The sequence below is a fragment of the Chanodichthys erythropterus genome, chromosome 9, assembly GCF_024489055.1.
Source record: "Chanodichthys erythropterus isolate Z2021 chromosome 9, ASM2448905v1, whole genome shotgun sequence".
NCBI classification, from domain to species: Eukaryota; Metazoa; Chordata; class Actinopteri; order Cypriniformes; family Xenocyprididae; genus Chanodichthys; species Chanodichthys erythropterus.
Window position 1 is genome coordinate 31,564,515 of NC_090229.1, and position 72,089 is coordinate 31,636,603.

At 35.1% G+C, this 72,089-nt stretch overlaps 3 protein-coding genes and 1 long non-coding RNA gene across 5 annotated transcripts; 3 read left to right on the forward strand and 1 right to left on the reverse strand.

Moving 5' to 3' along the window:
• Positions 1-6,092: 6,092 nt before the first annotated feature.
• On the reverse strand, positions 6,093-12,221 carry LOC137026610 (uncharacterized). Its single transcript, XR_010895895.1, has 4 exons — positions 11,979-12,221; positions 10,370-10,976; positions 10,087-10,222; positions 6,093-6,929 (listed from the first exon to the last, which is right to left on the reverse strand). It is a non-coding gene; the product is annotated as an uncharacterized lncRNA (long non-coding RNA).
• Positions 12,222-14,015: 1,794 nt separating this feature from the next.
• Positions 14,016-26,643, forward strand: LOC137026611 (uncharacterized). Of its 2 annotated transcripts, XM_067394008.1 has the most exons (15): positions 14,016-14,189; positions 14,297-14,353; positions 14,559-14,587; positions 15,511-15,587; positions 17,197-17,286; positions 17,377-17,491; positions 17,637-17,780; positions 18,323-18,382; positions 18,469-18,504; positions 18,676-18,729; positions 18,836-18,892; positions 18,963-19,177; positions 23,527-23,686; positions 23,830-23,926; positions 25,596-26,643. In XM_067394008.1, coding segments are annotated over exons 5-15 (1,029 nt in total). In that variant the 5' UTR covers positions 14,016-14,189; positions 14,297-14,353; positions 14,559-14,587; positions 15,511-15,587; the 3' UTR covers positions 25,597-26,643. The 2 variants fall into 2 exon arrangements, with proteins under 2 accessions (XP_067250109.1, XP_067250108.1); XM_067394007.1 differs by lacking the exon at positions 25,596-26,643 and having other exon boundaries at positions 23,830-24,504.
• A 10,551-nt stretch (positions 26,644-37,194) lies between these two features.
• LOC137026479 (taste receptor type 1 member 1-like) lies at positions 37,195-38,884 on the forward strand. The gene is made up of 4 exons (XM_067393832.1): positions 37,195-37,497; positions 37,582-38,334; positions 38,447-38,659; positions 38,747-38,884. Exons 1-4 carry the CDS (start codon positions 37,228-37,230, stop codon positions 38,882-38,884), a joined length of 1,374 nt encoding a protein of 457 aa, XP_067249933.1. The 5' UTR covers positions 37,195-37,227.
• An 18,025-nt stretch (positions 38,885-56,909) lies between these two features.
• On the forward strand, positions 56,910-57,973 carry her3 (hairy-related 3). The gene is made up of 4 exons (XM_067394152.1): positions 56,910-56,963; positions 57,084-57,179; positions 57,306-57,387; positions 57,498-57,973. Exons 1-4 carry the CDS (start codon positions 56,910-56,912, stop codon positions 57,971-57,973), a joined length of 708 nt encoding a protein of 235 aa, XP_067250253.1.
• The last annotated feature ends 14,116 nt before the right edge of the window (positions 57,974-72,089 follow it).

A 72,089-nucleotide genomic window follows, 5' to 3' on the forward strand; every position in this document is an offset into this window, starting at 1 on the left:
CCCTAAACAGAAGTTATTTGTTAAGTTTAAAAGCAATTAATTAAAAACTATAATTACGATAAAGACATTTCAAAATAAAATCTATTTGAACAGGTGTTGTTGCAAAGTACAGTAAATCTTAACAATGGAGATGAACGCGCTTCTGTCTCTTTCCCTTCCTCATTTAAAAACTTTCAACACATCGGCCATGGATTCAACAGTTTCCATTCATTCAAACAAACAAAACACTCTTTCAGCTGCTATCATAATGGCAAAATTCTAAATAACAGTGTTGTTTAATTATGATTTTTTTTGTTTGTTTGTTTTCTAACAGATGAACTACCTTCGATCGCTTGGAGGAACAAATTCAGGGGCAGCCGTGCGCAAAATGTTGCGCAAGGTTGCATCAAACAACGTCTTGAGTGCCTACAGTTTAAAAGGGAAAAAAGGGAAACTAGCCTTCAAAGACTTAATTATCTGTGATATAATTATAGGCAAGTTTTTTTCCACAACTACTATCAATCATTGTTTTGTATTTTGCACTTTGAAATAAAATAAATATTGTTATGGTACCATATCTCAAATCTAACACCAATTTTCACATAAATCAACGTTCTATGTTATTCTTTCTTCTAGGAGCAACGCAAAAGCTTTTTAGGTCTTTAAAGGCAGCTGACGTGGAAGACCTTATTTCAATGGTGCTAAAATTTGCCCCACACAGGCATTTAAAATGGTAAGCAATAATGCTAATTTTGTTTTGAGATTATCAATTATCAATGCTATGTCAGTAAGAGTTGGTGGTAGCCTACACCATTGTTTTGTCATTAATAGGCTCTTTTTTATTACTCAGTATGACTCTGACATTCAGTTTATATCATGGCATGACTCATCAATTCTATCGAGTAGATTTATGACCTAAAAACTAGACTATTTCTAAATATTCGCATATATAATAAATCTTAAACAAGTAATGAAAAATTAGAGACTCGTTTTCTCAAATGGATCCACACAGTTATTAATAATTAACCCAAACACTGTATCGCGACTTCTGGAACAGTCTTCCTTGCTTTGTCATGCGTATATTTCTCATGCGCCATCACATCCAGCACATCTATGGCCACTAGCCTATTGCGCTTTTGCGCTACATTTGTAACAATTATAGTTAACTAACAAAAACTAAAACTATTAAAAACATTTATGCTAATCGAAATAAACCTGAAATATAATAAAATATAAATAATAGTTGAAAAACCTAAACTAAACGAAAATGAGAAATGTTGCCTTGTCAATATCCTTTCGTTTTTTCCCCCTGACTTTCAACCGACGCGATCATTATCCTTTCACCTTTCATTAACCGACAAGATTATGCTAAATTATAATTAAACAAAATTAGAATGAAGACAAAAAATCCAGGGGTTTAGTTTTAGCCTACAATACAGTCCCAAATAGCAGAATAAACAACAGAACACGAGGATTCATATTCATCATCATCATCACGCACCGGCAGCGCTTCTCGGAGAAAAAAATAGGGTAAAATCCTATAAAAGGAATAAACAGCCTATGCCTATACGCGAAATATATTTCACTTAAACGATTAACAGATTAAAAAAAATGAAAGAAAAAAATGCGACAAGTAATAGACTATATGCTGAGTTTCGGTTCATTTTTGAGAAGCTCAAAGGAAAAGGAGACGGCCGAAAATTACTTTTGTTTTCTTTATTTTACAAGCAATGTTTTGTTTTTATTGTGAGTGTACAAAAATAATAAGCCTAACCCTTCACAGATTCGAATGAATGATGTTACTCTTATGACCATAAACTTCTAAGTATTTTAAGTTTTTTCCGCTTTTATAAGAAAATTCAAGTGATAGCGCCGGCGCCTCACGGGCACGCACAACATAAGAATTTTTAGTAACTTGACATTGCAGCCTGTTCATTGTCAAAATAAAATACAGTCAACTATATAAAAAGTTACACTGCTCATTTTAAATAGTCTGTGTACAATCACAGAGTTTAAATTATAGTTTAGCATCCAAATACATCGTGATATAACATTTGGATTTGTGCCAAATGAGAGAGGTAGGTTAACGCCGGTTTCTGTTTCAAGTTTTAAATGAATTCATTTTGGCTTGACGTTTATATATTAGATTTTTCATTCTTGTTCTGTTCTAAATAATAATATTAAGTTTTAAAGATTTGTTGTAGTGTGAGGGGAAATAAAATAGCCTATGTAGTATCATATATCAGTATGTATTTTTACAATGCATATCATAATATCAGCGCATAACAATCAGTCCACAAGACATCGGCAAAACTGCAATGACAACTATTACTCAACAGCACAGTGAAATGTTTATAATTTGACTCATGTCCTTTTCGTGTATTTGTTTTTGATTTGCAGATGATGGGGAATTGAAGATGTGTGGTGAAATATTTTTTTCATATTTCATTATATGATGTGTAAATATGTTGTTTAAATTAAAATGTGGCTTTCTCATGATGTATTTGATAATAATTAGTATACGATAATATAGCCCATTTATTAAATTATTATAACTCTAAGTTTTATTATATTCATGTTCATGATTATTACGTTCAATTTTGTATTTGTTGTTTAAAATATGTTCATGGTTTATGTATATAGATTATAGAGATTGTTTCTGTAAATACAAATTATATTTCTTTTAATAATATTACTATTCATGGTTCTTACGATTCTTATGTTTTCTGAACAATAAGCAACGACTATAGTTTCTCGTGATATATTTGATAATTAGCATATGATATATGACCTGTTTACATTTATTAAATTATTATAATCTCTTAAAGTTTTAGAATTTTCATGTTCATGATTGTTACGTTCAATTTTGTATTTGTTGTTTAAAATATGTTCATGGTTTATGTATATAGATTATAAAGATTGTTTCTGTAAAAACAAATTATATTTCTTTTAATAATATTACTATTCATGGTTCTTACAATTCTTATGTTTTCTGAACAATAAGCAATTACTATAGTTTCTCATATTTGATAAAAATTATTTTAATAATATTACTATTCATGGTTCAAACAATTATTATGTTTTCTGGACAATAAGCAATGACTATAGTTTCTCATATTCGATAATAATTATTTTAATAATATTATTTATGGTTCAAACAATTCTTATGTTTTCTGAACAATAAGCAATGACTATAGTTTCTCGTGATATATTTGATAATAATTAGCATATGATATATGAACTGTTTACATTTATTAAATTATTATGATCTCTTAAAGTTTTAGAATTTTCATGTTCATGGTTATTAATATGTTTTCAATGGAATTGTATGATATGTGTTGTTTAAAAAAATATGTATATGACTTATTTATAGATTGTTTCTGTAAATGAAATTTATTGTAATAATATATTAGTATGATTCTTTTATTTTTGAGCAATAAACTAAGTAGACTATTTTTTGTAGACTGTGTTATTTGAATATCTGGATGTATAGGTTAGGGGAACGTTCTGAGAACGTTCTGGGAACCTTCTAAGAACGTTCCCGGAACGTTCCCGCAACGTTCCCGGAACGTTCCCCGAACGTTCCCGGAACGTTGCGGGAACCTTCCGGGAACGTTCCGGGAACGTTCCCCTAACCTAAAGGGAACGTTCTATTTACGTAAAGAAAACTTTCCTGGAGAACCAACAGGGAACGTTAGAATCTTTGTTCTGGGAACGTTCCGGGAACGTTCTGGGAACCAGAAACGAACGTTCCCGGAACGTTCTGCCCAGTAAACACAGAACGTTCCCCTAACGTTCCCATATGGTTCCCGTTTGGTTATTTTTTTGGGGAACCAAATAAGAACGTTCTGAGAACGTTCTCTATTGGTTCCCTTTTTTTTAACCTAAAGAGAACGTTCCCAGAACGTTCCCTGCAGGTTCTTTTTTTGGGATCATTTTACAACCTAAGGAGAACGTTCCCAGAACGTTCCCTGTAGGTTATTTTTTGGGTTCATTTTATAACCTAAAGAGAACGTTCCCAGAACGTTCCCTGTAGGTTATTTTTTGGGTTCATTTTATAACCTAAAGAGAACGTTCCCAGAACGTTCCCTGTTGGTTATTGTTTGGTTTTATTTTTATAACCTAAAGAGAACGTTCTGGGAACGTTCCCTGCAGGTTCTTTTTTTGGGATAATTTTACAACCTAAGGAGAACGTTCCCAGAACGTTCCCTGTAGGTTATTTTTTGAGTTCATTTTATAACCTAAAGAGAACATTCCCAGAACGTTCCCTGTAGGTTATTTTTTTAGTTCATTTTATAACCTAAAGAGAACGTTCCCAGAACGTTCCCTGTAGGTTATTTTTTGAGTTCATTTTATAACCTAAAGAGAACGTTCCCAGAACGTTCCCTACAGGTTATTTTTAGTTATGAATGCAGCTGTGTGATTTGAGATTATAATGCATTGACAAAGTTCAAAAGTAACCATTCACAGCAGCCGAAAATGAATCAAATTTGATGTGCACACTTTCTACAGTCCTTTAAAATGTTTTAAAAACTAAGATGTAATTTGTAATAAAAAATATTCACCGAAACTGTGATCAGTTAATTCAACAAGCCAGATATTACATTACCATTATCTCACAGTAGAGGACGCTCATGCACAATATTTTTTGTGTTTTGCTGTAAACATTTTCGGACGAAAATTAACTGTATAATATCCATCTGTATAATATGGTGTAAGACAGTACATTAACCAGGTCTAGTGTTCAAACAGCTGCACTACATGAATAAGTGGTCAAACATTTCTGTACTCAGCTCACTAGGAAAAAAAAGAAAAAAGAGGCAGTCAGGTAAGACAATGTAACTATTTGTGTTTTTTACCATTACACACACATTTTTGGGTTGTAATCTCTTGGGCAAGACTAAAGACGACAATACAATAGCAATTCATTTTTAAAATGTTTTATTAAAACAGGAACAAATGGAACAACAGAACAACGTCTTGTTACAGCATTAAAAAGATATAACTCGGGAAATAGTTTTAAAGCAGGACCAAAAAAAGGGGGAGGGGGGGCAAGAGTGTAAAGAATGGTTTCAGCTTCATGTACACAACAGTAAGCAACAAAATAATCAACATCACTCAAAATCAACATAAAGAACATCCCCATACACAATAAAACAGTGATAGGCAGCGATGTCAGGGATAGTGTGTCCATTTTAAATTGAGAGAGCCTTGGTGAGCAGCTGCAGCACTATTAACCCTTTGATGCACAACATGGGTCAAAAATGACCCGGCTGAGTTTTTATTTTCTATATCTTTGCAAGAAATTATTTTAATCATTCAGTATTCCAGGTATTCCTCAATTAACTTGTTTTTGATCATCACAAATCCTCATTTTAATTTTTTCTTTCTTACTTTTTTAATAAAAATCATTTTTGTATCACTACCCTTCTAATGCGCAACATGGGTCAAAAATGACCCGTATTCATTTCCTATGTAATTTCAATCATGGTTGAGTGTTTCTTTGCTGAATCTTTAAAAGAAATGTATTTTATCATTCATTTATTCCAGGTATTCCTTAAATATCTTGTTTTTGATTGTAAAAAATCATTATGTTCATTTTTTCTTTCTTACTTTATAAACAAACACAGTTTTTGTTTGTCTACATCAATTTTACACACATGGGTCAAAAATGACCCGTATTCATTTCCTATGTAATTTCAGTCATGACTGAGTGTTTCTTCGCTGAATCTTTGAAAGAAATTTATTTTATCATTTATTTATTTCAGGTATTACTTAAATATCTTGTTTTTGATTTTCTACAAATAATTATGTTTATTTTTCTTTCTTACTTTATAAACAAACACAGTATAAAAGATTCAGCGAAGAAACACTCAGTCATGACTGAAATTACATAGGAAATGAATACGGGTCATTTTTGACCCATGTGTGTAAAATTGATGTAGAAACTGTGTTTGTTTATAAAGTAAGAAAGAAAAATAAACATAATTATTTGTAGAAAATCAAAAACAAGATATTTAAGTAATACCTGAAATAAATAAATGATAAAATAAATTTCTTTCAAAGATTCAGCGAAGAAACACTCAGTCATGACTGAAATTAAATAGGAAATGAATACGGGTCATTTTTGACCCATGTGTGTAAAATTGATGTAGACAAACAAAAACTGTTTGTTTATAAAGTAAGAAAGAAAAAATGAACATAATGATTTTTGTCAATCAAAAACAAGATATTTAAGGAATACCTGGAATAAATTAATGATAAAATACATTTCTTTCAAAGATTCAGCAAAGAAACACTCAACCATGATTGAAATTACATAGGAAATGAATACGGGTCATTTTTGACCCATGTTGCGCATTAGAAGGGGTTTTCATAGCTTGTGCATCAAAGGGTTAAAGGGAGATAATAAATTAGAAGCATATTGGAAACATTGTAATGCTGATTTCACTTGGCTATTATTTAGATATTAAAAGATGGGGGTTAATGTTTTAAATTGTTACAACTCACAACTAGGTGTTGTTCCATGAAACAAAAGGTCATACATGACTGGAGCAACATTAGGGAAAGTAAATTACAATTTAAGGTGCTATAAACACTGTTGTCACATGTAGTAATGAGTAAATTATATATAGGTTTATTTTTTTTGCAGAGAGTTTCGCCAAGAATTTTTGTAGCATATGTCCATGAGCCTGCAACGCTGGAGACTGACACTTTGAGGGCTCTGGAAGCTTTATGTTAAAATGACACTACACAGTCAGGCAGGATTAACTAGAAGCCAGTCAGATGGTTTTGCACATTTCCATGGACACTACAAAAAGTTCATGTTTAACTTAACCCTTGTACTTGTGTTGTATTTCTTCTGCCTGTTTTGTGTCATTGACCATTCAACCATCTGTGTCTTTTCTGTAATCCTTCCAAACCAGCCAAATAAGGAAACAGATGAACACCTGTAAAATAATGATCGGAGATTAAATTAATAATGATAATCATCATCGACAGGTAAACAACAGGGGTTTGTTTTTCGTATGTGGATTAATCATCAGTATTTACAGTTGATGATTAGAGATGATCCAGGATTGTTAGATTCTTTGAAGTCATTAAGCTCAAACTTGCTCAGGAGCAGGCATATTTGACAGAAACATCTTTATAAGGTGAAAGTTTATCACAGCCACTGTTACTTTCTGAACCAGGGAAATAATTAAAAATATAAACTTACTTGTCATTACATACAGTTGTGCTCACAATTATTCATACCCTTGGTAAATATTACCAAAGAAGGCTGTGAAAATAAATCTGCAACCGTTTATTGGAGAATAAGAATTTTAAATGGTTAATAATACTAATAATATAATAATCTCATTATGAAATAAATGTTTTTTTCTCTAATACACACTGCTCACAATTAATCATACCCTTTTAATCTGTTTGTAACCTCTTTTTTTGTCAAGATAAGAGCTATGAAATGTACTGCTGGAATATTGTGGGCCTATTTTTCCGCCGGAGATCCTGGACATCTTGTTCAGATACATGGCATCATTGATTCTATCAAACAGCAAAAGATTAAAAAAAAAAAAAAAAAAAAAAAAAATCAACCTGACTGTCACTGTTAGAAGTCATATAATGGCTATCTTGGCAAAAGGAGGTTAAAAAAGTTTTGAATAAAAGGGTATGATTAATTGTGAGCAATGTGTATTATAGAAAATCATTTATTTCACAATGAGATTATTATTAGTATTATTAACCATTTAAAATTCTTATTCTCCAATGAACGGTTTGATTTTTATAAAGTTTTAAAATAAAAGATCAAAAGGATGAACAATGCAGATTTATTTTCACAGCCTTCTTTGATTATATTTACAAAGGGTATGAATAATTTTGAGCACAACTGTACATAATGTGTAGTCAATAGAGACAATTTTACTCATTGAGAGATTTATTTGTGAGTGAATAATTATCTTAATTTAATTGGAGCTTTACATTAAATACAGTTTGGATGAACCTTGCATTAATAATCTGAACGATGACAGCTATTATACTTTATGCAAAATGTAAACAATTAGGATAGTGGTTCCCAACCACATTCCTGGAGGCCCACCAGCACTGCACGTTGTCTCCTCAATCAAACACACCTGATTAAGGTTATCAGCTCATTAGTAGTGACTCCAAGATCTAAAATGGGTGTGTCAAAACAATCATTTACAAATTTTATTTATCTATTAAACATTTTATATTATTTTGCCAGCTTGGCTGTGTCCTATTTTAATTATATGATTTATTTATTTATTTTATTTTTTATTTGAATTAGGACAGTGCACATTGATCAACAAATCAGCAATGAGCATCAGTGTAAATATGCTGGAATTAGCACAATTTCATCCGTTGTCCTAAGGCAGGTATCATAAAACACAAAATACAGATTATTTACAAACATAACAACATACATGTAGACATATTACACAGAACAACAAAGACTAAGTACTGTAAACAGCAGTCACATAGAAGTTAAAAGGCCACTATGAACAGACATCCAATAAGAAAATTATTTACATATGGGTACATCGCTGGTTTGATTTCAGCCATTGTTTAAGGTTTTTTTTTAAAGGTTAAGTAATTGTCACAATTCCTAACTTGAGCTAGACACCACCATTTGGCTAAATAGTTCTGCGCCATTGTACATTAAGTAAGTCGCCAAAAACCCTTGAGGGGTTTTAAGATGCTCTCAGTTGTATGAGACCAGATTGTATAACATTAAGTTATGTGAGTAAATATCATTGCATGCATATAAGCCTTTGCTGACTCAACAGTAAGAAAAGGCCTTATACGTTGGAAATTTGACAAGTTAAATTTTATAATATTTGTGATTTTTTTTTTTTTACATGTTGCTTAAATGTCAGATGTGAATCAAAGACCACACCAAGATACTTAAATTGTTCTAACACATCTAGTCTATCTCCAATGACAAAGACAGATGGCTCTGGCCCCACTGCTGGCTGCCGTGAGAATACAATACTGTATCATCAGCGTATAATTGCATTTTTATATTTGAACAGACATTTGGTAAGTTATTAACATAGAGACTGAATAAAATCGGTCCCAGTATTGAGCCTTGTGGGACTCCAGCAGAACAAGTAAGATAAGATGACTGTGAATTTCCTATTTGTACAGCTTGTTTTCTGTCTGACAAATATGATTGCATCCAACAATGTGCTCTTTCAGAGAAATTAAAATAAGTCAATTTAGCAAGAAGCACATTATGATTAATGGTATCAAAGGCTCGTTTCAAGTCCAGAAAAACAGCCCCTACAAAGCCCGCTTTTTAAATTCTCAAGAAAATAACAAGTGGCTGTTTCTGTAGAGTGATGTTTGCGAAATCCAAAATGAATTGGATGGAAAGGGGTATCACTACTGTTTAGGTGTTCAATTAACTGTGAGGCAACCCATTTTTCAGCTATTTTGAAATTATTGGTAGAATGCTTATTGGACGAAAATTCTCTGGTTTTGACTTATCACCAGCCTTAAAGACTGGGATAACCCTAGCAGTCTTCCATGTTTAGGGCACTATTCCCTGTTTTATAGATAGATTTATCAGGTGTGCAATTGGGCTTGCAAGAGCCTCTTTATGGAGTTTTAAAAGATCATTAGTGAAACCAAAAGTATCTCTGGCTTTTGAACTTTTTAGAGATGAAATTATTTTTATAACGTCAGGAACAGATATATCCTGTATACTAAATATTGGTTTATTAGCATCTAGAGGCTTGTATGGGATGTTTGGGCATTTAAAATGCATTGTCAAATCCTCAACTGAGCTAATAAAGTATCTGTTAAAGCTATTGACGATAATGTCTAAATTATCAGTTAGCATACCTTTAACTTGAAGTTGCAGGTCTTTGAAATTTATATCTTTATTTCGTCCTAACAGATCATTTAAATTTTCCCATATTAATTTTCCATTTCCATTTGTCCCTTTAATTATCTCAATAAAGAAATTTGCTTTAGCTTTACGGATCTGATTTACATTTTTAAAGTGATGTAAAAATCTGATGGTCACTTGTAATAAATTATATGATGTTGTTATGGTGCTTCCTTTCTGGGCATGTGACTTACCCAGAGGTGAACAACCTCATTCTATGCACCAGTGACACATGATAAGACGTCATGGCCCATCCGCTGTGCCATTCACCTGTCACCCATCAATGTCTTCCCAGTAACACTGCCAATTGGTCCCACCAAACCAGCAAACCTGGATTTTACAGAAGAAGCCATAAAAGACATTCAGGAACTACTTGAAAATGGTTTGGATGGAAAAGACATAAAAAAACAGATGTGTTGTGTGTGACGCACCCGCAAGAGCCATGGTAAAAAAAGTCTACGGACCAATGCCACATACCGTGCTGAAATGACAAGACGTCAGGAGAATGAAGACATTCCAATGTCTCCATTTTTGAACCTCCCACTGGACATGGTAGAGCAATTTCCAATCGACTACATGCACCAAGCCTGCCTGGGTGTAATGAAAAAGCTCATCACAGAGTGGGTTAGAGGAGACAGAAAGGTGAGAATGTCTGCTGGGCAAATAAATGAAGTGACCCAATGGCTGCTGTCACTCCAAGGGAAGGAGGACATTCCAAGCTGTTTTGCCCAAAAACCAAGGAACCTGTATACAGTGGTGCTGAAGGGAATTCTGGCGGACCAGTTGTACGAACATTTCATGGCGTTCAGTGTTGCCTTGGGTCTTCTGCTCTGCCCTACTCTGGCAGTGGACCACAACAGCTACTGTAAAGAGCTGATGACATACTTTGTTGGAGAAACAAAATAAATCACTTCATGGTGTACAATATACATTCAATGGTGCATCTTCCGGGACCGATTTTGGGAAACTGAAACGTCTCGTAAGGTCAGGAAAGCAGCCACTTACTCAAGTGGTCAAACGGCTGGGGGAAATGTCAAATTCCCCACTGTCTGTGGAGGCTTCCAAGTCCAAAATCAAAAGAACTCTATGGAGAAAAACAAAGTCATAATTTAGCATATGATATGCATTTTTCAGGCCACTGAAAAGGTGTCAATTTAACAATTTATTCATGAAATTATACTGAGATCCCAATATCTCTAGAATTAAACAGTATAGGGCCTTCAAAATGACAATAACAAAAGAAAGTTTAAGAACCAGAATCTAAAAGGATATTAAGATATATTAAATATTTCTTTAGTTACAGGTATGGGGTATTAAAATAGCAACAAATATTGCTAAAAACAACAGATTTTCCAAATAGACCTACCAAGCCTAATGGTTAGGGAGTCAAACTTGTAACCTGAAGGTCACAGGTTCGAGTCTCAATACAGGCAGGAAATTACTGAGGTGCCCTTGAGCAAGGCACCTAAACCCCAATTGCACCAGGCACCAAAAGTGAATGGTTGCCCACTGCTCTGTGTGTGTGTGTGTGTGTGTGTGTGTGTGTGTGTGTGTGTGTGTGTGTGTGTGTGTCTTCACTACTCACTACACCTAATGTGTGTGCACTAACTTCAATGGGTTAATAGCAGAGGACAAATTCTGGGTTACCATACTTGGCCTTCACATGGCACTTTCACCTTTTTTTCAATAAACAAAATTAATAAAATGATATAAAATCAATACTTGGTCTTCACTTTCACTAATGTCATTTTTACCCCCTGTAATTTGGGTTAATTTCAGGTGACATATTAATTTTCACCCCCTCTACAAAATATGTGATTAACGTTACTCAATAGCCATTATTTGTCATGGTATTCTTTGTAATAAACACCTAATAACATATAACTTCTCTGACACATTTGATTAAGTTTCAATAGTAAAGATAGATTTTAACAGTGATCCATTTTCAAAGTAATTTTATTTAGCGCGTGCATACCATAGACTGCATACACTGTGGTGCACGTCGGGGGAAAACACACATATATCCCACAAATGACTACTACGATAAAATACAATACAATTTCAACATAACACATATACTACTTACCTCCAACCACTTGCACGTCAAAAACATCAAATGGTCCTACGCAACGTAGTTCTCTCGTGCATACATGCTTCTTCTCTTCCAGCATCTTTGACTAGCGATATCGCCACCTATGGGTTGTTTAATATTATATACATTATATACTATATTATACATATTTCCACATCCAGGTATCACCAAAACAATTGTTAATTAATTAATAATATAATATAATATAATACAATAAATCTAAGTTTATATATAATATACAAGGAATCAAAATGTACATTTTATATATATATATATATATATATATATATATATATATATATATATATATATATATATATATATATATATATATAGCCTATAGACTTCTGTCTTCATTTAAATTCTTACTCGCGTGCCAAGCCCGCGAAACCTGCCGGCGGGCATATATAAGCTGGGGTCTTGTGTCCACCGCGCGCAGAGCACGGTACCTTGTGAGAGGAAATCCCATCCTACGAGTTTTTCTCAGGTAAAGTACTTTTTTATTTAACCGATTTAGGTAAATTACTTTGTAATGTATAAATGACTTTAATGTAAATGTATGAACCCACTATAAATTTAAATAACATTTAAAACTTGAAGAAAGAAAGCAAATAATAAAATCTAATTATAGCCTATACTCAGGGTATACCACTAAATAACGGCCACTTTTACATAACGAACCTTTTAAATTGTCATAAAACTGATTAACTGTCATTTCCAGTAAATGTACATATATTGTTCACATAAACAATGGATTTCTGTCTTTTTATCCATTTATCAGCACCGTCAAATACCTGGTATAGCGTTAAATACCGTTAAATGCCGTTAGTCTGTGTGACGTCACTTGGGATAATAGAGCATATCCGCTCGGATTGAGAGAAGCTCTTTCATTTCAGAGTTATGTCTTTCCTGTTAACCTTGCGTAAAAAGAAATAAATTCTACAATTATAATATGTTCACTTTGTAATTATAATATAGGCCTATTCACTTTGTATGGAAAGTAGCGCCTTCAGGGCTGCGAGCGCGCACACGCGTCACTTCTAGAGCGAGACAAAAGCCGCTGTAAGATGAAAACTGTATAATGAAATTAAATATTGAAATTTTTTAATTTAATTAAAAAAAAATATTATTATTGTTATTATTATTATTATTATTGATACTACTACTATTAATATTTCATATTTAAATATATTTAATTAATTAATGTTTAAAATTATTATATTTTAAATGATTATATTATACAATTATTATATTTTATTTGAATTATTATTGTTAACAGTATTAATAATAATTATTATTATTATTAGTAGTAGTAGTATAAACAATAATACTATTATTGTATTAATAAATTATTTAATGTTATTATTTTTATAATTCTTCCTATTAATAGGCCTATTATTACCACTATTATTGATATTATTTAATATTTAAATATTTAATCATTAATTAACTTTTGTAATTTATACTAATAATTATTCTCTTCTCTCTTTTTCAGTGTCGATTGTCGTCTGATTATTGTAAGTGATAATTCTACACATCCTGATAAGTCAGAAATCGCTGATGCAACTGAAAGCATTTTAATTTGTATACTCATGTTCTCTCCTCTTTCATTGTGTGTTAACAGCAGTTAAATACACCCAAAGGCTCTTTTAAGAGCCCAGCACAGAACGTTTTTGGCTTTGTAAGTATGTTTGATTTTTTTTTTTTAAGACGCATCCTGCATCTCTGATTTGTCATGCTCCTCATAACCTTAGTCATAAAACACTGATGAAACTGAATGCATTTTAATTTATATCATATTCAGACATGTTTCTATCCCCTTGTGTTTCTTACTTGTTATTTGGTTACTAGTATTAGTAATACCAATAATAATAATAACAGTTATTATGTTTTGTTATTATTTTAGTTTTAATAGTAATAATACAAATAATACAAATAATAATAATAATAATTAGCATATTACTATTGTTATTGTTATTATTATGATTATATTCAAGAATGACCATGTATTTTACTGACTTTATATGGTTTCTTACTTGTTATTGTAAAGTTTTATCAGATGCACTGCTGCCTGCAGTCTTCTCATCTTCATGCACTTTCAGAAGCTATTAATAGTTCAAGAGCCTTAAGTAACTTTTGTAATTTATACTATAAATAATTATTCTCTTCTCTCTCTTTTTCAGTGTCAATTGTCGTCTGATTATTGTAAGTTATAATTCTACACATCCTGAGAAGTCAGAAATCGCTGATGCAACTGAAAGCATTTTAATTTGTATACTCATGTTCTCTCCTCTTTCATTGTGTGTTAACAGCAGTTAAATACACCCAAAGGCTCTTTTAAGAGCCCAGCACAGAACGTTTTTGGCTTTGTAAGTATATGTATGACTAACAATCAGACATATTTGGGTTTCTTTAAATAACTGAAGATTTTTTTTTTCTTCTTTAAAATGCATCCTGCATCTATGATTTGTCATGTTCATCATAACCTTAGTCAAAAACCACTGATGAAACTGAATGCATTTTAAATCATATTCAGACATTTCTACTTTCTCTCCCCTTTCCTTGTGTCAACAGCAGCTACACAAGTCATCTTAGACTTTCAGGTAACTTCATATGTTTTAATGTTGTTTTACCTATCTAGACATGGCTGTTCAATAAAATATTTTGTTGTTTTACCCCCAACTCAAATCCATTTTTTTTTTTGTTTGTTTGTTTTTTGAAATCTCAACTGAAAAGTTTACCCCTTGCAGAATCAGCAAAAAATGTTAATCATTTTAACAAAAAAGGATCATGAAAATTGCATGTTATCTGTTCTGAATAAAGTATTTCACATAATGGTTGTTTACATAAAGTGCACAAGAGAAAAAAAAAAGAGCAGAATTTATAAAAATGACCCCATTTAAAAGTTTACATAGCCTACCGTTGATTCTTAAAACTGTGTGTGGTTACCTGAATGATCCACGACTGTTTTTATGTTTTGTGATGGTTGTTCATGAGTCCCTTGTTTGTCCTGAACAGTAAAACTGACCAGCGTTCTTCAGAAAAATTCTCCAGATCCTGCACATCATCTTCTTGTTCAAACGTTTTCACCCCTGGCCCTCAGTTGTCCTCAGTGTGAAAAGATGGATCTCAAAATCATTCAGTCACTGCTGGAGAGGGTTCAAATATGCAAAAGGTGCTGGTAAACTGAAGAATTTGCAGGACCTGAAGGATTTTTTCTGAAGAACGGTGGTCAGTTTAACTGTTCAGGACAAACTAGAGACTCATGAACAACCATCACAAGGTAACCACACACAATATTAAGAATCAAGGGTATGCACATTTTTGAACGGGTTAATTTTATATATTCAGCTATTTTTTGACTTAGAACTGTATATTCAGGACAGTACTATATCCAAATTACCCAAATAAGATGGGCTGAATTCTTCTTGTTCTATTTAATGGCAGGTCACAACTTAACTGTTATTATGGACACTTTCTGTTAGCAAGAACACTAATCTCTTCTACCCCCTCCCCTTTCCCCCAGTCTCTTGACCCATCAGTGCCAAAGCTTCAGCAAGCACTGTGTGCTCAGCTGCTCTGGTCTCCACAGTTCAGGGAAAGGTAAGAAGTATATAGAAATATTTGTGTTGCCCCAATACAGTTTTCTAAAATTTCTAAAAAAAATTAATTTTTCAGTGATTTCAAGGCAAAAATTTTGTAATCGTTTAATGATTTTCAAACATGACAATGAGTTCAAGGTGCATATTTTTATTACACACACAAAAATGTTTATCTTTAACTTAATCATGACTCTTTTAAACTTCTCTTAACAAATGTACATGTGCCACTCAAACAGCAAACGAGGAGCAAACAATCATCTAAATCAGACTTTGCTGTGATAGTGCAACATTAAAGACAGTATCAGAGGTGCATATGCAGGACACATCACTTCAAGAAAACAACAACAACAAAAACAGAAAATATGATTGTGCTATATACCAAATATTATGCTGAAAATTGCTTTATTTACTATTTATGTTTAAATATGGTCTGAAAAATCTACAGAGAGGTTTAAAAAAGTATGGAAAGAATTTTGAAAGGGAAAGTTTTACAGGCATTTCCTCAATTGGGATCAAACAATTTCACTGTAAAATGCAAATCTCTTGCAGTTAACCATTATGCATGCGATAATATAAACATCACTGTGTTACTGATTTCACAGTTATTGCTTTTAAATAAAGCAACATGCAGCATAACATCAATATTTTCTGGCCCATGTTGAGACTTAAAGTTAGATGTTAAAGACATCTTTAATGTCTTCCTTTATCAATGCAGAAAAGTTTTCTGAAAACACCTACAATACTGAAAGAGAACTAAAATGAGAAAATTCAAGGGTCGATAGCCCAACTAAACCAAACACACAAATGAAACATTTTCAACCAAACATCAACATCTAAACTTCTGTTAATCTCAATAAGAAGATTGAAGATTGCCAGTGAGTGTGATGTTTAAGTGTTCACATTCTTTTGGCCATGTAGTGTAGGTACAGTGAAATACTGCAAAATATGCCATTACCACATTTTTATCAAGTGTAATATTTTTAATTTAGAATGGATTCAAAATCCAAGAGGCAGCGCTACACAAGGCAGTGGAAATATGCACGAAGATCATTGGCTGAAAGGTTTATAGGAGAGGAATCGTCAGAAACATCTGATCATCCGATAACACCTCATTCAATAACACCTCTTCCAATAGCACCTCAACACATCAATTCCATTGATGAAAACTTGTCAAGTGTTATTGAAAGTGTGCAAATTGGGGTCAGTGGGGAAAGCTGCAGTTCTGGACCTGGCAGTGTGGATGATGGGCTCAGTGAAGGAAATTTCATCTCAGGAACTGAGAGTGAAAAAGAAATAGCCTCAACTTCCCTCACAACATTTTTACAAGAATGGGCAACAAAACACTTAATCACACATAATGCCTTAGATGATCTCCTGAGGGGACTTAAAACAAATGGACACCCAGAGCTTCCATCAACAGCAAGGACATTGCTGAAAACTCCAAGACTCATTAAATTTAAAATTAAATTTATAATGTTATAATACGCAAATACGCAATAATAAGTTGTTGAATAACTGTAATGCAATATCTTTATCTTTACATTTATTTATATATATATATATAATGTGTGTGTGTGTGTGTGTGTGTGTGTTTAATTTAATCTCAACAGATGGACACAAAAAAATATGCAGTGGTGGAATTTACAGAGGACAGTGCAGTGGAACTAGTCCCAACCTCGTGGTTGGAAGAGACCAAAGAGGTATGTTTTTGGTTTCAATAAGCTTTCGCAATCATTTACAGTATAAATGTCTGTTCAAGAATGGTAAAGCAACCCCTTTTTTTCTTTCAGGGAACGTTCTGTTACTGGACATTTGGAAACATAAGGCAGCTTGTAAAAAACTGCACAATGCCAGACAAAGGAAAGTGGAGGCGGTGTCTAATAAAAAAAATCTGGCTAAGAACAGGTAATTTAATAGTTTTTGCATTATTTAAATTAATCTACAGTATCTTCAGTACAGTGAGGATTGTTAAAATCATATCTAATTATCAAGAAAATTGCTTTAAAAAAAAGAAAAAAACTATACTTTACACCAACAACATATTTTCCAGACTCATACACCAAAGGTGTCCAGAAATGCCGGCGTGTTGTGGAGACCTCAAATATTGAAACAGAGGAAAGCTCCACAACGAAAAAAAAGAGGGCACACAAAAAGCCAACAAGATATCTGTCTGAAACAGATTCCTCCTCAGATGGTAAGTATTCAATAATGTTTTTGAGGATGAATTTTGTCCATGTTCTAAGCAGGGTCTAATCGTAATGTAAGATTATTAAAAAAAATTCAGCAAAAAAAAAAAAAAGATAAACTTTGACAAAAAGTAATTTTTATTCTTATAATTGTGATTTCATAATATTTAGATATGAATCCAACTGAAAAAAAACTTGTGAAAAGATATATTTCAGTTAGTCAAATAGCACAAATCAAAAGGTGGAGCTCTGCAGCCATTTACTGGTGAAAGATTTTTTTTTACTTTTAAAACTGCATTTTCCAAAAGATGGGCAAAAATCTTACACTAAACCATGTCAAATTATCCATGTTATCCACTTGAATGAAAGTTAGAAATGTGGGTCTTTTATAAAGTGATTTAAAGAGAGACCCTGAATGTACCCCAAACAAAGATCGCACAAGGGTTAAGAAAAAATATATATATTTATCTCAAACATTATGGAGTGCACGATGTGTCATAATTGTTTTATTAATTTCAGTTCTATTTGTGAACTCTGTTTTTAATTTTAGATGATAGCAGAGTTTTCCCAACTGAGAATAAAACCCTTTCAAAACCTCTTCCACCCAAATGTAAGTTGTTAAACATGTAACATGATTAACACATAACTTTTAACCAACCTATTAGATGCCTTTTCCTTTTGATTTTATATTCACAGATAAGCCATTCTCCAATTTTCAGCCTCTGGACAATGGTTTGTAGAATATACAAATATATTTTTAAGTATAAAGACATAATTAAAAAAAATATTTCTCTCTCTGCCTTCTCACTGGCAACAGATACATTTTGACTTGTCTCTCTTTTTTATGTATACTTATCCCTTCAACTTATGAATGCTAAGTCTGTTTGGATTTTATTTTTGCAGCAGAAGCATCACCGCCAGCATCCCGGCTATCGTGTATGGCACAACCCCTTCAAGGTATTTTACAAAATTTCATTATATTATTATATTATTGTATTAACCATTCTAGATAGAGTGATTTACTTCTAAACTTTGAAAAGTAAATTCTAATGTAATGCCACAGCTGCCTCACAGCTCCTCTTAGAAGAGCCCCAGTGTTCTTCAGAAGCAGCAACAAAGAGTAAGTCACGTTTTTGATTTTTCACACTATACTGTATTTTCAAGTACCAATCTGCAATATTGCTTCACAGACTATCGCACAAAAGTCTTGCAAAAACTGCAAGACATTGCAGAAACCCAGCAAGACATCTTAGCGATGCAAAGAAGCATACTGGCTGCTGTTGCTGGGACGGTGACAGTGACTGAGGAAGGGGGGGACATCCTGGAAAATGGACCATGCCAGACTGTGGATGAGCTGAATACGCTAAACACAGAACTGGGAAATAAGGACAAAAGGACCAAGCTGGTAATACATAAGTCACTTAAATGTACAACTATCTTTCGTAAGGTTGGTTAGGACCACTCTTAGCTGTACCTTATCACTGTTGACAGTCAATACAAATATAATTCTGAAGCTGTAATACACCCAGTGTTAGATTAGAATTATGGCAAAAAATAAACTGCAAATATTCACTGCTAAATTCATATATATAACGGCTCCTGATTTTTTTCTCTGTGATTAGAAAAAACACGCTTCAACTGATGCCTTTGTTTGCTTCAATTATAATGTCTGCTTCTTAAGAATTATTCCCATGGTGCGGAATGTACCAAGTATTGCCTTCTTTTGGTGTGGCATCTGCATCTTTGGCATCACCAACTTTAAAGACACTGTTCATAAATCTCAAATAGTCCTCTCTGTACTTAGGACTTTTCTCCAGTTTTCTTTTCAAATGCTTCAAATGAACTGTAGCATGCTGCTTATTGTTTAGTAATTGAGGAAGCTCTCTGAAAGGTAAGGGCATTTCCACATGTCCTTCTTTGTTGTGTTGAACCCTTTCATCCAACTGTTGAAGAAATTGAAGCAATTTTTGGTTTTCTTCACAATCGTCCAAAACTTCTAGACCTACTACATGAGGCATTGAATTTTTGCAGGAGATGAGGAAATCACTAAACTCCCTTAACTTCTGTGATTCCTTAGGTCTGATTTTTGGCCAATTACTCAGCTTTGCCCTGAATGCTCTTTCAACTACAAAAGGGTGTCCATAGCGTTTGATCAGGGCATCCCAAGCTTGAGTGTATGAATCCTCATCACTCCTATAAAAGGTTCCCTCTAGTACACTAAGTGCATCTCCACTTATGTACCTTTTAAGATAGAACAGCCTCTGCGCTGGGGTTGTGTAGTTCGTTTCAATCAAAGCTTTAAAGCAAGTGCGCCATTCAGTGAACTTGAGTGGATCACCTGTAAACGTGAATGGCTCTGGAGCTGGAAGTTTGGTCATCATCAGGGATTCTTTTAATGCCTTCACTAACAAGACCTCATCTACTTTCGTCCCCAGCTCCTTTTCAGACCAAGGTTGAGCTAAAGTTTCTTGGGAAACCTTGATGCATGAAGGGTTATTGTGTTGCAGAGGGTGCTGACATGGAGGCAATGTGCTTCTCTCTTTAGTATCTCCTATTTCAGCGTTCAATCTTGATTCCACTTCTGCATACACAAAGTATTCAGCTTCCATGACTTCAAGATCCCTTTGCTCCTCCAGCATTTTTAACCTCTCTTGTTGGGCTAGCACCTCTTTTCTTTAAGCTGAGATTTCTTTTTCTCTCTTCAGTTCAGCACGTTTCGCAGCTAAGCGTGCCGCTGCTTCCGCTCTTTTTACTGACATATGGCTTCCCTGCTGACTATCTCGTTCAGCTCTCGAAACAGTTGATCCATAAACTGACCTGGCGTCATCTCTTTGAAGTAGCTGGAGGAGTGTTTCTTTTACAGCCTCCGCATCAAACACTTTAGTACCAACTTGTGCGCAGCCTCTTTTCAGTGCAGTTATTTCACTAGTAACCAAAGCGCAGCTATCCATTCTCCTTCTTATATCTTGAGATGGGACGTTCAATGCACGAATGCTCTCATATAACTCTGCTTCACGTTTTTCTGCAGTTACCATCATGTTGTCTAACTCGGTTTTAGAGCACTCTTCTTTCAGTTTAGATCTGATAAACTGAGCTTCAGCTTTAAAGTTTAAGTATGTGAACATAAACTTCCGTTCTCTTTTAACTAACTCGTCACGTCTCAACTCAAGCATTTTTTCTGTTGGACGCCTTTCTCTTTCTGATCACCTAACTTCTTGCTCAACTCATGATGATGATTCCTGGAGTCTCTTTTAACTTCCAGATCTGCATTAACTTCAGCTAAGCATTCTTCACATTTTTGTCTGTCTGAGACATCAATTTCAGTTTCTAATTTCTCCTCTAATTGTGCCTTTTCATCTTCAAGAGCTTTAATCACTTGGTCTAATCACTTGATTCTAATCACTTGGTCACTTGGTCTTTAAACCACACTATTATTCAGCTTTAAACACTAATAGCAAGCTGTAATACCACAAGAAAATGCTCAATGACAATTATTAAACAAGTTACACACTTCTATAAACTAAGCAAATATTTGTTTCAACCATTTGCATACAATTTCAACTATTAAAAAAAAGGCAGCATAAACCAAGAAATTAAATTTCAAGCTGAAAAGATATAGTCTGACCTGTGAACCCAAAGGTAGCAACTCTTATTGACAACCGAATTGTCATAAAACTTTGCAACGTTGTCGCCTTGTGGCTATCTCGTCACTGCAGCAATAACTTCTTGCGTTGCTCTTCTGCACGGCAAGGAATGCAGTCACGATAAACAATGGAGTTTCAATGCGACGAAATCGCGTTGCTCCCTGAATCTTCTCCATCACCAATGGCTGCAGTTTTCCAGCGGGGTCGATTGGATGCTCTTCACGTCGAAGTCTGACAACGATCTTTCTTTTTCCACGATGAAATCTGGCACTCTTCCAGGGAATGTGAATACACGTTTTTTCACTATAACGACTCCTGAATTTTTTCTCCGTGACTAAAAAAAACACGGTTCAACTGATGCCTATGATTGCTTCAATTTTAATGTCTTCTTCTTAGGAGTAGAGACAGTCGACATCACCCATCAAATGAACACCGTGAAAAAACTGAAAATAAATACAAATTACAATCAAATTTGTGAAGTGAATTTTGCCATGACGTCGTTCAATTAAGCCCATAGCTTATTAAACATAATACACACAATAGCTACCTTAAATTATGAACAAAATATAAGCAAACATACCGTGTGCCTTTCAATAAGGATCCAGGAGACATTATGAGACATCTTCTTATCAAATTCTCAATCTTTGTGTCAGATCAGATCACCTCTCAATTCGTGTCATCACCTCATGTTTTCCGTTGCTCACGCAGCAAAAAAAGTCACATATCAAACGCTAGTCATGTACTCCACTAGATGTCACTATTGCTAGCTATCATGCAAATAAAATATACAATACCCAAACAAGTATTCAATTATTTATAACAACATTTATAACAAAAATAAACTTTCAAGTGACCAAAATATTCAGCGAGAAAATGCTCTTTATCTGCGACATCTACAGTGCTTTAGCGCTGATCCAGAGCCAGACGCGCGCTCCGCGCTTGACATGTATCACAACTATTCGGTGTTTTTAAGTTATAGTTAAATGGTTGGTGAATATTTTGAATTAAACATGAAAAAAACGATATAAACGCGATACCTACATGTCTGTCAGCTGCATGACGCGTCTCAAAGGAATTAAAACTGTTCAAAAATAACGGCCTTAAACTCAGGCTGATGGGGGCTCCGCGCCTCCAGAATATAGATAAATTACATTATAGATTTAGTTTGCAATTTGGATTACATTTATAACATCCCATGAGTCCCGATAAATGCAATTTCTACTTCTGAAGTGCTTCTTTTTATAAAGAACACGTATTTCTCACATAATGCAGTGAAGCAGCCCCTGTATAGAGTTAATTATCGATTCTCGAGCCATCGATATCAACCAATTCAGCACCAGCGCCGTGGACAGCACCTAACGTCGCAATTAAGAAGATATACCTTAAGCAACCTCCTAAGGAACAGTTCGGGGAACACGCCTGGAAACGGTAGCCTATATTCAGTTAAGGTCTACCTTTAGAGTCTTCGTAGCGCGCTAAGAAACAACGTTATCGGGAAATCCAGCCCTGATCTCCAGCTTAACTAGCATAGTAGCCTACGGATGCAAACGTTGGTTAATGATGTCACGCAGGTGGTGAAATAACTTATTTAAATTAATCTGTTTGAGATACAGATTTTTGCTGTATTTTTGCAGATTTTTGCTGCAAATAACGGACATGGCATCTGATGACTAATTCCTCAGTTATCTTATTGATTTTACATTTTTGCTCTTAGTAAACCTGTGCATGTCTGCCTTGTTGTGACGGAAACAAGTTGCGCGAAAGCCTTAAAATGAAATGTATTGATTTGTTTAGTTACAAACCCTAAACAGAAGTTATTTGTTAAGTTTAAAAGCAATTAATTAAAAACTATAATTACGATAAAGACATTTCAAAATAAAATATATTTGAACAGGTGTTGTTGCAAAGTACAGTAAATCTTAACAATGGAGATGAACGCGCTTCTGTCTCTCTTTCCCTTCCTCATTAAAAAACTTTCAACACATCGGCCATGGATTCAACAGTTTCCATTCATTCAAACAAACAAAACACTCTTTCAGCTGCTATCATAATGGCAAAATTCTAAATAACAGTGTTGTTTAATTATGATTTTTTGTTTGTTTTCTAACAGATGAACTACCTTCGATCGCTTGGAGGAACAAATTCAGGGGCAGCCGTGCGCAAAATGTTGCGCAAGGTTGCATCAAACAACGTCTTGAGTGCCTACAGTTTAAAAGGGAAAAAAGGGAAACTAGCCTTCAAAGACTTAATTATCTGTGATATAATTATAGGCAAGTTTTTTTTCCACAACTACTATCAATCATTGTTTTGTATTTTGCACTTTGAAATAAAATAAATATTGTTATGGTACCATATCTCAAATCTAACACCAATTTTCGCATAAATCAACCTTCTATGTTATTCTTTCTTCTAGGAGCAACGCAAAAGCTTTTTAGGTCTTTAAAGGCAGCTGACGTGGAAGACCTTATTTCAATGGTGCTAAAATTTGCCCCACACAGGCATTTAAAATGGTAAGCAATAATGCTAATTTTGTTTTGAGATTATCAATTATCAATGCTATGTCAGTAAGAGTTGGTGGTAGCCTACACCATTGTTTTGTCATTAATAGGCTCTTTTTTATTACTCAGTATGACTCTGACATTCAGTTTATATCATGGCATGACTCATCAATTCTATCGATTTATGACCTAAAAACTAGGCTATTTCTAAATATTCGCATATATAATAAATCTTAAACAAGTAATGAAAAATTAGAGACTCGTTTTTCTCAAATGGATCCACACAGTTATTAATAATTAACCCAAACACTGTATCGCGACTTCTGGAACAGTCTTCCTTGCTTTGTCATGTGTATATTTCTCATGCGCCATCACATCCAGCACATCTATGGCCACTAGCCTATTGCGCTTTTGCGCTACATTTGTAACAATTATAGTTAACTAACAAAAACTAAAACTATTAAAAACATTTATGCTAATCGAAATAAACCTGAAATATAATAAAATATAAATAATAGTTGAAAAACCTAAACTAAACGAAAATGAGAAATGTTGCCTTGTCAATATCCTTTCGTTTTTTCCCCCTGACTTTCAACCGACGCGATCATTATCCTTTCACCTTTCATTAACCGACAAGATTATGCTAAATTATAATTAAACAAAATTAGAATGAAGACAAAAAATCAAGGGGTTTAGTTTTAGCCTACAATAAAGGCACAAATAGCAGAATAAACAACAGAACACGAGGATTCATATTCATCATCATCATCACGCACCGGCAGCGCTTCTCGGAGAAAAAAAATAGGGTAAAATCATATAAAAGGAATAAACAGCCTATGCCTATACGCGAAATATATTTCACTTAAACGATTAACAGATTTAAAAAAAAAATGAAAGAAAAAACTGCGACAAGTAATAGACTATATGCTGAGTTTCGGTTCATTTTTGAGAAGCTCAAAGGAAAAGGAGACGGCCGAAAATTACTTTTGTTTTCTTTATTTTACAAGCAATGTTTTGTTTTTATTGTGAGTGTACAAAAATAATAAGCCTAACCCTTCACAGATTCGAATGAATGATGTTACTCTTATGACCATAAACTTCTAAGTATTTTAAGTTTTTTCCGCTTTTATAAGAAAATTCAAGTGATAGCGCCGGCGCCTCACGGGCACGCACAACATAAGAATTTTTAGTAACTTGACATTGCAGCCTGTTCATTGTCAAAATAAAATACAGTCAACTATATAAAAAGTTACACTCCTCATTTTAAATAGTCTGTGTACAATCACAGAGTTTAAATAATAGTTTAGCATCCAAATACATCGTGATATAACATTTGGATTTGTGCCAAATGAGAGAGGTAGGTTAACGCCGGTTTCTGTTTCAAGTTTTAAATGAATTCATTTTGGCTTGACGTTTATATATTAGATTTTTCATTCTTGTTCTGTTCTGAATAATACTATTAAGTTTTAAAGATTTGTTGTAGTGTGAGGGGAAATAAAATAGCCTATGTAGTATCATATATCAGTATGTATTTTTACAATGCATATCATAATATCAGCGCATAACAATCAGTCCACAAGACATCGGCAAAACTGCAATGACATAACTATTACTCAACAGCACAGTGAAATGTTTATAATTTGACTCATGTCCTTTTCGTGTATTTGTTTTTGATTTGCAGATGATGGGGAATTGAAGATGTGTGGTGAAATATTTTTTTCATATTTCATTATATGATGTGTAAATATGTTGTTTAAATTAAAATGTGGCTTTCTCATGATGTATTTGATAATAATTAGTATACGATAATATAGTCCATTTATTAAATTATTATAACTCTAAGTTTTATTATATTCATGTTCATGATTATTACGTTCAATTTTGTATTTGTTGTTTAAAATATGTTCATGGTTTATGTATATAGATTATAGAGATTGTTTCTGTAAATACAAATTATATTTCTTTTAATAATATTACTATTCATGGTTCTTACGATTCTTATGTTTTCTGAACAATAAGCAACGACTATAGTTTCTCGTGATATATTTGATAATAATTAGCATATGATATATGACCTGTTTACATTTATTAAATTATTATAATCTCTTAAAGTTTTAGAATTTTCATGTTCATGATTATTACGTTCAATTTTGTATTTGTTGTTTAAAATATGTTCATGGTTTATGTATATAGATTATAGAGATTGTTTCTGTAAATACAAATTATATTTCTTTTAATAATATTACTATTCATGGTTCTTACAATTCTTATGTTTTCTGAACAATAAGCAATTACTATAGTTTCTCATATTTGATAAAAATTATTTTAATAATATTACTATTCATGGTTCAAACAATTATTATGTTTTCTGGACAATAAGCAATGACTATAGTTTCTCATATTCGATAATAATTATTTTAATAATATTATTTATGGTTCAAACAATTCTTATGTTTTCTGAACAATAAGCAATGACTATAGTTTCTCGTGATATATTTGATAATAATTAGCATATGATATATGAACTGTTTACATTTATTAAATTATTATGATCTCTTAAAGTTTTAGAATTTTCATGTTCATGGTTATTAATATGTTTTCAATGGAATTGTATGATATGTGTTGTTTAAAAAAATATGTATATGACTTATTTATAGATTGTTTCTGTAAATGAAATTTATTGTAATAATATATTCGTATGATTCTTTTATTTTTGAGCAATAAACTAAGTAGACTATTTTTTGTAGACTGTGTTATTTGAATATCTGGATGTATAGGTTAGGGGAACGTTCTGAGAACGTTCTGGGAACCTTCTAAGAACGTTCCCGGAACGTTCCCGCAACGTTCCCCGAACGTTCCCGCAACGTTCCCCGAACGTTCCCGCAACGTTCCCCGAACGTTCCCGGAACGTTGCGGGAACCTTCCGGGAACGTTCCGGGAACGTTCCCCTAACCTAAAGGGAACGTTCTATTTACGTAAAGAAAACTTTCCTGGAGAACCAACAGGGAACGTTAGAATCTTTGTTCTGGGAACGTTCCGGGAACGTTCTGGGAACCAGAAACGAACGTTCCCGGAACGTTCTGGGAACCAAAAATTGTTAGCTGGGTGGGAACCAAAAATTGTTAGCTGGGCATACAGGCTACTGATAATTTATCAATAATGTTATTTATTTAATGATATAATAGATTACACTTTTGCAGAACGTGCCATGGTTGCGGAGTTCTCGCATTTGACCAGCGGATGTCGCTAGCATGTCACTGATCCACTGCTATGCGCATGTGTAGAAGTTTCTCATTATTACGAGAAACTAAGTCATTATTACGAGAAAGTTTCTCATTATTATGAGAAACTAAGTCATTATTACGAGAAAGTTTCTCATTATTATTAGAAACTAAGTCATTATTACGAGAAAGTTTCTCATTATTCTGACATACTAAGTCATTATTATGAGAAACTAAGTCATTATTACGAGAAAGTTTCTCATTATTCTGACATACTAAGTCATTATTATGAGAAACTAAGTCATTATTACGAGAAAGTTTCTCATTATTATGACATACTAAGTCATTATTATGAGAAACTAAGTCATTATTACGAGAAAGTTTCTCATTATTCTGACATACTAAGTCATTATTATGAGAAACTAAGTCATTATTACGAGAAAGTTTCTCATTATTATGACATACTAAGTCATTATTATGAGAAGTCATTATTACGAGAAAATAAGTCATAATTACGAGAAAGTTTCTCATTATTCTGACATAAGTCATTATTACGAGAAAATAAGTCATTATTACGAGAAAGTTTCTCGTTATTATGAGATGTTAAGTCATTATTACGAGAAAATAAGTCATAATTACGAGAAATTTTCTCATTATTCTGACATACTAAGTCATTATTATGAGAAACCTTCTCAATATAATGAGATGCTAAGTCATAATTACGAGAAAGTTTCTCATTATTATGACTTACAGAATTATATTTTTTTTACTCAACTGTGGCGGAAACGGGCTTCCATACATTGTCCTTGCCGTCCAGAATAAAAGAGAACATCCCAATGGAGTGAAGGGATTTGTGAAAAAATTTAAATTATTGTGAACCAACATTTGCCTCGCATTTCAGGATGAAAAGACAAACATTTCAGGTTAAGGATAATCCACTTATTATGCCCGAGACTAAATGATCTAACGTTATATGACTATTTTTATTGTGAGTATTAGGCTTATCATTATTTCTGATCACTGTTGTTGTGCTATGATATTGTAATATTTACCATTATATAATCAGAGAAGAATAGAAAAGTTTATGAAAGTGTAACTCCAAAATACAATAGCAAAATATATAAATATGTATAGTACTTTTATGTTACATTCATACCCATTGTGCAGGATGTCTCTTTAATACCGCGTGGTTTATATGCATGTTGATGCTGATTGGGCTGAGATTTTTGACACACCCACAAAACAAGAGAAAATGTATCTCAAACCTGTTGCACACCGTTGCACACCGTTTCCAGGAAACATGTGGTTCAACCCGGAAACCGTAGCAAAACGTTGCGCACAGGTGTTATGAAATATTCGGTGTCTGAGATTTTCGGTGACACTGGGCGGAGCTTACATGAATATTCACGAGTTTCCTGTTTTGTGTTAAAGCGCCACTGAAAATGTTAGTGCACGCTCTTCAGCTTACATTAAAGGTAAGCATATGTTTCAGCGTTAAACGAAGTCAAGCTTATATTCTAACTGTTATTGATGCACAAGATTTTATAAGCTATATTGTGTTATGTCGTCATGTGTTAGCTATGTTTGATATCAACACAGACAATGATTCGCCAGAGGTGTCGTTAGGATTCGCTAAACGAGCCAATAGCGTTTAAAGTAGCCTATTTTTGTTGAGTCTTTTAAGCATATAATTTTGAAAGTTTGCCAAAATGTATGGTAGCATAATAATATTAATTGTAAACTCCTGTGGTGAAGGCAGCAGTAAACTTTCCTAGTTAGCACTTCTAATCTGGGTAGACTTGAATTTCTATACGTAATGTTTCAAAAATAAATTGCACACATGCAAGAAAATATGTTAATGTACTTTAAATATAGTTTATTTATTATCCAAATAGGCCACGGTTGTCACGGAATAATAAGGCGGATAATAATAATAATAATAAGTACAATCTCATTTATTGAGCTTCACTCCAGCAAGTAAACACAAGATACAATAGGCTGGCAGCAGGAGAGGGGTGATCACAGGGACTTCGATGGGCCGTGAAGCAGATGAGATGAGGTGGTGAAACAAGTCCGTGGTGATGCAGATCAGTGGAAGTCCGGGGAGAGTGTAATCCAGCGTGGGTGCGTGGGAACAGGAACAGGAACACGAAGACACGAAGACTCCACTCACAGGCGAACTCACGAGGAACACGAGGGGAAAACACACGCGGGACTCCAAACAACGATCTGACAACAAGAGACGAAAGACAGGGCATTAAGTAGGCTGAGGTGATGAGATACAGCTGCCGCTGATCAGACAATCAGCGGCGACGCCCACACGAACAGATTACGTGACAAACCACACGCACACAAGACAACAGAATGAGACAGCGGATAAGCAACCGTGACAACGGTGAATTACACATGTGATAACTAATATAATATCTATAGCCAATATTCTTTCATTCCCAAATATGACTTTTGCCAATAAATATCCCTGTACACCAGACAAAGCAGACACTTTTATTTTTCACTTTATTTTGAACATGACAGTGTATTAAAAATTTTAATAATACATGTTTGTTGTAATGTCATTTTATTATATATTTCAGACTGAATGTGTCAGTAAGGCTGGTATCACTGGGATCACAAGAGCAGACCAAACTTTCATTTGTCTGGGATCCCAAGACCCTGTGTAAAGTGTGTTTAAATACAAGTGTTTTTGCTAATTAAATATGTCATATGTCGTGACTTCTTCTCAGTTGTGAATAAAATTCCAACACAGAATCAGTTGCTCTTTTTTATTCAAAGTGAAACTACTCTCATTATTTACTTTCATCTTTGATATTACAGATATGCAAATTACTACATGGTCTATTATTTTAGCAGCTAATTTAACATAAATAAAATTTTAATTGTTATGGAAAGCTTGTAGAATAGAACTAATACATTTCATTGTGAATATACTGCAGGTTTGATCATTTAGTTCCATATAGTTTCATATCAACACTGTTAAACTGAATCCTGATTCATAGTGCTTCATGTTTTTTCCACATTAATTTTTTTTTTTTTTTTTTTTTGTCAATGAAATGCATCATTTTGTGGGAAAAAAGATTGAGAATGTTTCCTAATAATATGAAAAAAAAAAAAAAAACTCTTAACTTTAGGATTTAATAAAGTCTCTTTAAAATATTTACCAACTGAGCAAGCAATTAAGAAATGACAGAACAATCACAGTAGTATGTATATATGTCTGATTATCCACATAACAATAATATTCCTCATACTTTTGCCAATTGACTTCTCCATATAGTGAACGTGCTGCAGGGAAGCAAATATCACTGTCTCATGTTTCTATTCATAGCAAGCAGATTAACACACTTTACACAGGGTCTTGGGATCCCAGACAAATTGAAGTTTGGTCTGCTCTTGTGATTCCAGTGATACCAGCCTTTGCTACTGACACATTCAATCTGAAATATATAATAAAATGACATACAACAAACATGTAGTATTAAATTTTTTAATACACTGTCATGTTCAAAATAAAGTGAAAAATAAAAGTGTCTGCTTTGTCTGGTGTACAAGGATATTTACTGGCAAAAGTCATATTTGGGAATGAAAGAATACTGGCTATAGATATTATATTAGTTATCACATGCATAATTTACCGTGGCCTATTTGGATAATAAATAAACTATATTTAAAGTACATTAACATGTTTTCTTGCATGTGTGCAATTTTTGAAACATATTACATATAGAAATTCAAGTCTACCCAGATTAGAAGTGCTTCAAGTTCTGCAAACTAGGAAAGTTTACTGCTGCCTTCACCACAGGAGTTTACAATTAATATTATTATGCTACCATACATTTTGGCAAATTTTCAAAACTATATGCTTAAAAGACTCAAGGTAATACAAAAACAACAAAAATAGGCTACTTTAAACGCTATTGGCTCGTTTAGCGAATCCTAACGACACCTCTGGCGAATCATTGTCTGTGTTCTAGGGATGGGCAATATATCGCATGCGATTCTCACGCGCATTTCGTCAGTAAAGCCGGTTCCCTGATTACCGCTAAATCGCCATCACCTGCTTTCAAATGGAGCGCCATTTAACAGACAGAACCGTAGTTCACTGATAAGCCACGCAATATCACGTTCATATCGCAGATGTATCGCCTTCGATAATGAACGCGATATTTGCGTGGCTTATCAGTGAACTACGGCTCTGTCTGTTAAATGGCGCTCCATTTGAAAGCAGGTGATGGCGATTTAGCGGTAATCAGGGAACCGGCTTTACTGACGAAATGCGCGTGAGAATCGCATGCGATATATTGCCCATCCCTACTGTGTTCATATCAAACATAGCTAACACATGACACGACATAACACAGTATAGCTTATATATAAAATCTTATGCATCAATAACAGTTAGAATATAAGCTTGACTTCGTTTAACGCTGAAACATATGCTAATTACCTTTAATGTAAGCTGAAGAGCGTGCACTAACATTTTCAGTGGCGCTTTAACTCAAAACAGGAAACTCGTGAATATTCATGTAAGCTCCGCCCAGTGTCACCAAAAAATCTCAGACACCGAATATTTCATAACACCGGTTTGAGCTTGAACGTGCCCCAGATGATGACATGGTTTGACGTCTGGTTGACCAATCAGTGGAAAGAGGTGTTTCATTCCCGCCCACATATAGAGATCAAATTTTCAAACTGCTTATTTGTTTCCAACCCCAGAGCGAAAAAAGAAAAATCCAGGCAGTTTTTTGTTTTTTCGTGTTTATTTTAAAAATGAAAAACGAAAAAAAGTGCGGTTTTCTCATTTTTCTGATTTCAATATCAAATCAAAACATGAATGAACAGAAGATACCCTGATTGATACACGGGAAAAATATACAGAAACTAATGACAAGAGTGAATACAGCTGAGTGCAATGAAGAGTTATGAGTCTGGGAAGTGGGTAATGTCTGGGAAGTGGGTAATGGGAAATGGAGTCCGTGATAGTGGCGTGATAGTCCGGGGTGGAGTGCCCTCTGGTGGCTATCAAGGGCACTTCAGCAGGTGATCATTACACTGTCTCTGAATAATATACAATAATGAGTTATTGACATTTCAGCACTTTATAAACAAACAGCACCCCTTTAATTGCACTTAAAGTTAAGTGAATTTTTGGGAAATGGGTCAGGAGTCAGATTTGATCTCTTTCCATGTGGCAGTCACTCACAGCTGATCACAAATGACAATGTTCATGGCTCATGATTCTCTCACCTGTTCCCTCTCTCCCTCACACTGTCACATTTACCACATTGGTGGTGAAATGTGACAATTCTTAGGTGACAAATCCAAAATATTGTCAGATATGCAAAAGTGTTTGAACAGATGGGGGAACTTGGTTAAGCAAATTTAAAAATGTAAAGCATATGCGAATAAACTTCCTGACTGAAGGTCACTGTTCTCATTTCAACAGAAGTGAATATTCTGATAATGGTGATATTTATCTATATATTTATCCTGTCCCTTTGAGATCTTTAAATTTCTAATTGTTTCAGTTGTTCTGTTCAACAAATGTACAAGGTGACACTATGAGATAATTTCTTCTCTGGGACGGCCATGGCAGAACCTTAATTTTATGCTCAGTGATCCATTTTTGTGTTTGTTTTGGACCAATGTGTCATAGGACCATTGTGTCATGCCTGAGCCTGCCATTCCAAACATCATGCTGTGCATTAAGAAAATATAGACTCACTTCCTCTTCCAATCAGATTCATAACATCTCCAATTGATTAGGACTCCTTAATTATTGCCCTGATGGTGGAAATTGGGATTTCAGTGCTTTAGCTTTTTTCTTACAGCCACTTTATATTTTGTGAAGCTCAACAATCTTTTGCTCCAATCCAGAACTATATTTATTTATACTCCTGTGAAACAGGAAGTCATGGCTGGAAAATGTTATGTTCCTAGTCAGGAGGTGTGCTAAAATGTAAATATGAATGGAAATGTACTTTAGAGATATTTTACTCATAAGATTTTCTAGGGGTGCTAATAATTGTGACCAACATCTATTGGAGAAACATATTTATTTAATTTTTTTTACTTTAGTAAAAGGTTAGATTTTTGTGATTTTTTTTTTTTTCAATAAAAGATCTGATGCAAGAGTGCCAATAATTCTGACCAGGACTACAGGACTATATATATATATATATATATATATATATATATATATATATATATATATATATATATATATTATATATATATATATATATACAGTACAGTCCAAAAGTTTGGAACCACTAAGATTTTTAATGTTTTTAAAAGAAGTTTTGTCTGCTCACCAAGGCTACATTTATTTAATTAAAAATACAGTAAAAAACAGTAATATTGTGAAATATTATTACAATTTAAAATAACTGTGTACTATTTAAATATATTTGACAAAGTAATTTATTCCTGTGATGCAAAGCTGAATTTTCAGCATCGTTACTCCAGTCTTCAGTGTCACATGATCCTTCAGAAATCATTCTAATATGCTGATCTGATGCTCAAGAAACATTTAATGTGTACAATTGTACAAAATATTTGTGTACAATATTTTTTTTCAGGATTATTTGATGAATAGAAAGTTCAAAAGAACAGTGTTTATCTGAAATCTAATCTTTTGTAACATTATAAATGTCTTTACTGCCACTTTTGATTGATTTAATGCATCCTTGTTGAATAAAAGTATTCATTTCTTTAATTTCTTTTCAAAAAAATAAAAATAAAAATTCTTACTGACCCCAAACTTTTGAACGGTAGTGTATAATGCTACAGAAGCTTTGTATTTCAGATAAATAGTGTTCTTTTGAACTTTCTATTCATCAAGGAATCCTGAAAAAAAAGTACACAACTGTTTTCAACATTGAAAATAATCATAAATGTTTATTGAGCAGCAAATCAGCATATTAGAATGATTTCTGAAGGATCATGTGACACTGAAGACTGGAGTAATGATGCTGAAAATTCAGCTTTGCCATCACAGGAATAAATTACTTTGTGAAATATATTAAAATAGAAAACAGTTATTTTAAATTGTAATAATATTTCACAATATTACTGTTTTTACTGTATTTTTAATTAAATAAATGTAGCCTTGGTGAGCAGACAAAACTTCTTTTAAAAACATTAAAAATCTTAGTGGTTCCAAACTTTTGGACTGTACTGTATATATATATATATATATATATATATATATATATATATATACACACACACACACACACACACACATACATATATACACATCGATCAGGAATAACATTATGACCACTGACAGGTGAAGTGAATAACACGGATTATCTCTTTATCACGGCACCTGTTAGTGGTTGGGATATATTAGGCAGCAAGTGAACATTTTGTCCTCAAAGTTGATTTGTTCATAGCAGGAAAAATGGGCAAGCGTAAGAATTTGAGCGAGTTTGACAAGGGCAAAATTGTGTAAGACGACTGGGTCAGAGCATCTCCAAAACTGCAGCTCTTGTGGGGTGTTCCAAGTCTGCAGTTCTTGTGGGGTGTTCCCGGTCTGCAGTGGTCAGTATCTATCAAAAGTGGTCCAAGGAAGGAATAGTGGTGAACCGGCGACAGGGTCATGGGCGGCCAAAGCTCATTGATGCATGTGTGCAGCGAAGGCTGGCCCGTGTTGTCCGATCCAACAGATGAGCTACTGTAGCTTAAATTGCTCAAGAAGTTATTGCTGGTTCTGATAGAAAAGTGTCAGAATACACAGTGCATCACAGTTTGTTGCGTTTGGGGCTGGATAGCCGCAGACCAGTCAGGGTGCCCATGCTGACCCGTCCACTGCCAAAAGCACCAACAGTGGGCACGTGAGCATCTGAACTGGACCACGGAGCAATGGAAGAAGTTGGCCTTGTCTGACGAATCATGTTTTGTTTTACATCACGTGGATGGCCGGGTGCGTGTGCGTCACTTACCTGGGGAACACATGGCACCAGGATGCACTATGGGAAGAAGGCAAGCCGGCGGAGGCAGTGTGATGCTTTTTCTGCTGGGAAACCTTGTGTTCTGCCATCCATGTGGATGTTACTTTGACGTACCACCTACTTAAGCATGGATTTTCTTTTCATGGAAACGGTATTCCATTTTTCAGCAGGATAATGCACAATGGTTCAGGAATGGTTTGAGGAGCACAACAACGAGTTTGAGGTGATGACTTGGCCTACAAATTCCCCAGATCTCAATCCGAGAATCTGTTGGATGTGCTGAACAAACAAGTCCATGGAGGCCCCACCTTGCAATTTACAGGACTTAAAGGATCTGCTGCTAACATCTTGGTGCCAGATACCACAGCACACCTTCAGGGGTCTATTGGAGTCCATGCCACTATGGTTCAGGGCAACACAATATTATGAAGGCAGACATAATGTTAAGCCTGGTCGGTGTGTGTGTGTATATATATATATATATATATATATATATATATATATATATATATACACACACACTTGCAATCAAAATGATTGAACCTCTCTGACATACACTGCTGCCTTATTTTGTGTTTGCTTGTGAGTCTTGGTAAGTTTATTTTAGCAATTTTATTATACCTTTATATCTCCTTGTGTTGCATATGAGTCCACTTGTTGTCTGCCTTTGCCAGTAGCTCAGGGGTACCTTGTCTGAGAAACTGGGGTTCAAGCACTTGTCAAAAAACCTTACTAGTTACAGAGACAATTTATGCTCTAAACCAGGGGTGGGGAACGTTGATCCTGGAGGGCCATTGTCCTGCAGAGTTTAGTTCCAACCCTAATAAAACACACCTGAAGCTAATCAAGGTCTTCAGGATTACTAAAATTACAGGCAGGTGAGTGTTTTTTTCAGGGTTGGAGCTAAACTCTGCAGGACAATGGTCCCCACCCCTGCTCTAAACGAAGAAATATTGTAAATGATAATATTAATCCAACTGTAAAAGCCAACTGAAACTTTGCATTATTGCAAACAGTTTGTTTTAGGAGAGTTCAAGTTCGAATAGCGAAATTGTGTGTGTGTGTGTGTGTGTGTGTGTGTGTGTGTGTGTGTGTGTGTGTGTGTGTGTGTGTGTGTGTGTGTGTGTGTGTGTGTGTGTGTGTGCGCGTGTGTGTGTTATGGTTAGGAAACATTTTTCCATATATTGGAACCTCTGATTTTTTTTTTTTTTTTTCCAGTAACACTTTAGTATAAGGAACACATATAAACTATTAACTATGACTTTTCCCTCAATAAACTGCTTATTAATAGTTGGTAAGGTAGTTGTTAAGTTTAGGTATTGGGTAGGATTAAGAATAAGATAATGCAGAATAAGGCATTAATATGTGCTTAATAAGTACTAATAAATAGCCAATATTCTAGTAATATGCATGCTAATAAGCAACTACTTAAAAGACCCTAAACTAAAGTGTTACCTTTTTTTTTAAAGCTAACATTTAAGATTATATTAATGTATTATAGGCTATTAATAATGAGGTAATGTTAAAACTCTGTGTATTTAAAGTGATATTTTGCATCTGTTGTTTGTGATGTGGTGTAATGCTCTATTTAATAACTGATGGATGTAAACTTTTTTGAGTTTAGGTATGGAAATTGTTCTTTGTATCAGTGAATACAGTGGTTTAAGCAAATTGAATTGTGTTGTAAGCAAATTCCATTGTTGTATATGAACCTGACTTCTATTGCTTGCCACTGCAGATTCCAGTTTCACAACCAATGGTCCACTGTAAACCATGCTTCTGAGTAGCATTTACTCTTTCCTTTTGGCCTTTATTAATTGTTTCCCTTTCAAAGTTTCTTGCTTAGAATCTGAGTTCAGCTTGGAAGGAGATTACTTATTGGGTGGCCTTTTTGCTTTACATGAAGTTCAACATGCAACACCTCTGTTCTCCCCAGAAGCCATTGAATGTTCCAGGTAAGAAAACACTTTTTTTTTTTTTTTTTTTTTTTTTGCAGCAGCATTTCTCCAACATTTAATATTCAATATAAGTCATTTTAAAACAAAGATTCAATTAAGCGCAATTCACTTCATCACTCTTGTGTTCAAGATACAGTTTCTCAAAATCTGGCTATCAGATGTTCCAAGTGATGAGGTTTGCTGTTGAGGAAATTAATAACTCCACCACTCTTCTTCCCAATGTTTCTCTGGGCTATGAGATTTTTGACCATTGTTCTGACACAAAGAATTTCGCTTCAGTCTTCAGTTTTATCTCAAAAAATGATTCGATAAAACCCAAAGAAAAACTCAACATCTATCAGCCTAAAGTGATTGCTTTAACAGGGCCATATGGAAGCACAAGAACTATTACTATTGCTCCACTGATCACAATGGACCTTATACCATTGGTAAATTGTTTTTTTCCCCCCTTTTAATTTTTATAAAGAAATACTACACATAACATATAATACTGTTTTCCTCTTCTTTTAAAGGTGACTTATGGAGCTTCCAGCTATGCATTAAGTAATAAACTTCAGTACCCCTCTTTTCTAAGAACAGTGCCAAGCAACAAAGACCTGATAGAAATGATTATTCGCATTATACAGTGGTTTGGATGGAACTGGGTTGCCTTTCTTGGTAGCCAAGATGATTACAGTGAAGACGGCCTAAGACTATTTAGCAAGTATATACAAAATACTGGAATTTGTTTGGCATATCAAGAGGCTCTAAGTCAAAGGGCAAACTACACTCTAACACTTAAAAAGATTGATATGCTTAACATCAATGTCATTGTTGTTTTTGCTGATCCACAATATGCAAGCAGTATTATCAAAGCAGCCATAGTTAACAGCATCCAAAACAAAGTATGGATTGCAAGTGAAACATGGGCTATGAATCAACAGCTTCCAAGAGAGCCAGGAATTGGGAAAATTGGAACAGTTATTGGTATTACAGAAAGATTGTTGTCTTTGCCCGGATTTGATGAATTCATCTATAAAGAGAGGGGAACAACGGATGTCAACCATAATGATAGTGCTGATAGTGAAGTCAAGAGTAATAGTAAGACATGTAATCAAGATTGTGATTGCTGCACATTGTTGACCGCAGAGGAGATTATAAATGAAAATCCCACATTCTCCTATGCCATCTATGCTGCCATATATACCATAGCTCATGCATTACATAAGGCTCTGCAGTGCGACATGAATGAATGCCACAAAAACACAACAGTTAAGCCATACATGGTGAGTGAATGCATCATAAAATAATGAAATTTTAAAGGAAAAGTAATATTCATTCTTATATTAGCAGCATTCTTTATATGAATTGGGACATTTTTACCACACTTTACAACAGCTTCTAGGACAAATCAAGAAGTTGGACTTCCCACTTAACGGCCGTCAGGTGAAATATGATGATAATGGTGATCCAACTGTCAGTTTTTCAGTCATACGCTGGCATACTGAAACAGATCCTCCACGATTTGATATGGTGGGCAGATATGATACATATCCAGAAATTACTTTTACTATCAACAACTCTCTCTTGTCCTGGCATAACAATGGTTCTGTAAGTTTTTTTTTTTTGGTGAGTACTTATCTAAACATTTTCCTGACTTAACTTAATTTTAATAACACATTTTCTCATTCCATAAAGGTTCCTTTCTCAAACTGTTCTGTTGAATGCAAAGAAGGATTTTCGAGGGAACCTGATGGATTTCATAGTTGCTGTTTTCTGTGTAAAAAATGTCCACGTAACAGCTATGTGGATTATTCTCGTGAGTACTCTAAGTAATGGATGACGAAACCTTGACATTTCACCTTCTTTAGTCCACTCTAGTTTAACAGGGCAAATAAACTGAAACTTTTGCAAATTTATTTGTCATAGCAAAAAAAAAAAAAAAAAATAGTAAAAAATCTTTGTGGCCCTGGGGGTAAACTTAGCCCAGATGGTATCTCACTGAATCAAATAACATGATTTGAATAATTAAAATGATATCAGAGATGTATTTTGCACAATTTCTTTATTATTATTTTTTTAAAAGGTAAATGTGTACTTTTTGACAGATAACAGAAACCCAGAAAAAAAAAAATCACATTGAGTGATTATGCTTAAATTATTCTGTAGATTATGATGAATAATCTGGTAACACTTTACAATAAGGTTCATTAGTTAAACATTAGTTAATGTATAACATGAACTAACCATGAGCAATACATTTGTTATTGTATTTACTAATCTTCATTAACATTAGTTAATGAAAATATAGTTGTTCATTGTTTGTTAATGTTAGTTCACAGTGCATTAAACTAATGTTAACAAGATTTTAATAATGTATTAGTAAATGTTGAAATTAACATTAACAAAGATTAATAAATGCTGTATAAGTGCAGTTCATTATTAGTTCATGTTAACTAATGTAGTTAACTAATGTTAAATGATGAACCTTATTGTAAAGTGTTACCTAACAATCTTTTAAATGTACATTTAATTAACAGCTCCAGTTTAACAAATATTTATGAATATAATAATTATTATAAAATTTAAACCAAATAGTGTAATAAACCAAATAAATTTAACTGTTAATATTTTTTTTTAAAAAATCTCACTAATGTTAATATTCAGATTAAATTTCAAAATTAATAGCCACAATAAAAAGTTCAAGAAAAAAAAAAAAAAAAAAAAAATAAAGAAAGGACATCATACCCCATCTTCTTCTTTTGTGCCATCTCCTAATATATAGTTATGTTAAGCTCTAATATTGTTTCCTGGTGCTCCAGTCTCCATTCCACACCATACCATATGTAATGATGTCATTATTTTAACAAATCATGTCCTTATTAACTGCATGATTACCAAACTAGAATTTAAATCTAAGTGATTGAATTTCCCCTAAATATTTCCCACCATCATGCATTGTATAATCAAGTTCTGTTTGACCTTGTTCACGAAAGTCTGATTTTCATATTATTTTACTGATTCTCAGGGGATCCCTATGCCTGTTTTCCATGTGCAGAGAGTGAATGGTCTGATGAGGGCAGCGCGAAATGTAAGGCACGTTCTGTTGTTTATCTTCAGTTCACAGAAATCTCCTCCATCACTGTGATGATTTCTGCCACCTGCCTAATTGTTCTCCTTTTTTCCATATTTTTCCTTTTCACCTATAATTACAACACACCAGTGGTTAGGTCTGCTGGTGGTAGCATGTGTTTCCTGATGTTAACATGTTTGATGATGTCTAGCATAAGTGTGTTCTTTTTCTTTGGACAACCCACATCTGTACATTGCCTCCTGAGAAATGTCATATTTGCATTTTTCTTCACTGTTTTTCTCTCCTGTATGGCTGTCCGTTCTTTTCAAATTGTTTGCATCTTCAAAATGGCTGCCAAGTTCCCCAATGTTCACAGCCTTTGGGTAAAGTACAATGGACAGTGGCTCTTTGTTGGATTTTTTTCTGTCATTCATTTAATTTCTTGTGTGCTGTGGATGACTGTCTCAGCTCCCAAAGCTTTCAGGGACTCGTTAACTTTTAAAGACCAGATTATACTTAGCTGTGAAATGGGGAACACTGTAACTATTAGCATTGTTGTGTCCATGGGTTGGTTTCTTGGTTTCCTGTGTCTCTTATTTTCTTACATGGGAAGAGATCTGCCAAAAAATTACAATGAGGCCAAATCAATAACTTTTAGTCTTATTTTGTACAATGTGAGTTGGATCGTATACTTCACAGCATACCTCATTCTCAAAAGCCAATACATTCAGCTTCTTAATGCAATGACACAGCTAGCTAGTATATACGGAATTCTCATCAGCTATTTCATACCAAAATCTTACATTATGATATTCCAACCACAAAAGAACACTCCTGCATACTTTCAAACATCTATTCAGAATTACACCCAGACAATTAATAGGACTTAGAACACAATAAAGCACACAGTAAACACAAATGCTTCCTTTTAATTAGCTTTCTTTTAAGAAATTTTCTGTAAAATGCTTTTATACTCATTTCCATACTGTCTTTAGATCCACTAGTAATTCCCAATCAGATATCATTGTTTTGTGTTGTTATATCTGCTTGTTGTGATGTTATATTTGAGTTTTGTTAAGAAAAGCTATCCCCTTTTGTTTTAAAACACTTTAACAAGGCAGCTACTGGTGTGCTGGTAGACATTTAACTTCATCATGCCAACATCAGCCTAAATGGTAAGATAGGCCGTGCTAATCACACTGCAATTTAACAGGTGAATAAAGAAATGAAAAATGAAAAATTCTGTCATCATTTATTCACAGTTATGTTGTTTCAAACAATCATTTCTTTCTTCTGTGGAGCACAACAGAAGATCCTTTTAACATTATTGACAGTGATTTACAAGAGGACTGCTATTCTGTTCACATAGATACAACATAAGGACATCTCAAGAGTCTCAATATCATATTTTTAACCACAGATTGTAGTACAAATATCTATTTAATTCACTAATAAAAACAATTCTTCCATTATAATGTGGGATCATGTAAGATATTCTATCATAATAATCAAATGTTGTAAATTAATATTACAGTAATGATTTCATTTTAGTTTCCCATCAGTGATCCATTTGACCACATGATGTCATTGCTCTATATATATTTCGAGGTCATTATGTTCAGATGAAAAATATGCTAATTGCTGTTTTCTGTCACTCCACTGACAGAGGCAACAGAGGTAGGGGAGACCGGCATGGTTAACAGGTGTCTGTTGAAACACTTCCAATTTCTAGAAACAAGTTACAAGTCACCAGAATCACTTCACATTTGCTCAGTTTAGTCCTTATTCCATATGTGAGGAAGTAGAACCCTACATAGGCATGTTTTCTTTGAATTTCAGGGTACCTAGGTTTTGAAAGAAAAAAAAATTGAGGGTGTCTCTCAGCATTTTGACGAGAGCATCAGATGATGTAAAAGAGCTGGGAAAGTGTAAGATGTGGTGGCAAAATTGTATAGCATTTAATTATGGCCCATTACTATGGCTGACAGTAACACCCTTAAAGTGATGATACAGGGGGCAACTTTTTGAGCAATGTTGCCGAGCAATGTTGCTTGGGCACTTTCCCACTGAGAATGAGCAACAAATATATATCTGGACATAGACATAAGGTGATGATACACGGGGCAACTTTTTGAGCAATGTTGCCGTCAACGGGCAACCTGATGAGACACAGGGCAACTAATTAGGGTTGGCAGCAGACAGTTGGCAGCAACTAATCAGAGAGGAGCAAATCTATTGCCAACTCAATAAATACTTTATTATAAACACTTGTTAGGCACTTTATTTAAACTTTTCAAATATTTTCTTCATTTTTATTAAAAATAAATGCCTTTCCGATCTGATTTGTGACAGGAAAAGGGAGAAGAGCGAGTTCCGCAAAAGGCGGATTTGAACCCGCGTCGATCGCATCAAAAGCCGTAAATATGTCAAACGCTGTACAGCCTACGCTACTACAGCCATTAAACAGACTTGTCTTTTTAATATTTAACTGAAATCATTCAATGGCTTCATTACAGTACACACATTACTTTGGACAGTTGTTGGTATTTTAAGCAATATATGAGGTAAATTCCATATTTTGGGTTGACGCATGACACTTACTAGCGTAAAAATATAAAAGTTCACGCTCCTTTTCTCCGCTCCACTGCCGCTGAGGGGCCGCCATCTTGTTTGAAATTTTCTGAAATCTCCGAACCGGTCACGTGATGGGCTGCTAACATTCTGATTGGAGGATCTCAAAAAATTGCCCACGACAGATCTAAAACGTATCCAGATATATTGTTGCTCATTCTCTCAGTGGGAAAGTGCCCAAGCAACGTTGCTCAAAAAGTTGCCCCGTGTATCATCACCTTATAATAAACATTTAGTATATGTCTATGATATCTGGATACCTTAGATCGGTCGTGGGCAATTTTTTGAGATCCTCCAATCAGAATGTTAGCAGCCGATCACGTGACCGGTTCGGAGATTTCAGAAAAATTCAAACAAGATGGCGGCCCCTCAGCGGCAGTGGAGCGGAGAAAAGGAGCGTGAACTTTTATCTTTTTAACATAGACTGTAAAAAAATATGGACGTAGCGTCCGTGACGTCACCCATAGAATTCTGAACAGCAGTTTTGACGCTTAAATGAGGCCGCTGCCATCTTAGCTGCGCTTCACAGCACGTCACTCCCGGATAACTGAAAATGGGCAAAGAGGCGGGGAGGTGGTTTGAGCTGATGTGATTGGTTGCTGAAACCACGCCCGCCTAGCTCGACGTGACCATGTTAGCAAGCAAAGGAGCTATCTATCTAGATACTATCTAAATTATTAATAAAGATAAGTTTTATCATCAGAAAGTTCTAAAGGTTTACTGTCAATCTACGGTGTTTTTTTAAGATATAGATGCTCCAACACCAGTAATGTGTTGGGTGTGCAAATAACAACATGGAACATCAAATGGGACTTCATACCTTTATAATAGAGATCGTGAGATGAATCCAATCTGTGGCACTTGGGTAAAATATAAATGTCCATTGCAAAACAAAAAAAACATTTCACATTTCTTCTGAATGATCTGCTCTCTGTCATCGTTCTTCAAGAAAGGATGCAATCTGAGCAGCCTTTATGTTGTAAAACTGTATACGATCGTATCTAACAAACAAATGAGCCTGTGTCCAAAGTATATTTTTTTCAAAATAGTGCAGCAGTTTTAGTTATAATATCCAAGCAGTGCTGTCAGAGTTGTATATCCTCCTGGTATTGTCATTGTAGTAAGTCTCGCAATCAAAACTTTCAGCCAATGCCACGATCCAACAACGTGTGTTCTGTGTCTCTTCCCCATGCATGCACACAGACACACATCAGTCTTGAATATTATGCAGCAAGCCATATTTTATAATTGTATAAAATAATCGAGAAAAAAAAGCACAAAAACGGCTGAGATGCCAAATTCAGCAGCAGCTGAGGTAATGACGGCTCACAGACAGCAGAGCAATCTACCTGTCACTCAAGTGACCACGCCCTTAATTATGCAGAACTTTAAGGCTTAATATAATTTAAACGGATAAGTTATAAAAAAATTCACCCCCTCAGAGTTGTCAGGGCAAAAATAGCAGTATAGACCAAAACCACAATTTGAACCAACTTGTAAACATGTTTTTTTCTGCTATAAACTTGGCCAATTTAACATGGGACTCTATGAGATTCTGCTCTCTTTTGGAGCATGTCCCTAGCGGCCAGTCGATGAATCGCAGCTAACACACGACGTAACAGTTACGTAATGTATTCGTACTTTTTGGTAATGTCATGACTTACTAACTGACAACGTAACTACGACGTCGCATGCCAGTAATTTCATTACCTTCAGATTACCATCTCACAACGTCGTCAGTACGTTCTCCTAACGTTATAAGATTACCCAGAACGTTCCAGATACGTCCTCTATTCGTAATATATTGGTAATTCCATGACTTACTAGTAACGTAACTACAACGTTGTATGCCCGTAATAATATTACCATCAAATTACCATATCACAACGTCGTCAGTACGTTCTCCAAACGTTACAAGATTACCAAGGACGTTCCAGATACGTCCTCTATTCGTAATATAATGGTCATTCCATGACTTACTGGCAACGTAGCAGCAACGTCATGTGCTCGTAATTTCATTACCATCATTTACACATTCTTTATATGTTATTATTACCAGAATTTGCAATATAAAACGTGTAATTAAATGTCAGACACAAGACTGAAATGTCCCCTTAAGAAAAAAAAGGTTTCTTTTCACCAAATCAGAGTATGGATGACTGTTTTTTATATATAGTGACGTGACATACAGCGCGCGCCTCCACAAATGTAGTGCGCGCGTGCCCAAAGTATGTTGATAAGAGTGTAAAGTTAATTTTTCTGAGAGAAGAATTTATTTTTCCGAGGTGACAACGAATAAATGGCTTTTATAAAAATGTATAAAGTTAACTTTGGAAAGACGCAAAACCTTTTTTTATTGTTATGTTTACGTTAGTGCAGGTGGCCGTTAGAGTTGCCATGGCAACCGGGAAAACATTCAAGCTGCTGGAGAGGACAGCGTCGACGTTTCTCCGTGTTTCTCGTCAGTTTTATAGCAATAAAGTTCAACAACTGCGTCAGATTGGTTAAGTAACATTACCCACAGTCTACTTTAAGTACTTTTGTTAATATTTTTACCTTTGTGATTTCCTTGATCGTCTGAAATATATGTTATGCAAAATGTTACGTTAGCATAGCATATGTTTTTAATGATACTGAGAGCAAAACGTCTTGAATGCTTTTATTTTATGTTTCGCTGTAGGCTATATGTTTTTATTTATAGTTTGAGTGTATTTCATTATTTTTATTTGGAGTTTTATTCATGTTCTGTGTTTTTTTCAAAATAAATGAATTGAATTCATTTCGAGTCTGCATTCATCGTTCACAGCTGTTGGAATAGCCTTTACATTAGTTTGGGCAAATGAGGACATAAATTAGGTTAAACTACTGCATGTCCGCCCATAGAAAAATAAATAAAAATAAGAATTACCAACTGATGACCAACACACAACTATTGATACACAACGTTGCCACGACGTCGCAGTTACTAACTGGCAACGTCACAAAGTTACGTTGTGGCGACGTATAGGCACCTTTCACTTTTCCGGTTGCCACGACGTAACTAGTTACGTCGCCACGACGAAAGTTTGGTCACCAAATTACGTTGCAGTTACGTAACAGTCACGTATTTTGGTTAGCTGGGTTACTTCCGTATTGGCTTCACGAGAGAAAGGGGGAGGTTGCCGCTTGCTTTTTACGCTAGTAAGTTGTCATGCGTCAACCCAAAACATGGAATTTACCTCATATATTGCTTAAAATACCAACAACTGTCCGAAGTAATGTGTATGCTGTAATGAAGCCATTGAATGATTTCAGTTAAATACTAAAAAGACGGAGTCTGTTTAATGGCTGTAGTAACGTAAGCTGTAAGGCGTTTGACACATGAATAGCTTTTGATGCGATCGACGCGGGTTCGAATCCGCCTTTTGCGGAACTCGCTCTTCTCCCTTTTCCTGTCACAAATCAGATCGGAAAGGCATTTATTTTTAATAAAAATGAAGAAAATATTTGAAAAGTTTAAATAAAGTGCCTAACAAGTGTTTATAATAAAGTATTTATTGAGATTTGCTCCTCTCTGATTAGTTGCTGCCAACTGTCTGTTGCCCTAATTAGTTGCCCTGTGTCTCATCAGGTTGCCCGTTGACGGCAACATTGCCCGGCAACATTGCTCAAAAAGTTGCCCCCTGTATCATCACCTTTACACACATACTTACGCACGCATGTGCGTTATTCAGTTTTATTATGATGATGCTAATGTGACGTACACACACAAATAGTGTTCAGTTGTTGAAGCTGGTGCACATTATTATTTTTTGTTACACACACGTTAGATTTCGGTATCTTTATGTGGCCTCTCCATAGACAGAATGATTTTTTATACTGTACAAACTGTATTTTCTATCCCCAAACTCTATAAACCTACTCATCACAGAAACCTTTTAGCTTTTTTTTTTTTTTTTACATTTTCAAATAAGCGTCATTTAGTAAGTGGGGACTACTGACTAGTCCCCACAATGTAGGTGAGCTCAGGTTTTACTATCCTTGTTCTGGTCCTCACAATATGGGTTAAACAAGTACACACACACAAATTATGTTGAAAAATCAGTGTTGTATAAAAAGCTTTCAAAATCCTTTATTTTGTCATAATCCTTATTTCATAATGTATATCATCCCGGTGGATATCATAATATTAGTTTATATCTCACCACAGGGTAGCAGCTATGTTACAACTAATCCCGACTTTGCAGTTAATTGTAACATTTTACTCCTCTTATTTAAAACGAAACCATGCTTTTTCTGTTTGCCCTGCAAAGGTAACACCCAGCTAACCAAAATACGTGACTGTTACGTAACTGCAACGTAATTTGGTGACCAAGCTTTCGTCGTGGCGACATAACTAGTTACGTTGAGGCAACCGGAAAAGTGAAAGGTGCCTATACGTCGCCACAACGTAACTTTGTGACGTTGCCAGTTAGTAACTGCTGCGTCGTGGCAACGTTGTGTATCAATAGTTGTGTGTTGGTCATCAGTTGGTAATTCTTATATTTATTTATTTTTCTATGGGCGGACATGCAGTAGTTTAACCTAATTTATGTCCTCATTTGCCCAAACTAATTTAAAGGCTATTCCAACAGCTGTGAACGATGAATGCAGACTCGAAATGAATTCAATTCATTTATTTTGAAAGACACACAGAACATGAACAAAACTCCAAATAATAATAAAATACACTCAAACTATAAATAAAAACATATAGCCTACAGCGAAACATAAAATAAAAGCATTCAAGACGTTTTGCTCTCAGTATCATTAAAAACATATGCTATGCTAACGTAACATTTTGCTAACATATATTTCAGACGATCAAGGAAAGATACCATATAATCACAGAGGTAAAAATATTAACAAAAGTACTTAAAGTAGACTGTGGGTAATGTCCAATCTGACGCAGTTGTTGAACTTTATTGCTATAAAACTGACGAGAAACACGGAGAAACGTCGACGCTGTCCTCTCCAGCAGCTTGAATGTTTTCCCGGTTGCCATGGCAACTCTAACGGCCACCTGCACTAAACATAACAATAAAAAAAGGTTTTGCGTCTTTCCAAAGTTAACTTTATACATTTTTATAAAAGCCATTTATTCGTTGTCACCTCGGAAAAATAAATTCTTCTCTCAGAAAAATTAACTTTACACTCTTATCAACATACTGTGGGTGCGCGCGCACTCCATTTGTGGAGGCGCGCACTGTATGTCACGTCACTAAAAATCAGTCATCCATACTCTGATTTGGTGAAAAGAAACCTTTTTTTTTTTTCTTAAAGGACATTTCAGTCTTGTGTCTGACGTTTAATTGTACGTTTTATATCGCAAATTCTGGTAATAACATATAAAGAATGTGTAAATGATGGTAATGAAATTACGAGCACATGACGTTGCTGTAACGTTGCCAGTAAGTCATGGAATGACCATTATATTACGAATAGAGTACGTATCTGGAACGTCCTTGGTAATCTTATAACGTTAGGAGAACGTACTGACGACGTTGTGATATGGTAATTTGATGGTAATATATTACGGGCATACAACGTTGTAGTTACGTTACTAGTAAGTCATGGAATTACCAATATATTACGAATAGAGGACGTATCTGGAACGTTCTTGGTAATCTTATAACGTTAGGAGAACGTACTGACGACGTTGTGAGATGGTAATCTGAAGGTAATAAAATTACTGGCATGCGACGTCGTAGTTAAGTTGTCAGTAAGTAAGTCATGACATTGCCAAAAAGTACGAATACATTACGTAACTGTTACGTCGTGTGTTAGCTGCGCAGCTACGTAATTTAATAGCAGACAATTGTAACTTTTAATCACATTTTGAATGCACTGGCTTTAAAAGAATTCCAAGATATAGACAAAAATGTCAAAAATGTTACCATCCCCGGTCTCCCAAATGCTAGCTGCATCAGCGTGTTAAAGACTCTACAATGCAGGCTATTGACTATGTTTTAATAATTTTTAAACTATCCTTTATCTACGGATATTGCAATTAGATTGTTCTTGAAAATATTTTAAATGATCAAATTAAATTAATTTAGAGACACCATTAGTTCCCAAAGGCAAATTTCTGTGGATTGTTGTACGACATGCTGGTAAAGCAGGATGAACTTTACTAATCAGGCGTGTGTTTGCTGTCATTCAATCACTCATCTTATTACGAGACCTCAGTTGAAGAGCTAAGAGCATGTTCACTGTAGTCAAGGGGCAAATAGGCCTACAACTACAACAACCAGTCAATTTCCACACCTTTAGTCAAATCTCCTCTCTAATCCTTGGATGCTTTTTAAAATATCTGCTTTAATTCACTATTGTAAGATGCCATTGTCATTTCATGTTAATATCGCTAATATACATATGCAGTTTCAGGCTTCTCATGACACCTGAATTCCTAGTTAGCCTACTACACTATGTTAAACTAAACAATTTGGCAGTAGGCTAATATTATCATAAAGCATATGACACAATTGTGGTAGGCCTATTAGTCTTAGGCTAAGTCTAAAAAATGCCGCGCAATAGCATCATATGGGCCTGCTAACAGCAGCAGTGTTATTAATAAAGAGCTGAACACACACACACTCACCCCTCCATTTTTTTTTTTTTTTTTTTTTTTTTTTTGCATCAGCGAACCCATTCATTCTTTTAACCGAACGCATATTTTGTGCGCCTAAAATACAAAGCGAGGAGAATTGGCGGGCCGCCCCCAAGCTTTTCAGAAGATGGACCGACTCTACATACTTTGAAATTATAAAGTTTGTTCTCTGGGCTCTGGGAAACCTACGATTTGGCTTCTTTAACACAGAAGCATATAACAATCCTCTATTGTATTACAGTCGCTAATAGGGCATCTTGAGAACTGTTTTGATTAAATTACAGTTGCCTTGACGTGATGAAATATCGAGCCAAAAATACAACAGTATGGAGGAAGACTGCTAGGTTTGTGGGTCTTCCAAAAGAAAGATGTCGGCCTATTTGAAGTTTAAGATAAAAGTAACAACAACGAGAAAATGTAGACTTAGTCATTGCAAGGAAAGCTTTTTTGAGACCCTGTCTCATTTTGCGTTTAAACGAAAGTGTACACAAGTCGTTTATTGTTATACAAATGCGTCTCAAGTTCTGACGAGCAAATGGCAGATGTTTTGCAATTCAAGGCGCATCCATAGACAGGATTTGGAGCTTTACAAAGAGGGGGCTCGTCTTTTGTTATGCCCTTGTGTTTCTCATTGAAAAGCGTTACAAAGGGTTCATCCTTCATGGAGTTTTAAAGTTACTTTCCACTAGTTCATTTCAGCCCTTGAGAAAACCCAAAGCAATGTTAATGTCCCTCTCTTCTCCTTTGAGACCGAGATCTCAGTCCACACAAGCAAACATAAGGCATTGTGCACCTGAACCAAAGCCTTCTGAATAACATGTAGTCTAGTCTATAGAAATTCATTAATAGAACTTGTTTGATTAGCCCAATACAAACAGGACCGACGCGTGGCATTATACAGTGACATAAAACATGTCAAACTGTGGGTTGTATGCTTTATTAAATATATCAAGTTTGCGGTTTTGTTTAACTTTGCGGGAAGACATTTGTTTCATTTAGTTTTTTTTTTCTTTCTTTTTTTTTTTTCAAACCTCTCAATAGTAGGCGGTTCTCCGATTTGTTTCGCTCTTGGTTGACCCGTTCCGTTGACATTCAGTGAGGATTCCCGAGACACACCGTCATATTTGCATAAGGAAAATTCGTTCAGTAGCTATATCATATTTTCAAATATTTTAAAGAGTAATTTAAAGAATTATAACTTACGGTGCATATCGGTGTCCATATATATTTAAAAAAATATAAATGTAATTTCATCGCTGTATATATTGCCAAAATGTACTGCGATATTCAGTCTTTGTACTTCTACTCTATGCTTTGCATAACCCATATTTTTATTATTGTATTTTGTGTATTTACTGTCTGATTTATTTATTTATTTATTGTAGGCCTATTTATATGCTTGTATTTATATTCATATCAGTTGTGTATTTATCTGTATTTATATTATGGGTAACACTTTATTTTAGGGTCTTTAGTTGCTTATTAGCATGCATTCTACTAGAATATTGACTGTTTATTACCACTTATTAAGCACATGCCTTATTCTGCATCCTACCCAATACCTAAACTTAACAACTACTTTACGAACTATTAATAAGTAGTAAATTAGGAGTTTATTGAGGGAAAAGTCGTAGTTAGTGAATATGTGTTCCCATAGAAAAGTGTTACCATATTCGGTTTAAAATAAGATGTAATTTTCCCTTAAAATGCGAATAACTGTACTATAATTACTCACTAATTATTCCTGACAAGTTGTAGCAAACTCCAGAATCCTCTTAACTAAACATAACAAAAAACAATTGGGGTTTAATAGTTAATCAGAGCGAACTAAGAATCACGGGATTGAAGAGATCTTTGAAAAACACAAGTTTAACGCGTTTCATTGTTGACAAAATGTTTTAAATTGCGTCTTAATTTAATTTTTTGTTTTGTTTTGTTTTGTTTTGTTTTGTTTTAGGGATCGTGTGTGTCCGGCATAATTGAATGCATGTTTGTGAACAGAGAACACAGCTTTTCCTCGGAATGTAGTGGCTAAATTGAAGTGCCAACGTGGAGCAACATGTTGAATTTGAGCGTGAAAATAGCGTGATAAACAGCATCGATGTGGTACAAAGGAGTAGAGCCTTCCACCATGCACCTAACTGCTGTGCTCCAATTTCATACTGATTTCGCGCTACTTTGTAAGACAGCATGCCGTGTTTGAAACAATTATTCGGTGCATTACACGCAATTTAATCTGAGGTTTACATGCTTAAGTGATTGCCTGTATAGCAGCATAATAATAACATAATAGGCAAAAACAAATCAATGTATCTTTTAATTAGCCTAGTAAATTCTAAAAATAGTGAATTCAGAGTTCTCACTAATATTAGAATATAATTCAGCAATTTGTCGTTTTAAATAAAAAGATGCAATGTTTTTTTTTTTTTTTTTTTTTTTTTTTATATCTTAAAAACGCTTTAATGTATTGGTAACTATAGTGGACTCATTGATAGACATCATTATCTGGAACACCGAACAACAAATCAGTAGCCTAATGATCAATCGCTTCAGTAGCCTACACTATAGCAGTAACTTAAATGCTGGTAAAATTTTTAATTACAGAAAAAGTAATACGAGTCTGTGGCTGTATAATATCCACGTCACAATCTTTCTCATTTTCTCTAATCGCAGGAAACTGTCATAGCCTATGTCATAGCCTATGCATAAGTCTACATTTTAAAGTTGAAGTCTGTGTTTGTCCAAATGCGGCTGCCAGATTTTAGTCAAATTATGTGTCCTCGATTAAATGATTGACGTTGGCATTAAGCATGAAGCCTTGGAAATATGCAAGTAGAAAGTGTAATAGGAGACTATGACTTACATGTTGGTCACAGGGTATTCTAGGACTTTGCCAAGGACCCGCTGTTAACGAGGAAGTGTGGAAAATCAGGCGGATAGGGCCTTCGATAGGAGGCGTTACTCTGATTCGCCTCGCTCTGCTGTTTGAAGGGAGCACCCTGTGTCAATTCTTCTTTTTCAGACAATATGTTCAAACTTAAAAGTACAAAAAATATACATTTTCGGATTATACTCATCACAAAAAGCGACCATCCTATTAGAAACGCGTACACATAAGAAATTATTAACTTATACCTTGACAAGACACTTCTTAAATTCCTAAGGTGCTTGTGGGTCAGTGACGTATAAAATGTTAAGTGTGAATAGATAGGACCATTGCAGGTTGCAAGTGACTGTTCGTAACGTCAGTTCTTTATAGCAATTCGTAAACCTTTTTTCCGAACAGTTTGACTCCACATGACAGTGTCTCTAGCCTTAAAAAAGGACAGCACACCTTCACAATGCTTCCAAACCTTCCAAACGTTTAGACCATTTCTGTCTTCGTCGGGTATTCAAAAACATAACAATCTTTCAATATATATACCTGAATAGGCGTGCATTGACAGCTAACAAGACAATTAACCAATGAAAACACATTGGACTCTCAGAATGCACATCATTGAACAACTAAGACATGTGGAACACTTATAGATGACGCCAGGAACAACGCAACAAACACCACACATCAAAAGTACATCAGTAGTTTTGAGCACTGAACAGCTTGTCTGGTATAGCTGGTTTCAGTACCTTGGACAAGTCCCTTCAGTCCCTTGTTTCTTATTATGGTGTGTAACTTCTTCAAAAATAAATGACTGTGTTTGCATACTTTATGATAGTTATGCACGAGTAGTGAAACTGTACACTGTTACTAAGAAAAAACATATTCCAGTCTTACCAAAAGTGTCTATATGATGTTGAGTTCCAGCTTTTCATATGGACCCATACATGACAACAAAAAGCGCAGTTTGCAAAAGTAGTATATTGAAAGGCCGCAGTGGGATACCAGTCACCATGACGATATGCTTATTAGAGAGGTAAATTGGTCTCTTATTGAAACCTCTGCTGTGCGGAACCAGAGGATGAACCGTGAAACCAGAGACGAATAGTTTCAATAGTACGTCGTAGCATAGCATATGGTGCTGCCAGCTAACCGAACGCTGACACCAACAAATTGCAGATTTCATACTAATTTTCTCTGGAGGAAACATGCCACCCACGCGAATCAATGGTAACACGTCTCTCTCTCTCTCTCTCTCTCTCTCTCTCTCTCTCTCTGTGTGAAACACACACTTGTTTCACTTTATTACACTGAAAATGGTAACTTAAAAATGTGCTTCATGTGGTAACATCTAAATTATTTTTATTTTATTTTTTTTGCATTTTTTTTGACAACGCTAAACAAATAAATCAAACTGATAAAATGAACAAAGATCAAAAACAAATTATGAATTTGGATTTATTTTAAATATATTTAATTGAAAGAATATGGAATTTAGAATCAATACTTCATAATACTTGATAATTCAATAATTCAAGATTCGCTGCTACATTTCACCTAAAAACCACAAGTCTTTTGTTCTTATACAAATTTGTTGCTTATTCTGTGTGGTAAATGGCAGATGCTTTGCAACTCAAAGAGCCTCAATAGACAAGATTTGGTACTTAACAATGTGAGAGGGCTTTTGTCTTTAGTTTCTGGCTGAATGGCTTCACAAAAGCTTCCACCCTTCGCTGGGTTTTAAGTTACTATGCTCTAATTTAATTCAGCCCCTAGAATACCCAAAGCAATGTTAATGTGCCCCTCTGTTTTTCTTCCTCAGACAGTAACCTAAGTGCAAACAGCCAAACACATACCGTGGACGCCTAAGTCAAAGTAAAGACTTCTCTAATACCTGCGGTCTATGAGCCCGATCACACGAAAATGCGTATAAATAGTACGAGTGTGTAATCTCGTAGAATATATACGCCAAAATGAGTTTTGGCGTGCTTATGGTACGCAGTTTTTCGCGTGCACTTTATGGCGTATTATATGTATTTTGTATTGTATTTAGCCTACATGTTAACAATGAATTGCAGCCCTTTGGAAAAGGGAACGTTTATTGCAGTAATTGTATAATTGCTTCACTAATTGTTGTTAACAAGCCATTGAATACTTCAGTCACTACGGGATCTTCTAACTAAGCTCGCATGATAAAAGGCAGTTAGGGTTAATCAGTTACAGATGGAGAAAAGTGAAAGCACTTCCAAGCTTTTGATAAACATGCGCTTAACCTTCATCGCAGTCAGTTATTATGCCAAACACGATCACATATTGTTCCTACAAAGTGGAGTAAACGGTGAAACCTCTATAAATAGAACACATGGCAATAAAGTGTTTTTTTCTATCGAAGCGTTGTGTTGTGTGCTATGCAAATATTCTTTCTTTCATGTGATCTAAAATTATAGACTTTGACACAGTTGACTAAATAAGATTATTTGCTTTTAAAAATTAACTGTTAACTGTACCACGTGTTGCTTCTAAGCCTGTGACTGACGTGTGAATCAGCGTCACAAAAGAGAGCTGATTTGCTCCGATTTCATACTGATTTGCGACATTTTCTGCTGTGAAAAGAGAAACACTACAGCGTTTTGAACCATTTTTTTTGCTATTACAAACAACTGAATCTCAAATGCTTAGATAACAAACATGCATTTGTGAACTAGCCTGCCTGTCTCTTAGTTTGTTAAACTTAATTAAAGTAGGCTACGGAACAACAGAAAAGCTAAGAGTTAAAGATGAAATAGACGTTAACAGCACTCTGATTTTTTTTAACTAATTATTCAACCAACTGTCCTTTTGACAACATGACTAGTTTATTGTTCCTTGCATTTAACATACAAATTGAAAACCTTTAAACACTGTAGGCTATGATCTTTGCAAACGTTTGTGCAATATTATTGTGTCGTATTAAAATGGTCGAATTCATTGAAAGAGAACTAATTTTAGAAGATATTGCCTTACAATAGAACGAAAGATCAATCCCTACTCTATACATATATAAACTGCTGTGTTTTTCATTGCCTTCTAAAGGCTCTTGACCGGAGCTGCTGAAATGGTAATGTGATTCCTTCCCAGTGTCACGTCATTTGTTCCCTCTGTATAAATACTCCTATTGTATGGTGAGGCAGTCTCAAGTGAAAAAAGTCTTAAAGCTCTCAATGGACATTCATTCATCCTGTCGCGTGTCATGTGTTTGAAGTTATTATTACCCGTCTTTCTTACTGCGCATGTGCAACATGGTATTGTAATTTTGACCAAAGACATTTATTTTGATCAAAGAAAAATTCAGAACCAAAATGTCATTGCACCAATAATGTGTCTATTTTAATGAACAAATTAAAGGTAACCGAAGAGTTTTAATTGTGAAATGAACACCAAGCTCTGGCGTTAGAATCCTTTTTCATCTAACTGTTCATTTAACTACTTTTTTTTTTTTTTTTTTTTTAAATGTGAAACTGTAGTTTTTCCCACAGTGGAAACTAGTGGCTTTATTTTAAAATGTTCTTCATTTCTATTAAAACCCTGTATGACATTCCCAAGGACAGTGCCTATTGATGGGGAAGTGTGGAAAATCAGGCAAATAGGGTCCTCGGACAGGAGGCGTTCCTCTAATTCTCCTCGCTCTGCTTCTTTGAAGGGAGCATCTGTGAGAATTCTACTTCTCTTTCAGACCATGTATGTTATCAAGGCAAGCTTTTAACACGTAGAGCTCCGCTTGTAGCATGACCATCTGTATTTTACAGGCCATCAAAGAATCTTAGAGCGTTTGGACAGTTTTAGAAAATGTTAATTTGGTTTGTAGAATCTTGACATTTTAATTCAGCAAAGGTGAAGGTTCCCCTTCCTTATTGGCAGAAAATTGCCACGCTGTGATGACACGGAAAAGATTTCCACGGTGCTGCCTGTCCCACATGGCGTGAAACTTGAAGAGAAAGGGATGAATAGTCGGAGCTAATTCCTCTAAAGCTCGCCTGGTTATTTGTAACATTTTCCATTTTACGGTGCTTGTGCAGCTCTCTAAAAGCTACATTTTCACCCCACACGATGACGTTTTAGGTCAGCGCTTATTTGTTAATTTCTCTTTAAACTAAAACATAAAATATAAGATTTAAAAATGCCTCTTAGGGATAACATGATTATAAGCGTTAGTCCAAGTATGCCATTTCAAACTAAAATAGGCTGACAGGTGTCTGTAAAAAAAAAAAAAAAACAAAAAAAACGATTGGCCTATACCTAATTACGTATGACGCCAAAATACGGACAAGTAATGCAAAGCACATCTTATTTTATCTTAATTATTTTTCTTCTGATTGCATAAATTAGAAGTCTCGTGGTTTATAAAGTAGAGCAGGCCTAATACCAAAGTCACCCTTAAGCTCTTTTTTGAGAACAAAAGCACAGCCAGAAAAGCAACTTCATGCTGATTGGGTGTCCAGCAGAAACTAAATGGATGCTCTTTTTTTTTCTCACCAATGATGTGAGCAGTGCATTGAGATGTTAAGTGAGTCTTTCTTTATAAAGCAGGATACTAGGGAGAATTCCTTCACTCCAACACAAGGAAGTCTGATCATTCATCTGGGTATCTAAGTACTTTGAGCATTTGATGACAATGGCTGCAGCATCAGATTGTGCGGTAACGGCAAAAACTAAATGCGTTAAAAAGGTGATTATGAGTAGCGTGTTTTTTTTTTTTTTTTTTTTTTTTTTACAAGAAATTGTAGAACTTCATTATCTGTGTATATTTATTGTATTTGAAATCAAAGAAAACGATTTTGTCTTTCAGGTTTCTAAACCACTGATGGAGAAAAAAAGAAGGGCACGTATCAATAAATGTTTGAATCAACTGAAAAGCCTCCTGGAAAGCGTCTGTTCCAACAATGTAAGGAATTTAAATGAATTTAATCTTCTAAAGTGGTTTTACTATAGGCCTATTCAAATCCCAACATCAAATCTCTGTCCCAAAATCTGACTGATCTTTTTTTTATTTACTTATTGCATTATTCAGATCCGCAAGCGAAAACTGGAAAAGGCTGACATTTTGGAAATGACGGTGAAACATCTGAGGCATCTGCAAAACAGCGAAAGAGGTTCGTGTGCCCTTCACTTTGAAAGAATTAATAAATTTTCCAACATAATAGGCTATATAAGAAGTGTATTATTGGAGAAAATAACTAAATATCGATTTCTCTGAATACAGGAATGGCCAAAGTTTTGGACTCTGCTGAATATCACGCTGGCTACAGAAGTTGTCTCGCCTCTGTCAGTCATTATCTTCTCGCGTCAGACACAAACAGGGATTCCCGTTTCACCATGCTGACACATCTTACGAGCGGTCCACACCACGGCAGAGTTCATGATTTCAGTACTGCGGAAAGCGACCCCGCACTGATCCTTGCACCGATCCTTGCACCAACAAGTACTCCTCGGCGATCACATAGGCCTAATGTTTCGCTTAAAACAGAAGCTTCTTATTCCAACGTGCAGCAAACATCAGACAGAAATTATTGCTTTATGCCGAAGAGGACTGAGATTTGTGATATGGACAAACAATCATTCAACGCACAGGCTGGGACGTCTGGATCCAAGAAGCTCAAAACCATGCACTTCAGTCTTAAAAATACAAAGGTTGATAAGTGCTGCATTTTGAAACATAATTATTGGCGGCCTTGGTAAATATGAACAATTTAAAATTTCACTGTTTCAACACTTAGACTTTAGCTCGATTTTTTGCTTCTCATGCACTGTATATGTAGATCTTATTTTTTTATGAATGTCTATTTTAGGAATAAAATACTACAACAATATGTGTATTTGTGAACAACATACATTGTTTATGACTAGATGTCAACCCAGCTAACCAAAATACGTGACTGTTACGTAACTGCAACGTAATTTGGTGACCAAACTTTCGTCATGGCGACGTAACTAGTTACGTTGTGGCAACCGGAAAAGTGAAATTCCCGGATACGTTGCCACAACGTAACTTTGTGACGTTGCCAGTTAGTAACTGCGACGTCGTAGCAACGTTGTGTATCAGTGGTTGTGTGTTGGTAATCAGTTGGTAATTTTTATATTTATTTATTTTTCCATGGGCGGACATGCAGTAGTTTAACCTAATTTATGTCCTCATTTGCCCAAACTAATTTAAAGGCTATTCCAACAGCTGTGAACAATGAATGCAGAGCTCAAAATGAATTCAATTCATTTATTTTGAAAAACACACAGAACATGAACAAAAATCCAAATAAAAATAATGAAATACACCCAAACTATAAATAAAAACATACCGCCTACAGCGAAACATAAAATAAAAGCATTCAAGACGTTTTGCACTCAGTATCATTAAAAACATATGCTAGCGTAACATTTTGCTAACATATATTTCAGACGTTCAATCACAGAGGTAAAAATATTAACAAAAGTACTTAAAGTAGACTGTGGGTAATGTTACTTAACCAATCTGACGCAGTTGTTGAACTTTATTGCTATAAAACTGAGGAGAAACACGGAGAAACACCGACGCTGTCCTCTCCAGCAGCTTGAATGTTTACCCGGTTGCCATGGCAACTCTAACGGCCACCAGCACTAACGTAAACATAACAATAAAAAAAGGTTTTGCGTCTTTCCAAAGTTAACTTTATACATTTTTATAAAAGCCATTTATTCGTTGTCACCTCGGAAAAATAAATTCTTCTCTCAGAAAAATTAACTTTACTCTCTTGTCAACATACTGTGCGCGCGGCGCGCACTCCATTTGTGGAGGCGCGCGCTGTATGTCACGTCACTATATATAAAAAGCAGTTATCCATATTCTGACTTGGTGAAAAGAAACATTTTTTTTTTCTTAAGGGACATTTCAGTCTTGTGTCTGACGTTTAATTACACATTTTAAATGGCAAATTCTGATAATAATAACATATAAAGAATGTGTAAATGATGGTAATGAAATTACCAGCACATGACGTTGCTATAACGTTGCCAGTAAGTCATGGAATGACCATTATATTACGAATAGAGTACGTATCTGGAACGTCCTTGGTTTTCTTATAACGTTAGGAGATCGTACTGACGATGTTGTGATATGGTAATTTGATGGTAATAATATTATGGGCATACAACGTTGTAGTTACGTTAGGAATTACCAATATATCACGTATAGAGTACGTATCTGGAACGTCCTTGGTTTTCTTATAACGTTAGGAGATCGTACTGACGACGTTGTGATATGGTAATTTGATGGTAATAATATTATGGGCATACAACGTTGTAGTTACGTTACTAGTAAGTCATGGAATTACCAATATATTACGTATACACTGTTAGAAATTACCAGCATTTCACAATAATTAACAGTATTATTTTACAGTAACTTGTTGTAATTAAGTTTCCCTGTAATATCCCAATGAATACCTGTAAAAACTACAGTATCCTTGGATTTTACAGCATTTAACTCTTATTTTACAGTAAAATCTTGCAATCTAAAACCTGCTGTTATATCACAACAAGGTCTGTAGTATCACAGCAACACAGTGAAAAAAATTAAGGATTTCACAGCATTAAACAGTATTGCAGTGAAATATTGTATTGAAATATGCCCTGGGAAGTCACATGACATAACTGAACTGTTTGGTTTTGGTTTGCAGCACTTACACCCATGTTATTTTAATATAATTATAATATTTACTTTCAAATAAACGTTTATCGCATGACACAGTTCACATTTTGTTAGCAAGTGCCCAGAATTGTTGAAAGTTCTCAGCATTTGCTAATAGTAATGACGAGAGTTTCGCTATAATTTTTCATGTTACTATCACCGTTTATAAAACCAATGATGGGACAAACATTACTATTTATGCGTGCACATTTCTGTAATTAGTCAAGGTTATCATAGATTAGCAGGGCTAACCGTTAGCTGTTTAACTTTAATAACTTAGTGATTCAAACGGTCCATTAATTTTTTTTTTTTTTTTTTTTTTTTTTTTTTTTTTCAGCGGATATCCTAGTTAACGTTACAACAGTTAACATTTTGTTAGCAAGTGCCCGGAATTGTTGAAAGTTCTCTCACAGCATTTGCTAATAGTAGTAATGTTAGTAATGACGAGAGTTTCGCTATAATTTTGCATGTCACTATCACGTTTAAACAAATCTGGTGTTTGTAAAGTTTATAAAACCAATGATGGGACAAACATTACTATTTATGTGTGCACATTTCTGTAATTAGTCAAGGTTATCATAGATTAGCAGGGCTAACCGTTAAGTTAGCTGTTTAACTTTAATAACGGTCCATGAAAAAACATTTTTCCAGCGGATATCCTAATTACAACATGACTGAGCTAACTGGAGTAAGTTAGTCTCATGTCGTGTTCGACAACGGGAGGGTTTTAACACTAGGGTTCCCACTTGTCCTGATATGAATGAATAATAATTGTAAAAGTTGTAAATGCACTTTACATTGAGTGAGCAATCTCAAAGTGCTACAGAAAAAAAAACACTATATATATATACCACTATAAACGGCTAAAATTAAATTACAATGATCAATGATCATAATCTGCATTCAAACTGAAATTCTTATTGTTGGTTGCCTTTGTGTAATTTCTCCTTTTTCTTTCCAGGTCATCAGAGGGTGAGGCTAACTATCCTGTTCAGTGTCAGGCTAAGAGTGAGGAGAAAAAGATTAGGTAGGTGACTAACATGCACCACAATGTTCAACTGTAAATTCGTTGGCTGTGACCATGTGTCTGAGAATGTGTGTAACTATGTTCAGCACACAAAACAGACGAGGACAGATCCTGGATTACTGTGCAACACTGGACAACCCCAAGATCTGTGATGTTCTGGCCTGCTATGATCCAGACTCTGACAAGGCTGCCTGTGTCCTGCTGCTCCTAATGTTGTACTTCAAAGAGCCAAAAGAGAGCTTGATGCTTGAAGTTGATGTAAGATTTTTTATTCAAATATTTAAAATGCAAAATGAGTGATTACATTATCAACATTTACCTTGCATGATTTACTACCTCTGACCAATGAACAATATTTATCCTTCATCCTAAATCCATGCTATTGTGTATTAACTATGTTACAGCCATGTGCCACTGCTGTGGACGTCAATACTGCAGAACTCCCCGGCAACCCCTGCTTGATCATTCAAGGTAATGTTACTTTGATCTAGTATCAACATTTCTAACTCATTATTTTGTTTTCATTCTAGAAATCTACATGACCACAATAAATAATAATAATTATAATAAGAATTACATTTGTATAGCCCTTTGTCTCTTAAGCAGATCACAAAGTGCTCATAACGCATAATGTTGTATCTGTTCATTTCAGGTGACATGATGAAGCCCTCTGGATGGCTTATATCCATCGAGGGACATGTCGTGATGGGCCCACACCCTTTCTTTTTACACGGAGTAGTTGCTTTCTTCAGCAGCTATTACGTATTCAACCTTGAGTATCCTGCCGCTGGATCTTCGATGCTGGAGTTCATTCAAAGGTATTTTATAAAGATCACATTTAATCTTGTAATTCACATTATAGTACATGCTTCCAACTCAATGATTGTCTTGAGGTCAAAAATGCTGACAAACGAGGTACCTGAGGCTAGCCTGGTGAGACCATCCTGATCTCACGAACTCATTCAATTACGCTCTGCAGATCAGTCTGGGTTTTTACACGTTATGCTGACAAATACCTGCCGGTCCAATCACAGCTATTTATTTTGTTTTGGGGCAGGATATGTGATGATGATTTCGAAACGTGTATTGCGAAATGCGAATGTATTGAATGAAGTAGATGAAATTTTCTTTAAAAGCAGAACAATATGCTCTCAGGCCCTTAAAGGTGCTAAAGAGGATCTTTTCGTCTACTGAGAAACTTTGGTTACTGTTAATGTTACTGAGTTTTTGAAATGAGCGCATGCGTAAGAACAACCCCCCTCCTTTGAAGGAACGCCTCCCAAAATTCGTAAACACTCGTATTTGAACACGAGTGTTTACCACCGGCATTCTCTGTGTCGTGTTAGTGGATTCATTATGTCGGACTCACCGCAGGTAACTCATAATCTGCAGTTGTCACTCCTGTCTCCTGACAAAAACATTGCATGCGGCGCCTGTGGAGTGTGGAAAGTTACTGGAGTGCGCAGCCGCGCTCGTCTCTCACAAGGAACGTCATGGCAGTGATTGACAAGCCAGAGGGCCAATCGTTTACAGGATGATCGCCTAAACGATTGGCTGATGTTTTTAAGGCCCTACCTCGTGCACAGATGTTGTATATTAATGTCATTCCTTTCAGTGCACCTAATAAATAGTCTTTTATCAGTTAGTAAAGACAGTTTCAAGTAATATTGCAAAAATGTATAAAACAAAACATCCTCTTAAGGACCTTTAATTGAAAAGGATGTGTTTGTCATACTTTCAACAGGATTTGGTTTTAATTTACCAACTGGCCAATTGCGTGAAGATGCATTTCAGTGGCGGCGCACGTTGATATGGCCTCTTATAGTAGACAATCAACCGCTTTGCCTGAGGCACCTTGGCTAAAAATGGCAAAAAACAATTATGGTGAGAGTAAGATCTAACAAGTTTGGATTATAAATCTATTAGGGTTTGATGTAGGGGAAAAGCACAGCAAAAAGCACACCTTGATAAATGCTGTCTGCAATACATACTGTAAGTCTATTTAAAACTGAAACTATCTTTGCTTATTAACAGGTGCTTCCTGGGCATCAATCCTGAAAGAGGCTCAAAGACCAAGAAGCGGACAACAATGAACCCTCATGTGAGCACCCTTTTGAGGAAACTTATTGACTTTGAGTGGGCATCATAGTTTTTTTTACAGCGGTAGTTGTCAGGCTCAGTTTTGAGTAGCCTTGTTCTTTTTGTAATTTTTCAAGACAACTTTGCACTACAAGATTTTTACACAATGCTGTTGCGTGTGGACTCATTATAATGTTTGAGACTGAGAGGAGCGCCTGACCCCTTTACGACATTCCTTCATCACTCTCTCCCTTGCTCTCTTATCTTGCCATGAAGGCCTCATTCCCATCCTGTCCATTACTGTTATTGTGACACAGCTAGTTGAATAGTTGAATTTTGAGACAGGTAGTTGAATTGCAAGTTTGCACAATTTCTCTGCATTTTCTGCATTTTAAGATGGCTTTTATGACTAGAAAGTTTAATTTCTTGAACTCTTGAAGTTCTTGGCATCTGCTGTACATTGAAAAATATTTATTTGTTAATAAATATGCCATTGGGCTAACGTTGACTTTACCTCAGAGTTGTTTGTTGGGGGGAGGGGGTTAATTGTACAATGATTGTAAATTCACAGTAAATTATTGTCAACTTGTACATTACTGTCACAGTACACACTGTAAAAGTACAGGGCCTTGTTGTAATGATGTACAGCAAAAGATTGTAATTCCCCAGTGATGTACTGTAATATCACAGTAGTTGCTTTGTCATTGAAGCTGTGAAGTTACAGTATACAGTTGTGCTTTTACAACAATGCATTGTAATATCACAGATATAAAATTACAGTAAATTGCTGTGAGTATATTTCACAGTATATTGCTGTAATCCTTACTGTGAAAGTCATGCAAAATTTATCCAATTATTTACTGTAAATTTACAACGAAAAATTTTGCAGTGTAGAGTACGTATCTGGAACGTCCTTGGTAATCTTATAACGTTAGGGGGTCGTACTGACGACGTTGGTAGATGGTAATCTGAAGGTAATGAAATTACTGGCATGCAACGTCATAGTTACGTTGTCAGTTAGTAAGTCATGAAATTACCAAAAAGTACGAATACATTACGTAACTGTTACGTCGTGTGTTAGCTGGGAAGTCTCTTTTTAATCTCTTCTGCATGTCTCCCAAGAGCATTTTCAAGTAGCCAACACGTAAAACCGTTTGTAAACTATGACTCGCAACTTGAGCTAATTTTCACTCTTGAATAACTATACTCCTTACTGCTAAAGTAGTATTATATAATGCGTCGGTTTATACATTATATGGTTTACTGATATATTACATTAGATGGGCAAGCTGGTCCAAGCTCTTCCCGAATTTGTGTTTATGAATGAATGACGTTAGGAGATGGAGTAGCTAATAACTGCTGCGGAGATGGATGGATGTCAAAATCCATAGAATGGATGTCAAAATAAGCAAGGGAATAAATTATTTAAAAATGCACACCCTTACTATGGTACACTCTAAAAAATCTGGGTTAAAAACAACCCAAGTTGGGTTGAAAATGGACAAACCCAGCGGTTGGGTTAAATGTTTGCCCAGCGTGGGCAGTTTTATTTAACCCAAATATTGTTTAAAAATTACAATATGGCTGGCTTAAAATAAACCCAAAAATAGGTTGGAAATTAAAAATCAGACACATAATTACTAGAGTAATTTTATACGATCAATTTTCATACTTATTCTGTTGACTCAAAATTTTATAAAGTCTAAAATGTAAAATTTCCAAACGGAAATGTCTCTTTTTCCCCTAATTCCCCCCAGTCATGAGGGCTCTTCATGCTGGGCAACATTTTGGCTGCCCATTAACTACTACTAAATGAGATATAGGGGTCGTTGTGGCTGCAGTGAGAGCGGAAAAAGATGGCTGAACTCCAAAAGATGAGGGAATAATTAAAAGTCACAAATGTCACAGTTATGCTATACAACAACGTACCATGCTTTAAAAATAAATAAAAAAATCCAACACCTTATTTGTGGTAGGAAGTGTAAACAGGCTGGGTCTGGCAAACTGGGCTCAGTTGAAGCAAAGAGTATAGAACCCAGGAGGCGACACTCTGATAATTTTTGGTAACAGCCACTAGATGCCGCTCCGGTAGTGCGGCCGCCATTTTTGAGTGAAAATACTAACTGGACCGTAGAATCCTTCACATCTTACGCACCCAAAATCGGCGAATTTCACTGCCAAATCAGAAGCGCAATAGAACAGTTTTTTAAATTAAGTCACATGGCTCCTACAGTAAATGTTGATAATGTTGAATAAAGTCGTTATTTTTGTTTTGTTTTTGCGCACAAAAAGTTATTCTCGTCCCTTCATAAAATTAAGGTTGAACCACTGCAGTCACGTCGACTGTTTTAACGATGTCTTTAGTACCTTTCTGGACCTTGAAAGTGTCGGTTAAATTGCTGTCTATGGACGAATCATAATACCTCTCGGATTTTATCAAAAATATTTTAATTTGAGTTCCGAAGATGAACGAAGGTCTTACGGGTGTGGAACGACTTTAGGGTGAGTAGCCTAATTAATGACAGAATTTTCATTTGTGGGCGAACTAACCCTTTTTTTTTTTTTTTAACACATTTTTTACTAGTTGAATTTGAAAAAAGAAATGAAAAGTTCCATTTGATGAACAGATATATCTAGCAATTCATTTAGCAAGTAGGGTGTGTGGTCACCTGAGGATTTTCACTCAAATTGTAGCAAACAGGCCATAAACAAGCATGAATCTTGTTTTTTTTGCACGCACGTGTGGTCCTGGTCAGGGACGTGCACAGACATTTTGGGGGGCAGTGGCTCAAGTGGAAAAAAGGGCACTTCTCATAATTATTTATTTAAAAAAAATAATGAACCCTTAAATATATTAAGACAACTTTGACTTCACTTACACTCACGCAACTGTTTTATACTCCACAGATTTCTACAAAATAATTAGTTCACACAGAGACCATGGTCTTCTTTAGTATTCACTAGGTTTATCACAAGAGAAGTCAACAGCAACTATTTTCAAGTAGCTATATATATTTAGAATAAATGACTGCACCAAGGAGAGGGACATAGTTTCACTAATAATTTGTTTATTTTGCACAAATCAATCAATCGTTTTAATTTTTTGGTGTTATTGGAATACTTCTTTCATGAAGTGGACAATTTTAAGATTTTACAATGTTAAGGTACATTTTTGCTGCCATGTCTTTTACTCTAATGGAAAGAAAACTTAACCCTAACCCTACACATTTAGATGGAGTTTGTTTTAAGCCTACTACTCTCCGTCTGTTTGCATCTGTAGATTTCTTCTAAATTAACCAAAACAAGCTAATCTGCATATTTAAACACATCAAGAATTTTTTTTCCTGAACTGTTAATACATCATATATTATAACAAATTCCTGCAGAGGACGACAAAAGCCTGCTGATTTTTGTTGTTTGACAGCACAGCACGATCAAATCCACGATCAAAGCCACTATGATTAAAAATATATTATTAGTTAAATAATAATAATATTCGGCCACTTCTTTGTGATAGAAATGCTACAGCCACTGTAATTTATTCAACAAGAATATGTGGATAGAGCGAGGGTTTAAACGTTTTAAGCATCCTAGAAAACTGTCTAATAATGCGGTTCATTGATGTGCGTCCATGGAATGCTCCTCTTCTGGTATTGACAGCCCAACCAATATCTTTACCATGGTTCAAAACGCAATGCATAGCACAATAAAATGATTGAAATTATAATATGACATAAATTTCATTAGTATCAAATCAGGCAGATGTGTTTGTGGTCAAACTATTAATGCAGCGTTAAATGTATAAATAACCCTTAAATAGACAAAACGTTCAGGTTTGTGAACATAGGCTAGCCTACCTGAAAGAAATGCACGGGATGGATCCATCTAGGGCTTTTTTCTTTTTCGCTTCTCATCGCCAGACAGCAGTTGCATTTTTTTGCGGGAATAGTTGTCACAAGTTTTCATCCAGCAGCAAACTCGAGGTGAGGTGGGGCGTGGCGCGCGCGCGTGCGTGCGGGCATGAATGGCGTGTCGCGGAGTGAGGGATCTGAACTCAACAAAGCCGACCTGATATAGTAATTTTTTTTAATTTGTTTTATACAGTAAATATATTTGTTTGACACGGAAGATGTGCGCAAACAGGAATATATATTCATTTATTGAAAAAAAAAAGCACCCCAGAAAAAAGGGCACTTTCTCTCCAGGAAGAAAAAGGGCAGGGGCTCAAGCCCCTTTTTTGTCTATGTGTGCACGTGCCTGGTCCTGGTAACGTTATGGGGAGAAAGATTTTTCTCATGAAACATGAAAACTCAACGTGTGTGTGCATGCGAGCATGAACATTTTTGGGAAAATTTTTGTCATGTTCCTGAAGAGGGTGGTTTGGCCACAACTGGCTGCTGGGAGACATATCCCCTGTCTTCACCCATACTTACACCTGTAGCCGCTGTTGGAGAGAAGAGGTTCAATCAGGAGCATGGAAGGACACGCTCCATATGGAGCAACACTTTTGTTGCATTAGCAAGTTCAATGGAGACTTGAAACCAGGGTTCGAATTACGGGGGAGCTAAGGGGAGCTCGGCTCCCCTGAAAGCCTACTTTGAGACATTTAGGGGGAGCTCTAAAACACTGTCCATTTTTTGTGTCGCATATAGATTTTGATTTTCTGTACATTAAGGTTCCTGAAATAAATGATGATATTAAAAATGTGTCAATGTTGTGTGTTTATTCGCTCATTACATTACTGTTTCCGAACACTATTTTCCGCTGTGTCTCCTGCTGTGACCATCCATGCGTGGCGGCGCTGCACTGAAATTACTACGTTTACGTCACCACTTGAACTTCTCACTGAGTTGGTATTTGAATGTTAGCTTAACTTCAAGTTCAAAACATACTTTATTCGTTTTTTGGAACACTCTGTGGATACTAATAAGAATGTCAAAAAGAAAGCAGCCAAACCTCAGTCAATTTGGATTTACAAAACAAACGAAGAGGAGTGATGACAGCGCACCAGCTACAACTAGCTTGCCGGTGATACCGTCGGCGCCGCCGCCGCTAAAGTTGCTGCTAGTGACAGCACCAGCACCGAGGATAGCGAGACTTTGGCGCCAGAAACCACCGCTGCGACCTGCAGCGGACCAGGCGATCATGCAACACCTTTCAACTGGACAACAAAGCAATGGAGTGAGTGGAGAATCAGGAATACATGGCTCTACTCCAAAAATCAGAAGTTAGGATGTACAGTATGCATGGAGGCAAAAAGCCTGTTGCTCGCCGAAAGAGCAGCGGGAGTACATCTGTCAGAGGAATGGATGAATGGAGAGGTCAGCAGCGAGTCACAGAATAACCTGCGGAAAAAGATTTACAAGCATCGGGACAGTTTGGCACACAAAAGAGCGGTTGAGATTTCGGAGATGAAGGAAAAGGATGTGCTCCCAAACAAGGTACTTGAAGTAAATGCTAATTTAATGCAAGAAACAACGTCTTTCAGATCTGCTTATATGGTGGCCAAGGAAAAAATGGCCTACAGAAAGCTCCCTGCTGTAATGTCTCTTCAAAAACTTAATGGTGCAAACGTGGGAAATGTGCACAAATCAGACCATGCTTGTGCTGAAATAATCGGACATATCGCCAGTGAAATGAGAGCTAAATTTGTTTCAAAAATAAAAGAACTGGGATCACGAATCAGTATCACGATAGATGAGAGCACAGTTCATGGCTGGCTTATGATCATTTATGTGCGGTGTCCCAGCTAGAAATTTTTTGTTCTAAAAGTGTTCTGAGAACATTATCATGTATTGTTCTTATAACGTTTTTAGCGGGTAGTTTTATTTTAGTTCCCAGAATGTTCTTCTATAAGTTAGGATAACATTCTCTAAAAAACATTCTAAAAATGTTTAGCAATAGACCTTTTTCACAAGAATCGGAAATCACGTGACGCAGGGTAAAGTTAGTTCCGCTATGCGTCTACGGCTATTACATTGATATGCTCTTTTCTCAAATATCGCTTCTTACCTTTTCTGTTTTGTCTGTTTTCCAAATAGCTTTTGTATAATCTAAAAATAAATTATTTTCTACTTGTTTGTAGCTTATACAGCCACTCAGACCGTTGATCGAATTTACCGGAAGATGGATTTATATCACCAGCTGTCATACAGCAAAGGCTATGCAGCTACGCATTCAGCAATTTCCCAGATCGTATTACGTACTACGAACATTTATATAATTTATTAAGTAAAAATATTAACTCCCAATATATACTTTAATGTGGGATATAAAGTCGTGAGATACATAATATTGTCGTGAGTTTAATAATACGTTTTAAAAAATATATAGCATGTCTCATATGGCATCACATCCCACATTCAAGCATATGTTAATCCTGATCGATTAAAATGATTAAACTAAGACATAATTTCCAAAACCACACTGTACACAACTATCAGTCTTTGCATGTTGCAATAGCACAACAATGTTGCGCATAATACACACTTTAAGATGATGATGACAGGAAAATGAGTGAGAGATGACTGAAGTGTTTATATCCAGAAATATCATGGTGCGAGCAGTCCTGCTTCACGAATCAGAGGATCAGGCTTGTGTGATAAGGGATCTACCAGTCGATCATTTCCCCAGCACGTCGCTAAAAACACTTTATACATCTCATTATGTGCATACTATCCACCCTAAATAGTACTGAATATTAATAATGTCACATAGTATGCACGTTTAGACACAGACACTGTCTTTACAGCACATGGAGCGCGATAATGCACAGCCGCGCCAAACATACACGAAGAATATAACCAGTTTAACCGCCATCACTTCAAATTATTTATTAAATTTAGCTCTTAATGCGAGCTCTGTAGTCTCACCAATAATTCTACAAGACCGTTCAAACATTTTCAAGACATTTAATTCGTAAAACGACTTTGATTCCCGAACTGGTTCTGATCGAGGCTATCTATCACTGTAACCGGAAAATCTTTTACACTGCGTGGCTCATTCCGGAAGCCAAAAACCCGGAAGTGTGAAAAAGGTCTATAACATTGTTAGAACATTATTCCCTAACGTTATTATAATGTTTTTAGCGGGTAGTTTTATTTTAGTTCCCAGAATGTTCTTCTAAATGTTAGGATAACATTCTCTAAAAAACATTCTAAAAATGTTTAGCGATAACATTGTTAGAACATTATTGCCTAACGTTATTATAATGTATAATTTTAGTTCCCAGAATGTTCTTCTAAATGTTAGGATAACATTCTATAAAAGGGTCAATGACGTTGACATTTTTTTGTGTCCTTATAGTTTTAGTTACATTTAAAAGGGTAAAAATTGCAAAATAAATTAACAAATTACTTACATACATTCTCTTTTTTGAGGACCAAGTCTAAAATTTCTGGTTTTAATCAATTTTGAGAGAATATTTTGGGATTGATTGCAAAAATGTCAATGTGGTGTAACCGTAAAAACTTAGCATCAAATAATTGATCTTGTTTAAAAAAGGTGAAATTCTCAATAAAACACCATATAAGGTAGTTTGGCATAATATTACATTAGAACAATTTAATAGTAAATAAAAATAAGTTTAACCCCATTGTTCTGAATATTATAAATAATTTGGGGAATCATTGGAGTCAAGTCAAATTCCTGAAGTGTCAAGGTGGTGTAACCACCATTCAAGGAGCCATTTTGTTAATATTGTGCAAGAAAACCATGTGACAGGAAATTATATCACAAAGAGGGACCCCTGGTGACACTAAATGCTGCATGCAAAGGTTAGTAACTGTCTTTAAAATATGAGATAATTTGACATTTTTAGGGTATGGTTAGGTATTCTTAGGTATACATGTCAAATGGTATGACCCCATGAATACATTGATAATTCATCATTATTATAAAAATATGTATTGACTTTAAAAATTACATTTGAAATATGTCCACCAAGGCCATGTGCTTACATAGGTGTCAATGATAATACCTGTCAAATTTGATTTTAAATTGAAATGTCAAATGGTGTAACCGGTTACACCATTTGACTTCTATTACAAGCCTTTCTGTTAGGGGCAAATTTAGTCAAAATCACTAGTTTATATTGCTGATTAAAGATGTAATATAAACTAAACTACTATTTGGAACTATTTTCAAATGTTCAATGTTTTATTTTTTTGAGAAAGTGGTGCTTTATCCACAACTTTATTATTAAAGCTCTGTAATTCAGTAAAATAATATATAATTATGTTGCACAACATTAATGTTTAGAACATTAATGTTTAACATTGAAATGTTTAGCTTAAATATTTCTATTCCATTCACTTAAAAATGTAAGCAATATAAAATCATGGAGTGATTGCTAATGAAAGACAAGTGCGTCAAACGTATCGACAACAGCTTTTATTATGCCGCAGTCGCTGTTTCTGCTTCTTCAGGTCAAGCGTATGTGATGTAAAGCAGCTCTGTTTTAAAATATCAGACACATTTGTGTGTTCAAATTTGTTATAATGCTACTCTGTGCGTTTGCTCGGCAGCTGCTATGAGACACTTGTTGCACACTGCAGTCAACTAGATCCATATTAGGCATGGTAAAACATGGTACTCACAGTAAATCAAGAAAACAAGATTTAAACAATAAGACTAAACGTGTTTAGCTAAATAATATGATTAGATTCCTGTCGACAAATGTATCCAAACAGTTGCTCATCTGTCTAATAAAACACATAATATATTAAAGCGTCTTTGGTGTTTCTGTGGTTTCGACAAAATAAAACCGGAATCCGAGATTACGGACGCACGGACATGGCTCGTGTCCTGGTTATTATTTCTCTAGGTTTAAACACTCTTGGAAACATCTGGCATAATATAAGTACACAAGTCAACAAAATATATAACATTGTCCAAGTGGTTTTTTGATATTTGAATCCAAAAGTCTTACATATTGTGCATTTAACCAAAGACTACAATTTACATCTATAAAATATAATTCATTAAATTTCTAAGATTTTATAATTAAAACGACATAACAGAGCCCCTCT

What these genes read in the sequence shown, in the direction of transcription:
- LOC137026479 (XM_067393832.1), top strand. Translation starts at nt 37,228, where the DNA reads ATGTTCCAAGTGATGAGGTTTGCTGTTGAGGAAATTAATAACTCCACC. An exon ending in CAATGGACCTTATACCATTG is followed by an intron (nt 37,498 to 37,581) that starts GTAAATTGTTTT and finishes CTTCTTTTAAAG; the next exon opens with GTGACTTATGGAGCTTCCAG. An exon ending in CCTGGCATAACAATGGTTCT is followed by an intron (nt 38,660 to 38,746) that starts GTAAGTTTTTTT and finishes CATTCCATAAAG; the next exon opens with GTTCCTTTCTCAAACTGTTC.
- her3 (XM_067394152.1), top strand. Translation starts at nt 56,910, where the DNA reads ATGGCTGCAGCATCAGATTGTGCGGTAACGGCAAAAACTAAATGCGTT. An exon ending in AAACTAAATGCGTTAAAAAG is followed by an intron (nt 56,964 to 57,083) that starts GTGATTATGAGT and finishes TTTGTCTTTCAG; the next exon opens with GTTTCTAAACCACTGATGGA. An exon ending in TCTGCAAAACAGCGAAAGAG is followed by an intron (nt 57,388 to 57,497) that starts GTTCGTGTGCCC and finishes CTCTGAATACAG; the next exon opens with GAATGGCCAAAGTTTTGGAC.
- LOC137026611 (XM_067394007.1), top strand. Translation starts at nt 17,197, where the DNA reads ATGGACACAAAAAAATATGCAGTGGTGGAATTTACAGAGGACAGTGCA. An exon ending in AAAAATCTGGCTAAGAACAG is followed by an intron (nt 17,492 to 17,636) that starts GTAATTTAATAG and finishes CATATTTTCCAG; the next exon opens with ACTCATACACCAAAGGTGTC. An exon ending in TATGGCACAACCCCTTCAAG is followed by an intron (nt 18,730 to 18,835) that starts GTATTTTACAAA and finishes GTAATGCCACAG; the next exon opens with CTGCCTCACAGCTCCTCTTA.